Source organism: Strongylocentrotus purpuratus, unplaced genomic scaffold (assembly GCF_000002235.5).
Source record: "Strongylocentrotus purpuratus isolate Spur 01 unplaced genomic scaffold, Spur_5.0 spur5_scaffold_16, whole genome shotgun sequence".
Taxonomy (NCBI): Eukaryota; Metazoa; Echinodermata; class Echinoidea; order Camarodonta; family Strongylocentrotidae; genus Strongylocentrotus; species Strongylocentrotus purpuratus.
This window is the reverse complement of record NW_022145601.1, coordinates 20,468,088-20,540,176: the sequence shown is the minus strand read 5'-3', so window position 1 is coordinate 20,540,176 and position 72,089 is coordinate 20,468,088. Positions and strand designations below refer to the sequence as shown.

At 37.1% G+C, this 72,089-nt stretch overlaps 4 protein-coding genes across 8 annotated transcripts in view; 1 reads left to right on the top strand and 3 right to left on the bottom strand.

The window, feature by feature from the left end:
- The first annotated feature begins 164 nt into the window (after positions 1-164).
- LOC578677 lies at positions 165-11,005 on the top strand. Of its 2 annotated transcripts, none has more exons than XM_030987017.1 (10): positions 165-346; positions 497-893; positions 3,133-3,180; positions 3,951-4,162; positions 4,769-4,858; positions 5,766-5,916; positions 7,582-7,767; positions 8,205-8,501; positions 9,663-9,865; positions 10,667-11,005. In XM_030987017.1, exons 1-10 carry the CDS (start codon positions 296-298, stop codon positions 10,817-10,819), a joined length of 1,788 nt encoding a protein of 595 aa, XP_030842877.1. In that variant the 5' UTR covers positions 165-295; the 3' UTR covers positions 10,820-11,005. The 2 variants fall into 2 exon arrangements, with proteins under 2 accessions (XP_030842877.1, XP_030842878.1); XM_030987018.1 differs by having other exon boundaries at positions 270-383.
- A 3,777-nt stretch (positions 11,006-14,782) lies between these two features.
- Positions 14,783-28,537, bottom strand: LOC105447351. 3 transcript variants are annotated; one of them, XM_030987016.1, is made up of 10 exons: positions 28,402-28,537; positions 27,670-28,063; positions 26,339-26,386; positions 25,261-25,472; positions 23,792-23,881; positions 21,819-21,969; positions 20,585-20,770; positions 19,864-20,160; positions 18,318-18,521; positions 14,783-14,959 (listed from the first exon to the last, which is right to left on the bottom strand). In XM_030987016.1, the coding sequence occupies exons 2-10, from the start codon at positions 28,040-28,042 to the stop codon at positions 14,907-14,909; spliced, it is 1,614 nt and encodes a 537-aa protein (XP_030842876.1). In that variant the 5' UTR covers positions 28,043-28,063; positions 28,402-28,537; the 3' UTR covers positions 14,783-14,906. The 3 variants fall into 3 exon arrangements, with proteins under 3 accessions (XP_030842876.1, XP_011683560.2, XP_011683559.2); XM_011685258.2 differs by having other exon boundaries at positions 28,365-28,530; XM_011685257.2 differs by lacking the exon at positions 18,318-18,521.
- Positions 28,538-45,480: 16,943 nt separating this feature from the next.
- On the bottom strand, positions 45,481-58,771 carry LOC589590. The gene is made up of 10 exons (XM_030987012.1): positions 58,572-58,771; positions 57,663-58,065; positions 56,387-56,434; positions 55,738-55,949; positions 55,236-55,325; positions 54,186-54,336; positions 49,217-49,402; positions 48,523-48,819; positions 46,900-47,102; positions 45,481-46,095 (listed from the first exon to the last, which is right to left on the bottom strand). Exons 2-10 carry the CDS (start codon positions 58,036-58,038, stop codon positions 45,943-45,945), a joined length of 1,716 nt encoding a protein of 571 aa, XP_030842872.1. The 5' UTR covers positions 58,039-58,065; positions 58,572-58,771; the 3' UTR covers positions 45,481-45,942.
- A 10,385-nt stretch (positions 58,772-69,156) lies between these two features.
- The window catches only part of LOC583152, an 11,527-nt gene continuing 8,594 nt past the window's right edge, over positions 69,157-72,089 (bottom strand). For both annotated transcript variants that reach the window (XM_030987014.1, XM_030987013.1), the window contains exons 8-10: positions 72,003-72,089; positions 70,887-71,089; positions 69,157-70,091 (exon numbers count right to left, since the gene is read on the bottom strand). The exon at positions 72,003-72,089 is cut by the window's right edge and continues 210 nt beyond it. In XM_030987014.1, coding sequence (XP_030842874.1) covers positions 69,939-70,091; positions 70,887-71,089; positions 72,003-72,089 — 443 coding nt within the window. In that variant the 3' untranslated portion in view covers positions 69,157-69,938. The remainder of the gene's footprint in view (positions 70,092-70,886; positions 71,090-72,002) is intronic.

Below are 72,089 nucleotides of genomic sequence, written 5' to 3'. Positions count from 1 at the left end.
AAAGTCGAGGAAGGCGTGCTTCATCGTGTCAGCCGTCGTGATTGGTTAGTATAGAAAAGAACTGGGCGTGGCTATGAAGTTGGCCTTGTCAACTATTGGCCAATTTTTAGAGGATTGAGGAAGTCGGGTTTCATCGTGTCAGCCTTGTGATTAGTCATTATAGAAATGAACTGGGCGTGGTTATGAACTTGGCTACTCCATCAAGGAAATTTGTAAGCGCCAGTATGAGGCTTACGAAAGAATAAATAGTGTTGTTTCTGGTGATTGGGCCATAATAAATGTATGACTTCACTCGATGCTGACATCACTTTTGGCAGAATCCTCCACAGTTTTAGCAAGCTGCACGGTAAGATCACTTCTAAACAAGGAAGATCTCTTCAGTGGTAATTTCTAGACTTGTATATATTTTTCCCTTTTATGTCTTTCATTTGCTTTTATTCTGATGCAAAATGGCAATCGTTACTCAATAGCAAGTTCTTTACTAATTGTTCTTTAGATACCCATACGAACTGAATTAAGAGCCATGATGTTTGGCGGGGTTAAAAATGCTGCCATCCTGGTGTTGATGGTGACGACGATCGCTGTAGACAGTTCGGCAGTGCAACCGACGCCCAGCGCTATCACCTTCATCGGCATCGGCTACAACATCCTCGATGGTAACCCAGAAGGGGGCGAAATTGGCAGTGGAGGGGTAGACCCGGGCCTCTTGGTTAGTAGACGGATCTTCGAATTGAGTTACGACGAATCGAAATTGTCGAGCAACAATGCGTATAGAGTTCCGGATGAGGTGTACTTTGTCTCCCGAGACAGTTCCGTTACTTCGTCGTCACGTACCACTTTTCATGGTACTGAAAGTTACGCATCCAAGCTTTCTGCACAAGTTGATGTATCTGGTAAGTAGATATTTATCCGATCACTTCATTCTAAAAGAATACAATAAATTTATGACGTGCTTGAGATAGTAAATTTATATATTTATATATATATATATATAGAGAGAGAGAGAGAGAGAGAGAGGAGAGGGGGGGGGGGGGGGAGAGGAAGAAATGTGGAGGTGTCTTGGTCGAGTGAATATGTCACCGGACTGTGGATCACAATGTCCTCGGTTCGAGTCCCGCCGCGGCACTAATGCTCTTTGGCAAGACATTATGTCCTATTAATGAAGATAACGTAGTGCAATCTTTTGTTATTTACATCGTTATTATTCATAAACATAACGTGACCCGTATTTAATATGTATCTCTAAATATAAATTATAAATGTATATGTATACCCCAACAAATATGTGATTATATTTATCTAATGTATACAGGTGGGTACAAATATATGTCCATTCAAACCTTCATTTGTATATAGTCCTGACGAAGATCATCTAAATCAAAAGCTCGGCTAGTAAAGGAGACAGCAAAAGCCACAAATAATTCATGTTGTGCCACTTCCAATATGTGATTTCCATAATACACTGTCGCTCATATAGTTGGAATATTTTTGTTTTACCCCAATTTATGGAATTATTTAAAAATAATTGATTCCAAATAGATTTAGATAAAAGTATACATTCTGAGATTTAATTGAATAATAATTTGCAAATGTGTTTTTTGCGTGACTGCTAAAGCATGTGTATGATACTATGCTTATCAACTAGGGGACCTACGCACTTAAGTCATAAATGACAGTAATGAGGATAAATGCCCCACAAAAGGGCACTAATATAGCACATCGGCACAGTTTTTATCATGGCGCCTCACAGTTACGAGGCCATTGCTTCGTCACTGAACCATGACTGTATGCAGTGGGGGCTAGGGTAGGGGGCAGTTTCCATAATTAAAAAAACAAAGAAAATGCAATAAAATTTCAATCATTTATTGCATTTTAGCCCGGTCCCCAACAGAAAAAATATCCTCTTTGTGCCCATGCCTTGAGCCATAATGCATGACCGTCCAGAGGATCTTTTTATGTTGGGGACCTTCCTCCAGTACCGCGTTCCTTGTAATGCAGTTCTGCCAGGTCTTGAAAAGAGTACACATATGGTCCTAGAAGGCCTAAGGCCATATCACTCATAAAACATGTATAAGAAATATAAAACCAACAATACAAATTGATACAATTTAAATGTGAACGTATATTACCTGTCAGACGTTATTCTATATCCTGTAATCTATATTCTATATTCTTCATTTTATATTCTATATTATATTCTATATTTATATTTTATATTTTATATTCTATATTTTCTATATTTCATACTCTATATTCTATTTTCTAAGTTCCATATATGGAATGCCCTTTCTCGAGATATTCGTAACAGCAGATAAAAGTGTTAAAATAATCTTGAAACGTCTTAAAAACGTTTTACCATCTTTAGATACCTCTTTTTTCTGTATATTATATACTGATTTATCACATGTAATCAAAGCCTTTGGTAATGCATAAGCACAAGTTTCTGAAATGAATTGCGTTACATGCAAAATAAACTAGAAGAGACGGAGATGTGCAACATCAGTACAAATAAATGAGTACAAAATTGCTAAGATAGTGACTCCAATGCTAGGTGTACAAATAAGGATAATCTGAAAGTTTGAGCTAAAAGAGACCATTATTAATGATTACAAATTGAGAAAAACTGATCTGATCGATTCCTTAATTCTCCCAACTTTATTGTTACAATTTAATTACAATTTAGGTGAATGTAAATCGTCACAAAGCAATGAATATGCTTTATATACTATTCCTGACATTTAAGTTTTAAAAGATTTTTAAAAGCCTGGCTTATGTGTTATTTTCATGGAAAAACGGTTGGGAAAATTCAAAAATTGGTTAGGAGAATTTACTGTTAGAGGATGTCACACAGTGACGCTTTCCAAGAAAACCATAAATACCTTTGTGGTTGAGAATGTTTTCAGGATTGTTTGCATGTTAAGGGGTAAGTACTGTAAAAGGACTATAATAAGTAACATTTCATACAAAAATTAAGCAGTTTCTTCATCAATCTTCAACAATGTAACCGAGTCATTTTAAACTGATTTGAATATTTGAGATATAACATGTCTTTGAGATTTTGTCGCCAATATTGAGGCCTATTCGCAAAATATATTTACTCTCTTATCTCTCCCCAATCGTTTGTCTCTTTAGGGTCATACAGTGGCGTTTTCGCGAGCGCTGAATTTGCAGCCAGTGCACGTAAGTATTTCGTTTTCTGGGGAACATGCGTATTTTCTCCTTTGGACGTGGCTTTATGGCATTTGGCAAATTAGCATCTACCCAACTAATACACACAGAAAATAAACATATGCATAACAATCAAGTAGTGTAATGGATAGTTTGTACAGTAAGTGCAGCGTACTAGTTGATTCCAACGAGCAGCGGTGTGAAGATACGCTAACGCAAGGGTTGAGGGCATTTAATTGTTTTTTCTTAATCATTTGACTTTTGGATTGATTTATTCATTTGTTTATTTATCAATTCATTTATTCGAAAAAAAGCAGTTCCGAAAATAACTGATACAAAGCAAAGAAAGAGGTTTTTACGAGCTCTTTTTTAGAATGAAATATTGAAATGGGAGGGGGAGCTAGGAGAGGTTGGCACATTTTTAAAGATTTTCACATTGGTTTTAAAGGGAGCACTGGCATGATGTGGCCGCAGAATTTGCCAGGGCTATCATAATGATGTTTTGAACGTCGTAACCATTATGTTGTATCAAATTCTTAATTCGCTATTTGAAAAACGTCATTGTATTCAATCTCATCATCATCATCATAATCTTCATCAAATTCAACATTGCTTTTCGTATCATTATCATCATCATCATCATTATCATCATCGTCATCATCATCATCTTTTACTCAATGGCTTTTAATGCTTTTAGTTTTTGAGGAGACGCATGAAGAAAAATCACTTTATAACTATTTTAACGTCGTTTAAAATCGTCATAATGCCAAATTTCTCTGCAGGCTATGAAACCATCTCCAATCGGATGGCTAGTCAAGGATCTGTCTTCTTCGCTACTCAGACGATAAGGAACCTCGGTAACGCGCGTTACCTGACAGAACTTGCTCGGCCCAATGGCTATGCACTCAATAATGGCTTCGTTTCTGACGCTTGCAGTCTCCCAAACTCATACAATGAAGCTGCCTACATGCAATTTCTCGAAGCCTGGGGAACGGTAAAATATATGCAAATGTCTTTTACAATTAGGACCAGGGACGTAGCCAGAGTTTGATGTTTGTTTGTTTGTTTGTTTGTTGTTTTTTTTTGGGGGGGGGGGTGGGCACATACATGTAATCGATCGACGTCCTGGGGAGGGTTCTAAAAAAGTTCAACCTATCTTGGAAATTTTGGGAAGCACGTGCCCCACCCCCCTCCCCCGTGGCTACGTTCCTGATTAGGACCTCTTCAGTAATAGGCCTACCGAGTTTAAAGGTTTTCCAATGTTGAACAGTAACAAATTTCGGTCCAGAGTAAGCCTACTTTAGGGTTTATAGCTTCCCCTTCTCACATTTACTTTTTTGTATTATCAAAATTTGTGTTTCTTAATCCTAAATGATATTTTGTATTATTGGCCTTTGTTTCAAATGTATGGACGATACTTCTTAAATATTTCCGTGGGGCTTGTCACCTCGTCTACCAACAGGTCACCGTCCCTGGGTTCTAATAGGCCTACACTCTTAGGCCACATATAAAATCGCGGTGGTTAATCGCGTTATATCGGAACGAGATTTAAAAGTGTAAAACTGAGGCTGATTGTGTGTTATGTGATTTCTCTCGACAGCATGTCGTGATTGAGGTGGACCTTGGAACCAGAGAAGGTACCAACTATGAGGAGAGCAAGTCGTCCTTTATCGAATACGCATCGACACAGGTAAGGTTTTCATTACTTTTATCTATTAATTTATTCATATCATATATTGAAGTGTACCGATCACCCAAATACGTTTTGCTCGCGATGTAAATGGTTCCATGTCGCTACACTGTTTTCCAAATATAAATTAAAAATATTGCGTATGCATAGACATGTTGCAGTCATAAATACACTCTAAGTAAATAACGAAACGTCTTGTTGAGTAGACTAGTTAGCGCATGCGTACGCATTTGCATAGAATTGGGCCTGGGCCCGCACGAAACCCAAGTCCGAAGTGGGTTCCAAAATCAAAATGAAAGAAAGAGTAAGGAAATGAACAATGGTGTGACAATACTAAAATCGAACGCCTAGTGATATGGCGCTGAAAAATGAGACACAATAATACAATGTAAAAGATGATAACAGTGAAACTCTCAGTCGTATTCTGAATCGCCTTTTTTATTTTAACGGTGATATAGAATTTGATAATAATTGTTAAGTCAGGAATATTGATAAGATGAGAGAAAAATAAGAGAGAGGAAAAAAGGATAGGGGTAAGAGAGGCAAGAAGAGAAGCATGGTCACACAGTTTGTGTGATAGATTTATTAACGATGATGTAGTGGGCGAAGGAGAAAGGAGGAAAAATATTAGAGTACTTTATTTTGATAAAATGGCGAAGTTGCCAAAGGGTTTGCAATGAAATTTTAAAGCAATGACCGGGAAAGAAATGAATGGAGAAACCCTTAAAGAAATATCTTAAGCTATGAAAGAATCCTTAAAAATCCATTAGCGGCATTAAAGAGGGGATTCGGGACTTTAACAACAAAAGAATGTAAATTCATTTTAAAGGATGTGCACGTAGAAAGTGAAAAAGGAGGACCTTCTAGAACCGCGCCTGTTTCAATCTGATCAATATTCATTACACAGGTAAGTGCCAGCCTGAGTGCTTCAGGGTCCTATAAAGGATACAGTGCTTCAATTGCCGTCAACATGGACAGCTTCAACAGTGGAATGGAGAGCGGGACAAGTTTCGGCAGCACTTACTCAAGCTACACGGTTGGAAGCAGCTCACTAAACGGTGAGTCCCATCTTCATACCGACCTGAGGTACATAGTTAAATAGGTTTACTAGGGTATTTCGCAAGGTGACAAAAAGATTAGCCCTCTAAATTCAGATTGTCCTACAATTTTTGGGGGTAAAACAATTCCACATCCTCTTCTTTATATTTTCTAGGTACATCAATACAAAAGTTTACTCTGTGTTAAAGTTTGAGGAGACCAAAATGAGAACCAAAAGACAAGGTCGAGAAGAAATTAACTCTACTACAACAACTTAAAGAAACGGACATCGTAGGTCTTCAATATACTGCAAAAGTACCACTGTCTCCCAGATTGGTGTTCCCAAATTATTAAATTACATTAAAGCAAAAATTACTCGTTTCCTGGAAATGCTAAAGGTTAAACAAAAACTATTTAACAATCTAGACCAAATACACTTTTATTGAGTGATAACTGAAAATCACACCATGTGACTGTTCGGTTGTTTGTGGTGGCAGTTAATTTATAAGGGACCATGTGAGACCTGTACATGGCGTTAACAGATATAATGATCAGACTAGGGGTTGTACGATACCCTGCTCCAACTGCTGCGCGTCAATTCCTACACTAACCGAACCCTAAACATAAACCCTAGACCCAACACTATACCTAACCCTGGCCGTAAGCTTTACCTAAAACCGAATCACAACCCTTATCCTTACCCTATACCTTTGACGGAATACAGCCCAGAGCAATGGACACAAGGGTGAATGTGTCAACTAGACCAGAGCTCGCATTCAAACTACATCTAAGACATTCTTCTTCAAACCATAAAGCTTTGACGAAATACAGCCCGGAGCAATGGACGCAGGGGCAACAAATCTAGTGTCACCGAGACAAGGGCCCATATTCAATAAACATCTAAAACAGTTTCCTTCTAACGCTATACCTTTGACGAAATACAGCTCGGGAACAATTGACGCAGGGGCAAATGTAATGTCGACGAGACCAGCACCAAGATTCAAAATATGTATAAGCAATTTTTCTCCTAACCCTATACCTTTGACGAAAAAAAGCACGGAGAAATAGACGCAAGGGCAAATGTAGTTTCACCGAGACCAGGCTGGCTCTAATTCAATACATCTCTAAGACGTGTGTTTTTAGTCTAAGAAAACATGTCTTAGAATTTGTCTTTTGCCTTTGCCGTATTCTTAACACGTTATAAGCACGTTGTAGCAAAATAATGTAGTTCTACGCAGTGGGTTGCATTTAATGTTCAATCTAATGCAGGCTTAGACATTTTTGGAGACCTCGAAAAAGTATATCATTGGTTATCTTTGGAAAATATGGAGTAGAAAGATACAGAAAATGAAACGGTTAGATTAAGATCGTACCACATGGAGAGACAATCATGGACATGAAAGCGACTGAGACACTAAGCCTGTCGTTTGACAGATCATTGCAATGCTGCTGCTACTGATGATGTTGATGATAATGATGATATTAATGATTATGACGACGGCGATGATGATGATGATGATGATACAGATGATAATAATGACGATAAGGATGGTGATGATAATGACGATAATGATGATAATAATGAAAATAATGATGTTGATGATGACAACTATGCTGATGATGATGAAGAAGAAATCTTAATGCTACCCCCTCCCCCCCCCCCCTCAATCGGATTTTCTCCGTAGAGCCCATTAAATTGGAGTTGCTTGGCATGCATGAGGTGTTCGATGAAGATTACTGGACTCTTCTGTCTTCCTACCTCGACTCTGGCCACTGCACCAGCTCTTTCCAACGGTCCAGTGTGGGAAGCAACGTACTAACGGCTATGCAGGGATATGCCAACTATAGGTCCATAGCACAAAGAACCGGTGGTACGTATAGTTTTCACGAATAATTGATATCTACCCGTCCTACGGATCTGTTTTTAGGATCAATTAAGCTCTGGGGATTAAACCCGAAGACTATGGTAAGGCTTGCACATTCTTCCTTTTTAAATCCATGACTTAGACATTCTTCATATACCTTAAAGAAATCAAATCGTATGAGCTTGATGCGATAATCGAGTACTGCAATTATTTTGTTCTCAGAATATTTATTCTTTCTATGATCTTTTTCAGTCAAATCAAATTTAATTTCTAAGTATTGTCATCTAATGATTTACGGTTATTAATGCATTAATAGACTCTCCAGTCCAAGTTTTCTGAAAAATGCTAGTTTGGCAAACAAAGAGGCAAAGAAAACAGCTAATGTGTTAACTAAGGAAGCTTTCAGGAGCATTAGTCTCTGTCTCTTTTGTAATCGATCCCAGACGGACTAGTCTTAATCCCTCTAACTTGGCCCGATGGCACCTACGGTCTCCCTAAACCTACCAGCGGGTGTCCCGACAGCGAGTTCACCTGGCCCGAAGGATACCGGTACCACGACACAGAGGACAACAATAGCAACAACCAGTGGAGTAATCCATTGAACCTGGCAGGTTCATTTAGTAGGAACAACATGAGACACCACTTCTGCATGAAGACCACCAGTATCGTTGACTCCAACTTGCAATGGAGCTGGCAACCAGGGAGTTACTGCATCTACAAGTACAACACTTGCCCAACAGGTATGTGCTGGCACAATACAATGATAATCATGACGATAAGAAGAATAGAATTAATAACAGTGATAATAATGATGATGATAATAATAATAATAATAATCATCATCATCATCATCATCATAAAACTATAAACATAAATACAATTTCAGTAGGACAGAACATATACAAAAAAGAAAAAGAGAATTAACCACATTTATTTTAGGCAAAATCGAACAGATAAGATACTATTTTATCTCTAAAGAAATGGACCCTACTATTTAAAAATAAACTCGAGTTCTGGTAAAAAAAAAATGAATTCTCACATAATCAAACGAAACTTACACTGAATGTTCAAGATTACAAATAGATGTCATTTGCCAAACAATTTTAGTAGAAATTGTATATTGGCTGAGTAATGAGCATAGAAGGATAATGCAATCAATGTAAGTAGCCCCCGACACCATTTGTGTAGTCCCATATGTATTTTTATGTGTACAGTGCTTGTTACTTTACCAAGACTGAACCAGATTTATTATGATCTTGATGACTCCAGAACCTTGCAGTACACACCAATATTTACATGCTACATGATCAACTTTTTCTGATCCATTCCACACCTTTTCTTTCACAATGCATTCGCATGACCAGAACTCAACTTTATCTTTAACATGAGAAGTAACACGTGAAAGTATCCTGGTACAGTGTTTAATTAACATGACTCTCAGTCCAAGGGTCTACCGTTCGAATCCCAGCCTAGCAACATCTTTTAACAATAATAGTTCACTTTTGACACTCTCCATCCACGTGTAAATGGGTAGCTGGCAACTCCTGGGGTAAAAACTATTGCAAGGTCCTCAAGATGAATCAGTATTATCATTATCACCACCATTATATTTATTATTATCATTATTATTACTCATCATTAGCAGTACTCTTTTGGAAGATATTTTACATTTTGTTCTCTGCCTTGTTTGACATACCACAAACTCAGAAAGGTGGGTACTTATTACTGACACCGGGTATGGTAGGTCAACTCGGCTAACTTCGTCACATTGGGTCTTCGCGTCTCGATCTTCGCGTCGTTGCGAGTCGGGTGTAACGAAATTTCGTGAATATTCAAGCCCTAATTTCCAAAGCAATGCAGGGTTATCCTTCTTTTTTGTTGGTCTGGTTCTTTCTTTATAGGTTTCACAGAAGGTAACATATACTGGGACGATGAGGATGATAACAATGTAAACAGCGCCTCGGGAACGTTACCCTCCGGAGACTATGGAGCAAACACAAGACTCTACTTCTGTTGTCGAAGTGATGGCGTGACCGACCGAGGAATCTTCCTCCCAACCGAAGACAACTTCATGCTTTTCCCTCTCTATTCGACCTGCCAAGCGGTAAGTTATTCTCAGCCGCATTACTCTGTATAGTTGATCGACACCCCAAACCATAGCAAGCAGATGGGAGATGGTTGTCTATATAGCCTGGGGCTTAATTCGTCTGTTTGATAATTTCAATAAGTGACAACTATTATATCATATTTAATAGCAGGATGATCTATTTACTTAATTCGGAAATATGTACAGGGACGTAAACTTTTTTCCACTAAACGGGAAGCTTTGCATAGATACGACTGTTTAATTCCCCCCACAGAGCATTACGTGCCTCATAAGCTTTTGCTAATTTTATATATGAGACCCATTGTTTCCATAACATATTGAACATTGGCGAAAACTGGAGGGGGAGCAAAAAGGGAGAACAAAAAGTATTATGTAGGCGTATTTTTCATTTGGCCGGCTTCCTTCGTCAATTATAGGGTCTTCCCATCCGAGGTTTTGCATTGGTTATACGAAATTCCGTACATAATCAAGGCTAAATTCTCGAGGACTCTGGGGTAACGTTTGTGAAATACACCCCTCATCATCTGCCTCTTATTGTCAGTTTACCCGACACTTTCTGAAAAGCCTAAAGCAAATCTACGTAAACATAGGTCTTAAATGCAAGATATATTATCATAAGCGTCACAAATGTATTTTTCTTTAAGCAGTCACATCGTAGTACTTATTTCTGTCACTACCAGAAACCAAGAGACTGGTCAAAGTTCTTTGATAGTTTTGGATAATAAAGCGGGGATTCTTAAAAAAAATCACTTTTTATCGAACCTCCTATCTATGTTTGTTTTATGCATACGCCCACAGGTCAACGGAATGACAGTAACGAAGAGTTGGTTTCGTTGGGACAACGAAGATGACAACAACGGTGACAGCCAGACGGCCATACATCCCTATGAAGGCCTGCAGGATGGCGGTCACAACATAGTGCTTTATTTCTGTTACTACCAACGGAGTTAAACTTGGCAAAGAACATCAGACGAATCAAGAATATAGGAGGAACAGTTTTAAAGCATCTTATTTAATCAGAATCATCAGCATTTTGGTTTCAAAATAGAATAATTTAGTAAGATTATTTGTTGGGAAATGATTACTCATTTATCAATCAAATAAGATGAATGTTATATGAAAAGATTTTATTATAGGTAATACAAAGTTTTGGGAAATTTTGAGAATTGGGTGATTCTTTACAATTTTGATATATTTGGATGCCCCTGTGGATGTATAAGCTCTAAAAATTTAGACCCTAAAACACTTCTGCTTTCGAGAAAAATGAAATATAACAATTTACCGGTGCTCCCGGTAAATTTTGATAAATTTCAAATAGCGCCTACGGCCGTACAATGGTAGCTGCGACAATGAAAATCTCAGAATATGTAGTTGTGATATATAATTTCTAAACAGGGGGGGGGGGGGGGGGGGGGGGGGGGGGGGGGGGGGTAGTGAGCTCTTTTTTTGTTGGCTCTCGAAAAAAAAAAAAAAAAAAAACCCTCCCCCCCCCCCCTTCAGCGCTAGAGGGGGGGGGGCCATCCCCCCAAAAAAGCTATAAAAAATCACAGAGATCCGCCACTAATTGATTGGATATAAAATTTAATATACTTAATTTTTTGATAAATTATGCTCAACTGATTATATACAAAGACTACGTAAAGCGGAACTTTTGGGGAAGTACCAACCAATCCAAAGAGGTTAATAAATAATTTTATTTCATCATTAAAATGTTATTTGAAATACAAAGAAAATATAAGATACTTCGATAATGAAGAAGTATTAGAAATGTTAAAATGATCATTTTAAGAAATTATGTTGATCTTGTATATAATTCATATGTTTCATTTGACTTGTTTTTGTAAATATAATATATGTATTTTGAAATGGAACAATAATGTCCCTCTGAAGTGGTAAAATAAAGAAAAAAAGAGTCGAGAACGGTACTACGAATCGTCTTCTTTTCCTAATAGTTTAAGAAAACGTCTAAGCTTCCGCGCTTCGCGCGGAGGGTGGGGGAATTGAATTCAGATAAGGATTAAGAGTCGAGAACACTTCAACGAATCGTATGCTTCCTCTCATAATTTAAAGAAACGTCAAAAGCTTCCGCGCTTCGTGCGGGAGGGGGAACTGAATTCAGACAATGAGGGTTAAGAGTCGAGAACGGTACAACAAATCGTCTTCTTTCTATAATAATTTAATGATACGTCAAAGCTTCCGCGGGAGGGGGAAACTGAATTCAGACAATGAGGGTTAAGAGTCGAGAACGGTACAACAAATCGTCTTCTTTCTATAATAATTTAATGATACGTCAAAGCTTCCGCGGGAGGGGGAAACTGAATTCAGACAATGAGGGTTAAGAGTCAAGAATGGTACAACAAATCGTCTTCTTTCTATAATAATTTAATGATACGTCAAAGCTTCCGCGGGAGGGGGAAACTGAATTCAGACAATGAGGGTTAAGAGTCAAGAATGGTACAACAAATCGTCTTCTTTCTATAATAATTTAATGAAACGTCACAGATTCGCGCGGGAGGCCCTTTATCCACCCCCTAGGGAGCGCGCTTTGCGCGTTCTTTAAGTGATTTGCTTCTCACTACCGCCCCTCCCCCTTAAATAGGATCCTACCTACGCGCCTCCATTAAAATGTATAGCTATGATACTGCCTAAGTTGACGAAATAATTCGTATATTTATGTCGTCGAGGAAAATGACCATTTGCGCATATGCAAGTACTACGGATAGTTCGTAGGAAAAACAATTTAACCTTCGGCCCAAGGTTTATAGGGTTAAATTTGTAGACATTAGGACATTAAATTTTGTCGGTAATCGGTTGCTAGTTTTGTAGGTAATCGGTGGCCTCTACACCCCCCCCCCCCACTGAAAAAAAGTCTAGCGACACCCCTGTATAGAAGATGAGGAATGTGAGAAAAAGGGATGTAGGGACATGGATAAAGTGGGAGGGGAAGGTATATAAATGAGAGAGAAAGAGAAGGGGTCAGACATGGGGCGAGAGTGCGAGAAAGTTATCACATGAAAGATGGCGAATGGGAGATGTGGTATAGGGAGAGAGATATAAAGCGAGGAATAGCTATGGGAGGGAAATTGGGGAAATATTGATTAATCAAAGAAATAGATGAGAGACCGATTGACAGAGAAAGAGGCGGAGAGTACGAGATGGATTAATAGGAAGAAAACAACATGGAATATGAAAGAGAGAGAGAGAGAGGCAGGAATTAGTGGAGGAAACGGATGAGTGGAGATCGAGAGAAAAAGCAGGAACAGAGCTACATAATACGGTACATGTAAGGGGAAGAGAAAGGGGGAGGCAGGCCTTGGTGAACAGAGAGAGAGAGAGAGAGAGAGAGAGAGACAGATGATTTGGAGGTCAATCATCTTCAAAAACACTTCATAATCGAGAGGCAATAATTGTCTGATATCGTCCATGGTCATCCAAGAAATTTGATAGAAATATTGAGCATGCACCGCTATTGAAACATTTTTTTTTTTTTTTTTTTGGGGGGGGGGGGGGGGGGGAGGGGGAATCGTAAACCTTCTTAGTCCCATTAAGATGTTGCCAAATTCTACATCGCGCAAATTTCTCTTTCCATGCTTTTATAGTGGTAGTAGTAGTAGAAGAAGAAGTAGTAGTGCAGTAGTAGTAGTAGTAGTAGTAGTAGTCGTAGTAGAAGAAGAAGTAGTAATAATTGTAGGAGGAGCATAAACAGCAGTAGAAGTAGTCTTAGTAGTAGTAGTAGTAATATTAGTAGTAGTAGAAGTAGTAGTATAATAGTAATAACAGTAGAAGTAGTAGTCGTAGTATAATAGTATTTGTAGTTGTCATTGTAGTATTTATAATTGGCAAAAAGAAGTCTTGTTCTTATTAAAACGATTGACAGTTGTGTGGATGTGATATGGGTCGCGCTTTTCCATTTCCCTATTTCACTCTTTCACTCATTCCCTTACTCCCTCTCCCACACACACCTCGTCGCTATATATTTCACACCACGCTCCATCCTTGCTCTTCTCTACTTCGCCAATGCACCCACTCGATCTCTCTCTCTCTCCCCCCCCCCCCCCCCTCTCTGATGCCTATTTTCCTTTATTCTCAGTCTCCTGACTTTTTCCTCTCCTCCTCTCTGCTTTACGATCATTGCAAAAAAGAACGGATGCAGATACTCCCTTAACAATTCTTTTAATAGTGCTAAATAGTTCACAATTATTTTCCCGTCACCATCATTACAATTTTTTGTTAAGGTTGACATTTTGTAATTTTTGTTAACGTACTGCACAAGTCCGCTTACAATGCTAATAGTTCATAAAAGTCACGTCTATGCTATGCTTATAGCTGTTTTTGCACTCATAGAGAAATGTAAGAAATGTAAATATTTTTAGGAAATTATATTCTATAACTTCTAGATCTCACAAATTACTTGTTTTATTACGAGTGTCTATACAAAACAGGTATCGCAAGATTAATAGCCAAAAATGCGGGCTATACAATCTCGAAATTAAATAAAACAACTGGAATGCAAAATTTAAAAAAACTTAATGAAATCTTTTCATATAACAATATAGAAATCATTTTCATAAAAGTAATCTAACTTTCGCTTTTTGAAACTACGAGCTATTCTTAAAGTCTACTTAAAAAACGCCAGAAATTAAACCTCGGAACACAACTCCTGTCTTATAGTGATTTACTTGTATTAGATGGTGTCATGAATTAAATAAAACGTAAATTGATTCAAAGCTTGTCTTCCAAAATCCCAATGTTCCTGAAGTCTATTACTCTATATTTCTTATCAATTTAGGGAAGAAGAAAAAACGAGATACCGATAGGAGAGGCAGGAAAGCCTAAAGCTACGTATACCCCACCAAAATGCTGATGATTCTGATTAAATAAGTTGCTTTAAAACTGTTCCTCCTATATTCTTGATTCGTCTGATGTTCTTTGCCAAGTTTAACTCCGTTGGTAGTAACAGAAATAAAGCACTATGTTGTGACCGCCATCCTGCAGGCCTTCATAGGGATGTATGGCCGTCTGGCTGTCACCGTTGTTGTCATCTTCGTTGTCCCAACGAAACCAACTCTTCGTTACTGTCATTCCGTTGACCTAGATGTTAACATAAACAAACGTTATAAGGGTAGTCAAATGGAGAATACTCCGTTCCAGCGGGTCGAGTTTAGTGGGGCTATTGGGTTTACGTATTTTCGTGAAAGCGTACCCCCGTCTTCAGGAAAGGTCGGGTGAAATTAATGCAAATATCCACTTTTGTTCAAAGACGCATGGTCCTTGAACTATTTTGTCATGTAATTTCTTATCTTATTATGTCAGCTTCCTTTCTTTGTGTACGTCCCTTCTTGTCCTTCTGTTCTTTTGGATATCTCGATTATTTAGAAACTTTAAAAGGGTTTATGAAAATATGTTATTATATCTATTTTACTGTAATCATTAAGAAACTCTAAATTGATTTATGAAAATAATGTTCATATTGTATTTTATTCTTGGGAACCTACAAAAAACAAGCTATTCTTTCCAGCTTACTTTGTCTACTATGTCCTTTATTGTGCAAACAATTGATATAAAATTTAATTAATTCGCATCAATCAAGGCTAATGTTTTTTCATATACATTTGTCAAATGACGAAGTATCCTTCGGCTTTTAAGGAACGCTTTTGATTATATATCTTGCATTGAAATGTGTTTACGGAGATTTGTATTAGGTTTTTCAGAAAGTGTCGGGTTACCTGGACCAAAAACTATGACAATGAGTGGCAGATGATCAGTGTATTTCTCAAACGTTACCCAAGAGCCATCGAGAATTTAGCCTCGATTATCTACAAAATTTCGTGTAACCGACGCGAACCCTCGGACGGGAAGATCCGATTGAACGAAGTATAAGCCGGCAACATTACTTTCTTCAGTTGTGTCCATATTTTCTATCCCACTCACCACAACAGGGTTCGCTAATGTTCAATATGTAAAATTTACAAAATACATCTAGATAGCAGCTCTATCTATTCGCCATGTGTAATGAGGCATGAACTCCTCTCTCAGGTCGAAATTCCAATAGGATCTGATCCTATTGGACCATCAGAAACCATTAGAGCTATTGGTGTCTATTGGTTTTAATAGGGAAAGTGAAATATTGGACCCACAGAAACCAATGGAAAATATTTATTGGACCAACACCATTCCACAGACAAAAATGCTGATGGACCAACAGAAAGCTTCTATTGGACCAATATCCACCCACGTATTCTATGGGTTTCTGTTGGTCCTTTTGAAATTTTCTTCTATGATGGGTTTCTGTTGGTCCATTAGATATTTTCTATGGGTTCCTGTTGGTCCATTAGTCACTTTCTATGGATTTCTAATGGTCCCATATTCTGAATTTCCTATTGAAACCAATAGTCCAATGGCTTCTACACTGCAAAAACCAGGGTTTCTAACACCAGTATGGTATTGAATTTTGTTGACACCATTGCTGTTATTTTTAACACCGGTCAGATTAAAGCATGCATTAATAATTACTTGGTGTTAAGTAACATATGGTGTTTGTTTATGCTCGGTGTTGAAAGTATCATCACGTGATTTCGTTTAAGGTGGTTGATTGGTCGAATAAGTTTTCACAAAGTGTACGCGCGCTTAATGATGACTTTACACATGTTTACAGAATAATACATTTATCATGATTTGTTAAGCAAATTATGACAATGCACATCAATTTTGTGATTTGTATTTTCCTTTGGCAATTATTGACCAATAGATTATTTGTCCGATCTTGGTCCGATCTTGTTACAATGACATTAACATTTTAGCAATAGATATATTGATTATAAGATTACTAACCAAGAAACAACATGCATATCTCTTATATATTCGTGTACCAGCCTGTATCATGTAATTGTTAATCTTAAAATTACTTCAAATGATCTATGTGATGGAGTTAATGCAATGGAGATTAGAATATACCTATTGGTGGACAGTTGCCAACATCGATTATGAATTATCCGTTTACCACTGATTCTTCTAACCTGGTCGATAATGGTCGATAATAGGAATTATGGAATGTGGGACCATTGGATCAACAAGAATATAAACACCAAAAGTGGAATTGAATTTGTTAGGATTCCAGATATTGTTGTTAATCTACACCAGTAGGAGTTGTCAGATATTACCACCAAGAGTGGAATTGAATTTGTTATGATTCCAGATATTGGTGTTAATCTACACCAGTAGGAGTTGTCAAATATTAACACGAAAAGTGGAAATGAAATTATCTAATTCCAGAAAATGGTGTTAAGTAACACCAGAGGAGTTGTCCGATATAGATACCAAGAAAGTGTTAAATTGAACTTCCTTGGTGTTAATTTTAACACTCTGGTTTTTGCAGTGTATTGGTAAATCAATAATGATAACTCAAAAAACCGATTTTGGCAACTGTCCACCAAAAAGGTATATTCTAATCTCAATTGCATTAACTCCATCACAAAATCACTTGAAGTGAGTTTAAAAATATCCTTTATTTTAACTGGAGGCTTGAACTACTCTATATATTAAACATACATGAATTGTTTCTTGGTTAGTAATCATAATAATAAATATATCTATTGCTAAAACGTGAATGTAATTGTAACATGATCAGACAAATAATCTATTGGTCATTAATTGCCGAAAGAAAATAAAAATCACAAAATTGATGTGCATTGTCATAAGTTGCTTAACAAATTATGATAAATGTATTTTTCAGTGAACACGTATAATGTAATCATGAATATGCATGAGATAGATTTAGCTGTTAGTTTCTATTGGTTTCTATTGGTTTCTATGTTTCTTAATTCTATTGGTCATATTGGTTTCTATTGGTCCCATTGGGTTCTATAGGTCTCATTGGTTTTCTATTGGTCCTATTGGTCCTATCGGTTCTATTGGTTTCTATATTGGTTTCTATTGGTCCTATTGGTTTCTATTGGTCCTATCGGTCATATTGGTCCTATTGGTTTCTATTGGTCTTATTGGTTTCTATTGGTCCTATTTGTCCTATTGGTTTCTATTTCTATTGGTTTCTATAGGTGCTATTGGTTTCTGATGGTTTGAATGGTGTCTATTGGATTCAATTCTATGGGTCCAACAGAAACCAATAGACTCCAACAGAAACCATTAGCGACCAATAGAATTTCCCTAATGGTCTCTATTGGTCTCTATGGGATTTTCGACCTGGGCTGTGGGGGGGGGGGGGGGGGGAATTGAACAATTGTATGTATGCAAAGGTGCCCGTTCAGTGAGAAAAAAAAATCTGATTTAAGAAATTTGATCATACTGCTATTAAATATGATATATAACAGTTGTCACTGATTGCAATTAAGCCTATACATAGACAAGCGTGCGTACGACGTGCGTGCATCGCAACCATTACCCATCTGCTAGCTATATGGTTGGGGGTGTCGATCAGCTAAACATAACTTACCGCTTGGCAGATCGAATAGAGAGGGAGAAAGGATGAAGTTGTCCTCGGTTGGGAGGAAGATTGCTCGGTCGGTAACGCCATCACTTCGGCAACAGAAGAAGATTTGTGTGTTGCTATTATAGCCTCCAGAGGGTTTCGTTCCCGAGGCGCTGTTGCCATTGTTATTATCCTCATCGTCCCAGTATATGCTACCTTCTGTGAAATCTTTAAGGAAAGAACCCGACCAAAACAAATGAAAGAAGGATAACCCTGCACTGCTGTGGATTTCATTCTCAATGGAGACGGCCTTATTTCGTCGTTCCTTCTACTCTTTGTGTCAGGTCGGGTTACGTGAACTTTCGTGAAAACATATAACCCATATACATGTACACGAAAGGTCGATCATTACGTTGTCGAGTTACATTATGTTTTTTTCAAAGATAGTTGAGTTCTTGTTTAAGAACGCAAATGCTTTCAAAGTGCATGGTTATTGCTCTTATTCTTATTTATGACATTTCTTGTGCCCTTATAGAACCTAAAATTGCTATTAAGGTAATTTTAGACCCCCAAATGTGTGAATTTAGATTGAATACGATCATACCAATCCAGTTCCACTTTTAAAAAAAATACGGTGACAGTTAATTATTAATTAATTAATGATAACATACACGGGCCGGCTGGTTGTTCGTATTAAGTGTCAGTTAAACAGGACCAACGTGATTCTGGCGAAAAGAGGTATTTCACAAACGTTACACCCGACCCTTTGGGAATTAGGGCATGATTATTCACGAAAATTACACCAGACTCACATCGACGCGAAGACCCAATGGGACGAAGTTAACCCGGTATCAACAATAAGTACCCACTTTTCTTAGTTCGTTTTATATCAAACAAGGCAGAGAACATAAACTAAAATCTCCCCTAAACTATACTGCTAATAATCAAAGCAATAATAAGAGTAATAATAACGATAATAATAATAGTAATAATGATGGTGATAATGATAAAAATAGGAATATTGATAGCAATAATAACGATGATGATGATGATGATAATAATGATAATAATAAACATAGTATTAATAATAAAGATAACGATTCTTCCTAAGGACCTTGCAATTGTTATTACCCTCTTGAGTTGCCAGCTACCCATTTACACCTGGGTGGAGAGTGTCAAAAGTGAATTGTTATTGTTAAACGACGTTAATGAAATGATTCAAACGCGAGATCCTTGGTCTGAGAGTCAAGTTAATGGAACACTGTACTTTCACGTATTACTTCTCGTGTTAAGAAGTATGGTCCAAAGAATAAAACAGGACCCATGTGATTGGGGAGGGTATAATTATGCTTTTGTTATTTGTCTAGAGATAAAATAGTCTCGTATCTGTTCGATTCGGCCTAAAATCAATGTAATTAATTTCTTTTTCTTTTTTGTATATGTTCTACCCTACTGAAATTTTACTTGTGTAAATTTTATGATGATGATGATTATTATTATCATCATTATTATTACCATAGTTGTATTCTTCTTATTGTCATAATTATTATTGTATTGCGCTAGCACATACCTGCTGGGCAACTGTTGTACTTGTAGATGCAGTAACTCCCTGGTTGCCAGCTCCATTGCAAGTTGGAGTCAACGACACTGGTGGTCTTCATGCAGAAGTGGTGTCTCATGTTGTTCCTACTAAATGAACCTGCCAGGTTCAATGGATTACTCCACTGGTTGTTGCTATTGTCGTCCTCCGTGTCGTGGTGCCGGTATCCCTCAGGCCAGGTGAACTCGCTGTTAGGACACCCGCTGGTAGGTTTAGGAAGGCCGTAGGTGCCATCAGGCCAAGTTAGAGGGATTAAGACTTGTCCGTCTGGGATCGATTACAAAACAGACAGAGAACAGTGGTTTTGAAATCGTCCTTAGTTAACACATTGGCTGGTTCTTTGCTTCTGTTTTGGCCAAACGTGCAATTTTGCCCAAAACCTTAAGGTGGATCTAAACCTGGACTGAAGTGTATTAAACCATTAATAACCGTAAATCATTAGATAACAATACCTTTCATAGAAAGAAAAAATATTCTGAGAGCAAATAAGTTCCAAAATACGCGATCATCGCTTCAAGCTCGTACGATACGACTCATTTAAGACATATAAGGACCATCTAGTAAGTCAAGGATTTTAAAAAGTAGAATTTGCAAGGCTTACCGTAGCCTTCGGGTTTAGTCCCCAGAGCTAGACCATGAAACAGATCCCAAGTTTGGGTCGATATCAATTATTCCTGAAAATTATACGTACCACCGGTTCTTTCTGCTATGGACGCATAGTTGGCATAGTTCTGCATAGCCGTTAGTACGTTGCTTCCTACACTGGACCGCTGGAAAGAGCTGGTGCAGTGGCCAGAGCCGATGTAGGTAGAGAGTAGGGTCCAGTATTTTTCATCGAACACCTCATGCAGGCCAATTAACTCCAATTTGATGGGCTCTGTGGAGAAAATACGTTGGGGCGGGGGGGGGGGGGGACATTAAGTTTTCTTCATCATCATCATCATCATCGGCATCGTCATCATAATTATCATCATCGTTATTTTCATTATCGTCATTAATATCATCATCATCGCCATGTATTTCGTCAAAGGTATAGGGTTGGAAGTAAAGTTTCTATCTTGGCCCTGGTCTCGGTGCCCCTGCATCCATTGCTCCAGGCTGTATTTCGTCAAACGTATAGGATCAGGATTAGGGTTGCAATTAGGTTTAAGTTTAGGGTTTGGTTATTGTAGGAATTGACGCAGAGCAATTATTGCATGATTAAAGTATCGTACAACCCCTGGTCGGATCATTATATCACAGATCATTTGACGCCATGTGCAGGTCTCACACGGTACCTTAAATAACTTCACCATAAAATTACCAAACAGTAACATGGAGTGATTTTCAGTTAGCACTCAATAAAGGTGTATTTGGTCAAGATGGTCTTGTATGTAATTCAATAATTTGGAGGAGCATCAAACAATCTGGAAGGCAGTGGTATTTTGGCAGTATTTTTTTAGACCTATGTTTGTTCGATCTTGAGGTTGTTGAAGTAGATTTATTTACTTTTAGACCCTGGCTTCTGTTCTCATTTTGGTCTCCTCAAACTTTAAAACAGAGTAAGTGAAGCGTTTGTATTGATGTACCTAGATAATATAAAGAAGAGGATGTGTAATCTGAATTTAGAGGGCTAATCTTTTTGTCACCTTGCGAAATAACTTAGTAGTCGGATTGCTTAAAGAAACTACAGACTTTAAACGCGTTTCCTCTAATGTAACACTCATTGCAACTGAACATTCCTCTTTTTTATATTTTTTATAAAAAGGTCTAGGAACATCCAATTGTGACGAGTTCCATATCATTTTAAACCTAAGGCTTTACTCTTTTAGAATCAGACCTAAACGTTAAAAAAATATTAATTTCTCGCGACTTTGTGATGCTTTGGTCGCGCCGAGTCACCTATTCAATTATGTACCTCCGGTCTGTAGGAAGCTAGGACTCACCGTTTAGTTCGCTGCTTCCAACCGTGTAGCTTGAGTAAGTGCTGCCGAAACTTGTCCCGCTCTCCATTCCACTGTTGAAGCTGTCCATGTTGACGGCAATTGAAGCACTGTATCCAGCATAGGATCCTGCAGCACTTAAGCTGGCACTTACCTGTGTAATGGATATTGATCAGATTCAAACAGGCGCGATGCTAGGTTTTTTTTTTTTTTTTTGGGGGGGGGGGGGTGGGGGAGGGGTTCCTGCATTTGTTTTCTACGTGCGCATCCCTTAAATTATTTTAATTAATTTGTGTTAAAGTCCCCAATCCCCTCTTTAGAACCGCTTTGATCCCTTCATAGCTTAAGTTATTTCTCCACGGTTTTTTCCATTCATTGTAAACACTTTGGCAACGTCGCCATTTTACTAAAATAAAGTACTTTGTTATTTTTCCTCCTTTCTCCTTCCCCTACTACATCATCAGAAATAAATCTATCACACACACTTTATGCTTATCCCTCTCCTCTTGTCCCCCCCCCCCCCCATCCCTTTTCCCTCTCTGTTATTTTTCTCTCATCTTATGAACATTCCTGACTTAACAATTATTATCAAATACTATTTTACCGTTTAAATGAAAATGCGATTGGGAATGCGACTGAGACTTTTTAAGTTATATTATTATAGTGTCTCATTTTTCAGCGCCATATCACTAGGTGTACTGATTTTTAGTATTGTCACACAATTTTTAATTTCTATTCTCTTCCCTCCCTCACTTTTTTTATTAATATTTTTTTTTTAATAGTTTGTTTCTATTGCAATTTCAACAATGTTGTTCTCCCTATCTTTGTGTAATACTATCAGTTGTTCTGATTGACCTTATAGTATTCTTGTCGTTGTTCCTGCATAATATTATTGCTTTAAGGCAGAGTATATTCTTATACCGACATTGCTACCACCACTGCTGGAATAAATTTTCAATTGCGTTATCTTTCGATGACGGTGTATATAGAACGATTTCCGGTTCCTGTACCGATCGAAGCATCATCATGCGCGCGTCATGCAGTTACTGATGCATTGTGGAACATGGCTGTCGACACATTGGGACATATATGGGGCCTGTCACCACGAAATGAGTCCAGTTGGTCAACAATTTTATTCCTGTTTTTAAGTATTATATGAATCTACATTAAGTAAGCTTTAAATTAAGGGGTCACACATTAAAATTGATAAATTATATCCAGAAATATGAACAAAAACCTAATTAGTCTTTATAAACAATGGGATTACCCAGTTTTGAGATAATTAGGTGTAAAGTTAATGATGCGTAACATAGCCTATATTATTTGCCAAAAAATGTTAGAAGGAGATATTTTCGTGACCTAAGCTCTGGGGACATAAACTACAAGACATTAATAAGTCGATTTTTGGAAAAATCTTAAGTGTGGTAGGTGGGTCAATTTTCAGTACATACACACTATACATCGCTATTACTACGATTGAGCCTAATGCGACACTGGACTCATTTCGTGGTGACTGGCCCCATATTATGAGCAGCAGAAGGCAGTGTAGGCCTACGTAGAATACCCTGCCTTTAATTCGCAAAATGTCCCTCATTTGTCCAAATTTGATTGATGTTTTTTTGGTTTTATTGCTATGTACGATGTATGACAAGACTTCACGGTAGATCAGATTTAGTTCTCATTGAATTACTCAACATAAAGCCCGGTGTAGGCCTATAGGGCTCGCGTGGAACCCACTTCGAACTTGGGTTCGTGCGGACCCTATTCTATACAACTACCTACGTTTCTCTATTTATTGAGAGAGTGATTTAAAACTGCAAAATGTCTTTGTATAAGCAATATTTGTAACTTATATTTCGAAAACTGTGTAGCGCCATTAAACCCTACACATCAAGAGCAAAACGTATTTGGGTGATTGGTACACTTCAATATATGATATCAATAAATGAATAGATAAAAGTGATGAAAAACCTTACCTGTGTCGATGCGTATTCGACAAAGGACGACCTGCTTTCCTCATAGTTGGTACCTTCCCTGGTTCCAAGGTCCACCTCAATCACGATATGCTGAAATCACATAACATACAGTCAGCCTCATTTTACACTTTAATCTAGGCTCATTCGGATATAACGCGGGAAACCGCCGCAAAAAAAATACCACCGCGGTTTTATATGTGGCATAAAAGAAAAATGCGCGCAACAAACGTCATGCGCGTATTGTGTGAGCTCTGTGTTTTAAGATACAGAAACGTGAAGCGTATTACATGTAACGTCATCTTAACAAACATGTTAAAACACCTGCAGCGGTTTTGCCGCGTCATATCTGAACGAGCTTTAAAGCTTTTGCCACGCATTTACGCGTAAAATCACCATTTACCGCTTCACATTTGAAGGGCTCTTGAAACAAATGTTCAACGAAAAATGGATTCTTACAAGCGGATCTTCACAGAAACATACTCCCATTGAGACCATTTTAAGGTTCTACAAGTTTCAAAAACGTTTCCTATAACAATGTAAAGGTATGTTCTTTGCCGCACTTTAAAAAAATATATATTTAAAGCACCAAAATATTTCAGGGAAAAGAATTCTTTTTGACCGGATGCGGTACTGATAAGGTTGATAAACATGTTCAAATAGTTGATGAGGGCCATACACTTTTCATTCATAATCTTGTCATTCATTAATTACCGATTTTTGTTCATTTCTTATTCAATGCATTCATTCTATCAGAATAAAAATCGAATATTACTTTAAAGTCACTTGATTGTTCTGTGCCGCGCATAGCCTATTGAAGAAATTATAGGCGGTGAGTTCCTTAAAGCTTATCTGCCGTAGTTTACAGGAGGGATTAGACCGCTCTGCAAGGTCACTGGACAGATGGTTATCTCATCAACTCAGCTCTCAGTTAACATAAGAAAAAGAGGATCATGGGGGACTAATGGTCACCGATTAGGCATTGTTTGTTATATAGAGGGCGCAAGTAGCTACCAGTAGTGCAGTGGGCCTTTAAAGGAACCCTATCACAGCGGTTCCTCTGCATCGAGAGACCCCTCGGCCGGGGATTCTAAACACCGGACAAAGTTTGGAACCTTTCAAGGCTATAATTTGCATCTTTTTCCTAAGAGTGTATGTAGGCCTAAGAACCCAGGAACGGTGATTTGTTGGTGAACGAGGTGACAATTAAAGTCCCACGGAAATATTAAAGAGGTATTGTCCATAACAATTGAAACAAAGGCTAACAGAACTAATAATAAAGCATTATTTGGCATTAAGGAGCACAAATTATAATAATACCAAATAAAAAAAAAGTAAACGTGAGAATGAGGCTATAAGCTCTGAAGTAGGCCTATTCTGGACAGAATTTGTTTACTGTTTAACATTGGAAAACCTTTGAACTCGGTATTACTGAGGAGGTCCTAATTGTAAAAGGCATTTGCATAGTTGACCGTTCCCCAGGCGTTGAGAAATTGCATGTAGGCAGCTTCATTGTATGAGTTTGGGAGACTGCAAGCGTCAGAAATGAAGCCATTATTGAGTGCATAGCCATTAGGCCGAGCAAGTTCTGTCAGGTAACGCGCGTTACCGAGGTTCCTTATCGTCTGAGTAGCGAAGAAGACAGATCCCTGACTAGACATCCGATTGGAGATAGTTTCATAGCCTGCAGGAAAATTTGGCATGATGACGATTTGAAACGATGTTAAAATAGTTATAAAGTTTTATTTTTAATGAGTCTCCTCAAAAACTAAAAGCACTAAAAGCCATTGAGAAAAAGATGATAATGATGATGATGATGATGATGATGAATTTAATTACAATGACGTTTTTTAAATGGCGAATTAAGAATTTCATATAACATAATGATTACGACGTTTAAACATCAGTACTGAGAATAACACTGGCAGATTCAGGGGCCACATCATGCCAGTGCCCCTTTTAAAACCAATGTTGATTTTTTTTTTTTTTTTTTTTTTTTTTTTTTTTTTTTTTAAATGTTAAAATGTGCCAACCTCCAATTTTCGTGAAAACCCCGTTTTCTTCCCTTTGAGTCAGCAATTTCTCGGAACTGCTCCTCGCCTCTCCCTTACAAATAAATGAATGAATAAATAAATAAATTCTAAAGATAAAAAATGATGAATAAATACACTCAACCCTTGCTTCAGCGTATTTTCATACCGCTGCTCGTTGAAATTCAACTACGACACTGCACTTACTGTGCATACTGTACATTGCACTTCTCGATTTCTAGATATTATGATTATTTTGTGACTGCGTGTATCAGTTGAGTAGATTGTTTTCTTCTATGCCAATTTGCCGAAATGCCATAAAGCCACGTCCAACGGAGAAAATACGCATTTGTCCCATAAAAATGAAATATCTATGAACTAACCAGCCCGTACAATAAATTATAGCGAATTTAGTTCCATTTATGCCGGCGCCCTAGCTTCTCTTCGATAATGCACAATTTTATTAATTTGCCTAACACTTCTTCACACCACTATATAAGCTAGAAAACAAAATACTTACGTGCACTGGCTGCAAATTCAACGTTAGTGAAAACGGAACTGTATGACCCTGATGAGACAAACGAATGGGGAGAGATAAGAGAGTAAATGTTTTTTAGGAATAGGCCTCAATATTTGCGACATATTATATATCTCAAATATTCAAATCAGTTTAAGGGAATCATAACAAAAATTCTCTTTTTTAGACCTGACCAAACTGAATTACAAAGATCATGGTACTGGAGGAAGTTTACTTTATCATGTCCTATGAATATGATGTTATTGTCTTTTGTTTTCTTCATAGTTTAATTTCAAATTTTAGTTTAAAAAATTGACACAAAACTGCAATCAAATTTCCAAATTCCAGCACCTTGTTTAATTATCGTTGAATCCAAAATCTAATCCGGAAAATGCAATTAAATATTCCTCTTCTTCAACGTCGAGTTTTGTTAAATCAATAGAAAAGTAATTTTCACAACTGAAAGTGAAATTTTCACAAGTGATATATATTATGTAAATAATATATTTGAAGAAATGACACGACGTGACTTGGTTGCGGTTTTTGCTGTCTCCTTTACAAGCCGAGCTTTCGCTCTACATAATCTTCGGAAGGACTATATTTAAATCCAAGGAAACACATAATGAATGTTTGAATTGACATAAATTTGCACAATTGCATGAATATATATTTGCTTCTACTTATATTAGAAACACATATTCACATATATTTTGGGGTATACATATACATTGAGATTAAATAAGGGTCACGTTATGGTTATGAATAATTACCATGTATAAACACAAAATTGCACTAAGGTATCTTCATGAATAAAACCTTGTGGCAGATTAGCCTTGCACTAAACAATTTATACAATAAATTATACTACTACTACTATTACTACTATTACTATAGTACTACTACTACTACCATTACTACATTACGCATATCTCTTCAAAGAAAACATCCTGTTCGAGGATAATCTAGAGGAATAATATGTACCACTTACTGTGCAATTCCTTTCCTAAGACATATCAGTGCGCTTTACATAATAATTATTAGCCGTTATCAGCGCACAGTGCATTTCAAGGAATAATCCTACCAGGTACCCATTTACCTCACCTTGGTCAAGTGTGGCAAATGTAGATTAATTTTTTGCCAAAGGTCATTTGTGCCGCGGCAGGACTCGAACCGAGGATCTTGTGATCGACAGTCCGGTGACATATCCACTCGACCACGACACCTCCACATTTCTCCCTCCCCCTCCCTCTCTCTCTCTCTATCAAGCACGTCATATATTTATTGTAATCTTTTAGAATGAAGTGATGATAGTGATCGAATAAATATCTACTTACCAGATACATCAACTTGTGCAGAAAGCTTGGATGCGTAACTTTGAGTACCATGAAATGTGGTACGTGACGACGAAGTATAGGCACTGCTTCGGGGGACAAAATACACCTCATCCGGAACTCGATACTGACTGTCACTCGACAGTTTCGCGTTGTCGTAACTCAATTCTAAGATCCGTCTACTGACCAAGAGGCCTGGGTCTACCCCTCCACTGCCAAGTTCGCCCCCTTCTGGATTCCCCTCGAGGATGTTGTAGCCGATGCCAATAAAGTTGATAGCGCTTGGCGTCGGGAGCTGTGCCGAACATCGGTCTACAGCGATCGTCGTCACCATCAACAGCAGGATGGGAGCATTCTTAACCCCGTCAAACTTCATGGCTCTACTTCGTATGGGTATCTGCAAAACAATCGGTGAAGAACTTGCCATTGAGTAACGATTGGCATTTTGCATCAGAATGAAAGCAAATGAAAGACAAAGAAGGGAATAACATATAAAAAAAGATGCATACTTACTAAGAAAGAGCGAATGGAAAAGTAATGCAAAGTAATATTAAAACAAATGGTTGATATATGTAATTCGTATGAAAAACTGTTGCCCATATAGGTTAAAATCTTTTAAGCCATTACAAGAGTAAGTCAAGTGAAATCGATTAAAATTATCATAGAGGGAAAAAATATCTTAATAGACTTGAAATTACCACTGAAGAGATCTTCCTTGTTTAGAAGTGATCTTACCGTGCAGCCTGCTTAAACTGCGGAGTATTCTGCCAAAAAGTAATGCCAGCGTCGAGTGAACTCAAACATTTAGTATGGCCCAATCCCAAGAACCAATACTATTTAACTCTTTCATTAGCCTCCTATATACTGTTGTGTAGTATATTGTCCCAAAACCCAGTTAATTATAAAGTACCCTCTTATATCTTTATAATCCTTCCCCATAGAAAGACCAATTGCATTCATAATCAACTTTTCCAGGAAAGACCACCTCTATCTTGTTTAAGCCCCATACATAAAACTACTAAGTAGTCCATTATTCTGACGGGCCCATTAATTGTTATGCCTCTGTTAATGCGGCCCTCATTCATGTCTTTGTCCCTTTCACACGATGTTACCTACCCTCATATTACTTGTATCCTTCTGGATGTATATTACATGTTTTGGCTTTCTGGGGAAGGAGTTATGTTTTGATCACCATTAGGCCTACAAAAAAAAATGTTGTATTGCTCTTTAGGTCCAAAACATGGGTCGGTCGGTCGGAAATCTATTTTCGTTTTAAACTCCCTCTTTGGGCTGATATTTCTCAGTTTTTAATGCTTTAAAACTTTTTTTATTAACGGTTAACAAAAAAACTTGTTAATTTAAAAGCCGACGGTCGATTTGAAAAATGTGGGGTCGGTCGCAAAGGGCAATACAACATCTTTTTGTTAGGCCGTAGATCAATACCCTCTTTCTAGCTGGCTCTCTCTTCATCGTGAGTTGTACATACATGTATGTGGAACCCGGCCCCCCACTCAGCATATGCTCGTACCCTCTTTTTGAAAGCACCCCCTATCTGAGGACTACCAACATTTCCGTACCCCCCTTTCGCGGGCTTTTCGCGGGCTTTTCCTCCCTCGGAGACCCCCCTAAATCAGGAAAAATGCTCAATGTACCCCCCTAAATTTGGAGTAATTTCTCAGGAGTCCAAAGAGATGAGAGAAAAAAAGAAAAACACCCCCTTTTTAAAGAAATCTCCGGGTGAAAAATCAAATACACCCCTTTTTTTTACAATTCTCGGGCCGGACTTTGTCGCACGAAAACCCCTTTACCAGACATTTTTGCAACACGCATGTGGTCGTTCCGACCTCTGAGTGTGGAGGGGGGGGGGGGGGGCGGGATGTGGAAGCTGTTCATAACGATGTGACTGATTTGATTCTCCAAAGTTTTGAGATAATAAATACTGTCATGTGACTTCGGAATTACAAGTCTCTTCTATAACAGTTGCTGTTTCATTTTAAGTACGTCTACTGCTAATATCACATACACCGATCCCAACACGACAGTATGGACTTTTCTATTTGCACGACGAAAACGTTGACTCCCACGTGTGGCATCCTTTTTAAGGCAAAGTGTTGTCATGTTAAGGCACGGGCACTGGCAACTGCTATTCTGCGGCTGGGCGAATTTCATGTTAAGCCCAAATAATTTTGTTATTTAATTAATTCTTGTCTTCGCACCTAAATATATATTTTTTTCTACATCCCGCCACAAAATAGTGTTTGTGCAATCTGATGTACGAGAACGACACTTAGGCCTATAGCGCTCTGATTGGTAGAAGAAGTCACAATATTTCGTTTATACATTATGAAATGGCATTTGACACTGGAAACACAGTTATGACGTATTGTTTCGATTCATTGAGCCAAAACCCATAATAGATTTGATATGTGTGAGTTTTGTTTATTGGGCGTTGGCTGAGAGCTATAGGAAACTATATACTACCATCTAGTTCAAGTTCAAGTTCAAGTTTATTCAAACCAATCAAACACAACATTTTACAATCAATTGACACAAAAGAAATTAAAAAAAAAAACATGATAGGTTTGGGACCCCGGAGAAGCAGAGCTTGTGATAAGGGGCCCCTTAAAAGGTACATAAACAAAAACAAAATAACAGTATTTAGAATAACCGATGACAAAAACATATTTACAATGATAACTAATGAGTAAATATGGGAACAGAAAAAAAAGATAACACACATACACATACACTTTTTTTTTTTTTTTCAACAATTTTGTTTTATTTCTCCAGATGTGTAATACAAACCATGACATACAATTGAATAAAATAAACGTGTTCAATATTGATGCTTTTACATAAACATAATAAAACACAAACTTATTTGCAGTATAATATAACTTAGCAACAAAGTAAACGTATAAGTACCTAAACATAATATGTCAATTGTAAATGTTATTTACTTATATATTACAAAAAAAAAACAAATCTGGAGATAATTTTACTGAAACAATCCTGCCCCCTCCCTGCCCCCTACATCACACAGACATACTCACCCTCTATCACACAAACATACTCACCCACTCACACACATACTCACCCACCCACCCACCCACCCCCCCCCCCCACACACACACACACACAGTACTCACTCAGTGGATGTCTGCCAACATTCTCAACTTAAGAAAAATATACTAAATAAGTTATCCAGGCCTCAAAATCGAGTTACGCTTTTAACAAGCTCACGGTGGAGAAGAAAGCAAATCTTAATTAATCTTAAGCTGCTCCCACTTTAAAAAATGTGATCCTAGCTTTCCCATTTTAATTGCTATTTTCTTTTCCTCATCCCTATACTTAAAAATGTTTTTTTTCATCTTTTCTAAAGTTAGTACTCGCCCCCCGATCTTGACATAAATGTAACATACTTCACTATGAAAATGATAGTATTACACATTTTTATTCTATATGAACTACCTACCAACCCAACAAATATATCTCGCCATTCTAAATCTTTAATTTCATCTAACTCAAAAAGTTGTATTAAAGCCTGCCATAACCTTTGAACGCTCCCACAAGATAAAAATAAATGTTTGTATGTTTCTATTTCCTGCTTACAAAACGAACATAAATTATCACCAACAAAACCAAATCTATGAAGATGCTCATTAGTGTATATGGCTCCATGCAATAATTTAAATTGAAATTCACGTTGTTTTCTAATGAGTATAGTAATTCTTGGTCTAACAAATATTTCTTTTAATTCTTTATCTATAAAATCATAATCATTTTGCCCATCCCTTACCTGCAAATCATACGTTTGTTGCAGTGCTTTGATGAAATAATCATAGATTGTTCTTGAACCCACATCCACAAACTGTATTTTTTTACTAGAAATATGGAAATAAGTATTAAAGCTTATCAAATCAACCTCGAGGAATTCTATTAACCCTGAATCATCCTTCCATAACCTGGGTATCGCATCATAAATATCAATAATCATAAGCAAATTATTACCTTTCATACCGAGGTTCATAAAATATTTAACAGGCTTAACATGACCTTTCTCAACCAAATGATTCAGTTGAACAATCCCTCTTTCAAACAAGTATCTATCAAATATACTTTTTCCATTTATACATATATTCTGATTATTAAAAATAATTGGATTAATATAACCCTCCAAATATCTTAAATTACTTGTCTCTTGCCATGCTTGCAACATTTCCATATAGTATGGTGGAATATCTAAAACGAGTTTAATCTTGTTTAAATCATAATCACATAAAAAAATAAATCTACCACCCACAAACTGTAAGCAATGATCAAAAAACAATTTCCATCCCAAACTTTTCTCTCCATATAAAAGACGTTTTATCCACATTATGCGCTGTATTTTAACGGACATTTCAAAATTAATCATTCTTAATCCTCCAAAGTCATAATCCTGATACATTATTGCCCGTTTAATTCTATCTTTCCCCCTCCATATGAATTCAAATGAAATTTTTGCAACTTCTTTATATACCCAATGAGGGACAATAACGAGAGATGAAATATAATTTAATTTTGAAAGCGCATAAGTTTTTAGCAAATGTATTTTACCCATAATAGTTAAATCTCTTTGTTTCCACCATACAAGCAATTTTTTTATTTTACTTAGAATTTCTTTATAATTCAAATCATCTTTTAAACTTCGATCTAATGAATAACTAACCCCTAAAATATGTATTTCCTTAACCAAATTTCCAAATAAAGGCCCATCAGGTTTGTTCTCATCCTCACCCATCCACATAAAATGTGTCTTTGTTTTATTCACTTTAAGACCACTAATTTTTTCAAATGATTCAAAAATATATTGCAACCTTCTAACCGAATCAATATCCTTCAAAAATATTGTCATATCATCTGCATATAACACTTGCCTAATTTCAGATTTTCCAAATGTAATCCCTTTAATACCGTTGTCCCTCCTTACTGCATGCGCCAAAATTTCGATGGCAACCAAAAACAAATATGGCGATAATGGATCCCCTTGCCTTACTCCCCTTTCTATTTCAAAATACCCCGTGGAGTGACCACCGTTCATAACACAACTACTTATCCCTTTATACAATAATTTTACCCAAGAGCAAAATGAATCTCCAAAACCGAACAATTTCAATATTTGAAATAAATATCTATGAGATACAGAGTCGAAAGCTTTCTCAAAATCCACTGCACACAAAAACCCTTTCCCTTGTTCCCCATAATGCATAGAATAAAATAACATGTCATCTATCAATCGTACAGCTTCCCCGATATTTCTATCTTTTATATATCCAACTTGATCATGATGAATTATTTCATTTAAAACCTCTTTCATTCTTTTTGCTAGAACTTTAGATACAATTTTATAATCTACATTCAAAAGCGTGATGGGTCGATAATTTTTTATATGGAGAGTATCTTTCGCTTCCTTCTCAATTAAGGTAATTACCCCTTGTTTTTGAGATGCCGTTAATTCCCCCCTTTCGTATGTTTCATTCAATACTTCTACTAACAAATCACCCAAAGCTGGCCAAAAAGTATAATAAAATTCAACTGTTAACCCATCATTTCCCGGGGTTTTATTCAATTTCATTTCTTTTAAAACTTTCAAGCATTCATCTTTAGTTAATTTACCTTCACAGATTTCCTTATTGTCTTCATTTAACTTTGAAATATCATTGAAAAAGAAAGGGTCGTTTTGATTTATATCAGCCCTTAAAGAATATAAATCTTTATAAAATAGTTTAATTTCCTTTAAAATTTCCTCCTTATCTCTAGTAGTTTCCCCATTTTCTTTGTACACCTCCCTAATTACACTTTTCCTTTTATTCGATTTTAACAACTGTTCGAAATATTGCGTATTGTTTTCTCCATCTTCAAACCAAGGTGCTCTTGATCTTATTTTAATGCCCTGTCGAGAAAAATCATACAATTTATTTAGTTTATCCCTTTTCTCCTCAATACAATCAACAATATATTTAGTGGGTCCCACTACCAGTTCGCCTTCTAAATCCTTGATTTGTTTCTCTAACAGTTCTATTTCAACCCTCCTTGCTTTTGCCTTTTTCCGCGAGTATGTTATAATAAATTCTCTCATTTTCATCTTTAAAAAATCCCAAAATACTAATTTATTCAAAATCTGTAATGACCATTCAGCTTTTAATTCCTGTATTTCCTTATTCATCTCTTCAACAAAATCTTTATCCATACATAAACTACTGTTAAATTTCCGATATGATTTCCCAAAAACAAACTTATCAACAAGATCATTAAATTCTAGCCTAACGCCAGAATGATCTGGCGTAATAGATGTCAAAATCTCACACGTACCCACCAATTTTTCAACACTACAAGGTATAAACCAATAATCTAAACGGCTTTGCACCACCGGCCAATTTTGTCGAAAAGTAAATTGCTTTACATTCGGATTTTTTTTCCTCCATATATCTTCTAAATCGTATTTATTTAAAAATTCCTTAATCAAATCAATAACCCGAGATTTCACCGGTGTTTTTGACCCCACATAATCTAATTTTCCATCCAATATACTATTGAAATCACCTCCTAATAAAACTAAATAGTCCCGATCACACTGATCAAAAATACTTTCATCTAACTTCTTCAAAAATTCAATTTGTAAAGTTTCTTTATCTCTCGTTGGAAAATAAACATTAACCAATAGCATTTTAACCCTTTGTATTTCACCTTTAAAAATAATGTATCTCCCCTCTTCATCTACTTTAATTTTTTTTTCTTCAAAATCTAAATGATTAGAAAATAAAATAAGAACCCCTCTACTATGGTTTGACCCATTACTAAAAAACATTGGCCCTCCCCAATCTTGTTTCCACCGCTCTTCTATCTCTACTGTACTATATGTTTCTTGTAAGAAAATTATACTATTCTTTTTAGTTTTGCACCATTCAAAAATATTCACTCTTTTTAACCTATCTCTTATTCCTCTAACATTTAATGTCATGAAAGATAATTTCACTGCCATGTTATTTTATGTGTAATTGTATCCAAAACCTTACATCGATAAACTCCAAAGAAACTTCCACACAATCTATTTCCACCGGGAGCAAATGTATAGAAAAAACTATCTGCAGCCAAACATATATGCATACTTATCGTCGAATTATATAAAAAAATGCAAGCAGAATCCACCCCGTACCACACAACCCAACGCATTCATACACACAAGCATATTCACTACACACACAACACCCCCACACAAAACAACCAAAATCTGCTCTTCGGTGTACGTAAACATCCGAGAGCAAGAGCCTCCCCCTTTCCCTGTCAATTTAACTAGACCAATGACAGAATAAACCAATGAACATTTCTTCTTGCACAAGTCGATGAGAAATACGTTGTATTGTTATATAACCGTAATCTAATTTTTAAAAAAAATAAAAAAAAATACAAAGAGCTTTTATCCCTTAACAAATGCCTTGAATTGTATTACGGAACCCGCTCGTCATAACTAAGTTAAATGATTTTCCTAAAATGCATTACAGTGAATTGACCGGCTCGCGTACCTAATTACAATACGCACCTTCTAATTAAAAATAAAAACACGATCCCAATAAACCAAATTCCCCCAAACGACACCAGTTCGGCAACCTAATAAACTGTTCGTGCAAACCGAACCCATCATGCTATCATTTACCAAGTTCTATAATTTGCATAATAAGCCTCACCCATGAATGAATAGGCTCACACACCTGATCGTTTTGTATGCACTCGGTAAAAAAACTCCTAAAGGGCGTTCCCGACAACTCGAAAGAACACCAAACGTCAGCCCGACATAATGATAGGCAAGCATGCATACCGGATCCCAACACGTTCCTCCCTCTCAAAACATCACACCACCACCTGGCTTTAAAACAAAATAGTTTTGGCTGGGTGAACAGATCGGACCATTATCCAGATACTCGAATTGTTTTCACTTTACAGAAAAAGTTTTAAATATGTATCAGTCATTTACTAAGATATGTGAATTTACATAGAATGCGTTATCGAAATAAAGCTCATTGTAATATTAAAAAAAGCCGTCGTTACCCAGATACTATGGCATTGTATAAAGGCGTTGCAATATACATCGTGAAAGAAAGCGGACGTTCAAAAGAGTTTATGGAAAGTACCTTGCAATAAAGCTCATTGTAATACCAAGAGCCGTGTTACCCAGATATTATGTTTTGCATAAATAGGCGTTACCACAAAGTACTTGAATATCGTGAAAGAGAACAAATCCCCAACAGACCAGCAAGGTTTATGGAAAGTACCTTGCAATAAAGCTCATTATAATACCAAGAGCCGTGTTACCCAAATATTACGTTTTGCATATATAGGCGTTACAACAAAGTACTTAAATATTGTGAAAGAGAACAGATCCCCAACAGACCAGCAAGGTTTATGGAAAGTACCTTGCAATAAAGCTCATTGTAATACCAAGAGCCGTGTTACCCAGATATTATGTTTTGCATAAATAGGCGGTACAACAAAGTACTTAAAAATCGTGAAAGAGAACAGATCCCCAACAGACCATCAATACATTTACCCCTCTATCTGAATTTACATAGATTTGCGTTATAAAATAATGAAATAGTCAATATACTGTTTAAGCATGTTTTGAGGGAAATGTTTCTTCTCACTTCACGCATGCATGCTTAGGGTTGTAATACAAATCCTGCTACAATTCTTTTTGTTTTCTTTTTTTTAAATACCAAGTTATATAATTTGCATATCATGCGTCACAAAATGATAAACAAATGATGAAACACTACTGCCAATTCGAAATAGCACCAGGGAATGTATCCGGACCGGTCCCCAAGCATTTTAGCCCCCTTAATAAACAACACCACCTGGCACCATTGAAATATTTTGGAAACCTCACTCCTACACATACTTAACCCCTTTATTCCACAAGTGGCAAAGCTTAGAAAAGGGAACTGAAACCAACAGCCCTTGGCGCGACAATCTTATTAAAATATTATTATTGCTTTGGTTAGAACAATTAATGAACAACCTCTGGCAAAAAAAAAAAAAAATTGCCTGAAAAATCCCCCTTTTTTCTCAATGTTGTCACTTCATCTCCGATATTCAACATTTAAGGCATTATGGAGACGAAGTTGCACACAAATCAAACCTCGCCTTCCACATACCCAACAACGATGAGAAACCCGAGGCTTCGCTTTATATTTCATATACACTGAAGAAAGAAAAAAAAAAATGTGTGTGATATTAACTCTTGGTAAACGTACGATAATCTTCTCAAGTTTTGTATCATTTTTTTAAAACTAAAGAAACGAACAGAATATGTATATATGTATATACATCCTTTTCTTCCTCTTTTTGAACAATAATTAAAAAAAAAAAAAAAAAAAAAAAAAAAAAAAAAACACCATTGTCATATACGTGACAGGCTAGTTTAGCCCAAAAATTTCACATTGGCTAATGTGTAGTAAACATAAACAATACTTTATAACTTATAACTGGTACTTTCCTTTTCTTCCTTCCCCCTTCATTTAATTATTTCCTCGCTTATTCCTTCTCTTTCCCTCCCTTCTCCTCTCCTTTCCCCCTCTTCCTTCTTTTCCCCTTTCTCCCTCTTATCATTTCTCTTCTATTTTTCCTTTCCAAACTTCCACATTAAACCTGTCGTTTTCAATAGTATCCCCAAGTTGAAAGCACGTGAAATCTCCTCCATGCAGCCTTCATTAATGGGGAGGTAGATGGGGATGAACATAAATTCATCTCTTCCATACCAATAGATCGCTGACAGAGCAATAATAAACAAGCCCTGCCAAACAAACCATCAGCCTGAAGAATCTTTTATTTTAAAAAAGAAACTCAAAGTTGTCACTTCATCTCCGATATTCAACATGTAAGGCATTATGGAGACGAAGTTGAACAAAAATCAAACCTCGCCTTCCACATACCCAACAACGATGAGAAACCCGGGGCTTCACTTTATATTTAATATACACTACGATTATATACCATAAATTATCAGGAAAAACAAAAAATGTGTGTGATATTAACTCTTGATAAAAGTACGATAATCTTCTCAATTTTTGTATCATTTCTTTAAAACTAAACAAACAAAATATGTAGGCCTACATATTTATATACATTAAACAAAGATCCCTCTCATAATATACCTGACAGGCTAGTTTGACCCATACATTTCACATCGGCCAATGTATAGTTCACAATACTTTATAGCTTGTACTTTTCTTTTCCTCGTTCCCCATTTTATCTAATTATTTTTCCTTTCTTTTCCCCTCTCTCCTTTCCCTTCTCATTTCCTCCTCTTCTCTCCTATCTCTTTCCTCTCTCTTTCATCTTCTTCTATTTTTCCTTTCCAAACTTCCACATTAAACCTGTCGTTTTCAATAGTATCCCCAAGTTGAAAGCACGTGAAATCTCCTCCATGCAGCCTTCATTAATGGGGAGGTAGATGGGGATAAAAATAAATTCATCTCTTCCATACCAATAGATCGCTGACAGAGCAATAATAAACAAGCCCTGCCAAACAAACCATCAGCCTGAAGAATCTTTTATTTAAAAAAAAAAGAACTCAATGTTGTCACTTCATCTCCGATATTCAACATGTAAGGCATTATGGAGACGAAGTTGAACAAAATCAAACCTCGCCTTCCACATACCCAACAACGATGAGAAACCCGGGGCTTCACTTTATATTTCATATACACTACGATTATATGTCATAAATTATCAGGAAAAAAAAAAGAAAAAAAATTTGTGTGATATTAACTCTTGATAAAAGTACGATAATCTTCTCAATTTTTGTATCATTTCTTTAAAACTGAACAAACAAAATATGTAGGCCTATATATTTATATACATTAAACAAAGATCCCTCTCATATACCTGACAGGCTAGTTTGACCCATACATTTCACATTGGCCAATGTATAGTTCACAATACTTTATAGCTTGTACTTTTCTTTTCTCAATTTCCTATGGAAAAGAGAAATCTTAATAACATATTAATTGGAGTAACATTCTTGATTACATAACTCATCAGCTATTACCACACTCTTTTTTTTGTTTACAAGAATGATATGAAAGGCATAAAGTAAATCTTGGAATATTATTCATCTTTGTCATAGGAACCTATTTTACAGTAACAAAATGGTCTTTGACCTATTAAATGGCTGCACATTATGTTATTCTGTGTCCATGCCTGACAATCACACCCACGCACACACACACAGACACACCCACATACACACATACACACATGGCTTTCCAGGATTTACTTTAACATATTTTGTAATCTCTCAAAAAGATATTCTCGACATGTATGTTTAAACATAGGTAGTGTTGGACTGGATCTGATGTTTTGTGGCAACTTATTCCATTCTTTGATACAATTAATTACAAAAGAGTTCGAAGCAGTTTGTGTTCTCGCAAACGGCTGATGGATACGCTCGACAATGTATTTTATGTTTTGATTATGTCCTACTCTCCTTGTCTGTCATTGTCTTCGTCTTGTTTATTTGTTCTCTTTCCTTTTCAACCGAATGTACCAGTATCACGAGCAAAGAAATAATTAATACCCTATAATACCATATGTTATTCCAAGTTTTAGTTATATACCGTTTAATTTATGAAGGAAAAAACGAAGAAAGCATTCAGCTATAAAACCGTGAAAAAGAATGATACATGTAATAAAATACTGTTGATAATGATGATAATAATAATAATAATAATAGTAACAATAATATTTATGATAACGATAATAATGATGATGATAATAATGATAAAAAAAATAATAATAACATATAATAACAATTCTATTTCCAAATTCTACGCAATCGTACATTTTCATTAGTGTTGGAAGTCCATTTATTTATTCTATTTTCTCATATAATTTCACTATGTCAAAACGATTTATATCCGTGTTTCCATATGAACATGTCGTTGTACATTTGCTACTGTGTATTTTCTATTTGTGTATATTATTTTCTATTGTATAGTGTTCATGTGCTTATGTAATGCCAACAACTGAATTTCCAAATGGACCAATAAAATTAATATGAATCTGAATCTAAATCGTCTGCAGCTAACATCTCTTTTGTGGTATACTGCACTGGTTCAAAATTGACAGTATTAGTATTGCGCTACTTGGAATATTTTCCTCGTTTTTTATCACTCAGACCTGTTACACTTAATTGTGTACTTTTCCATTTAACGCTGTATTAATGATATTGATTTAAATTTCCTTTTTACAGTTACATCATGCTGTTGGCAGCAATTCCGTATCTGATGAGAAATATGACCAAACTACTTCAAACGCCTTTAATAACAATTTAGAAGTAATCAAAAATACTTTGGATGTTAATGACAGATCATTCGCCAAGTCTATATTCTACTGAGAACCAATTTATCAGCAATTCACAATCTGCTTCAAAGAGTGACCTGAATGTTGAGCAGCTGGGTTTATTGTTAAATAATATCAAAGTAGATTGTTTTGTGATGGGTATGACGGAAACCTGGTATACAGATAACCCTCACACTATGCATTCCTTGTCTATAAGCATAACCTTATTTTTGACAATAGAGTTAATCGAAGAGGAGGAGGGGTTGCATTGTTTGTTTCAGCTCACCTATATTCCAGTGTAATGAATGAATTAAATATAACGAATTGATTGCATTGAATTGGTTTGGTTTATTGAAAAATCACATCAAACAAGCAGCTTGCAGACTGAAAATGTTCAATGTACAAACAAGTTAAAAATATAGAGAGATATAAACATATACAAAACTAAAATACATATTGTAAGTCAACCTTTGCAGAAATTATTTAGCATTGGTAAGATGAAATCGAAATTGCAAAACAAAGTTATAAGTTTAATGTAATAATATACTTTCATGTCAAAAGACCAAGGCAGTGGGAAGGAGAGAATGGAGAAGAAAATATGGAGGTTGTTTGAGCGAAAGAGTTGAGAAAGTATTTAACAATTGCTATACAAACATTTCTCTTACAAAAATTGAAATTAAGCATAAAAAACCGTATTGGATGAGATGAAATTAAACCGTAAAAATCAAAATGACAGTCTATTTTCCGTTTTCCCCTGTAATATAAATGTAATGACAGCATTCATCTAGATCGAGAAAGTTGTTCAATAAAGTTAGAATGAGTATTTAAATAACAATGTAGTGTGATTTCGAATAAGATATTGCACATTAAATTGGAGAAAAAGACCAAAGTCAAATAATTGGCAAGGGCATAAATTCGTATTGAAATAAATGAACAGTAATGAACTAATGAAACAACGGATTGAAATATGTTTACAGTTTTAGGCAATCTGAGAGTAAATTGAATAAAAGTGTATGTTGCAAACGTAATATTATACCGGTTTGTTTAAAACCAAAAATCTATTGATATACATGAGTAAAGGAAAGTTATATGTCTAAAAAAAATAGAGTTAAGAGTGTATTTAACAATTTAACGAAATACCACAAATTGATAGATCCTTTGCGACTTTTTTAAAGAATGAAAATCCAAATACACTCTTTCCAATATATCAGTAATGAAATAATAGAGATTGTAAATATCTTTTAAAATTAAAAAAGGGTACGGAATATGTTGACATAAGTAATAATTGATTGAACCAAATCATAAATGAGATTGTTATTCCCCTAGAATGTGTCATGTGTAAATCAACTGTTGATGGTATTTTTCAAGATAAAATGAAAATAGAGAAAGTTGTTCCAATTTATAAAAAGGGATATCCATTGGACACAAGCAATATAATGACTTTAGTCAAACAATAAATCATCATCACAGTATGAGCACTGTTGTTTATCAATATACGAACAAAATCTATAGATGCAAATCTAACATCTTAACACCGTGATTATAAATGAGAAGGCAAACGGGTGCACCCTAGGCATTTAAAGTACGTCTATGTTTAAACAGGGACGTGTTAGAGAAGGACTGGAATCAAGCCGCTCTCCTTTGACCCCATGCTCCAAGCCGCCGAAAAGTTATGCGCTAATCTGCAACTGTTGACCAGGTGGTGAGATAAAAGAGCGCATGAAATTTCAGGATTTAGAAATCTTACATGAGAAAATGGTATCACAGCAACTGTTCGCTGTCCCTTCCAATAATTTCTCATCCATTTTTGAATGTGTAAAGAGTAGAACAAGCGAACAAAAACTTATGTAATTTCATCCTTTTTTAAACTTGAAAAATACAAAAAACAAGCAAAAAACGCGCATTAGCAAACTTAATATTATTGAAGATTGTAAATCATGGATCAAATAACGGGACATTAAAGCATGCACAAATTATATAAAATATTGAGTTTTTGCCAGAATGTAATTTTTCTTTTACCAACTCTGGCACACAAATTATATGAAGGACGGAGTTCTAAATTTGAAAATTTGTTTGATGCACTATTCCCAATAAAATCCCCATATAAAGTTTTTGATTTACATTGAAATTTTGCCGGTAATTTAATATTTTGTTAAAAATCTAAAACTGGTGCCTGGCTTCCGAAAGTCCCCGCCGTGGAATCGCGGTTCGGAGCATGGAACTTCAAAGCCAAGTGGAATGTTACACATCCCATTGTTACGCTTTAAAACTCACGAATGCGTTTGAATAAATTACAAGAGTGTCACCTCCTTTCTGTCACCTCCCTGGTTTAAATACGCCATAATGTACTTCATGAAGCATCAACATAGACCTCAAGTGGCTAACAAACCTAATCCATTAAAGAGATCTTTCCACAATCATATATGAACAAATAATAGGAGCATGAACAAAATTATGAACAAGTATTTCCAAACTTGCGAGATAACATTAAAAAAAACACCAGTATATACATTTCACCTTGTTAATTCATATGATTTTATTCATGGACAAAAACGTTGAACTTCTTTAAAAAAACATTTTCATCAAAAATATCAAAAACTTATTATTATCACAACAATTTAACTGCAAACTGCCTTTAGACTTATACAGAACTTTAGTAAACATTTACCTTGACAAACAAGGGTTAAAAGTTCAAGCTACTACATGCTTCTAAACGTATAAAGCATACAAAACGAATCTTAGAGGGCTTTAATACACAAAGTGTGTAAAGGAAATATATATAGACTTGTAAAACCTTCATTGGGTCCTTGTTACTGATATTTTTCGGTCGGTAAGTATGTGTTTAATCATGGTTAGATCCATGGTTTAATCATGTCGCTTGTGTCCCTATAAAAATCTATATTCCACCAGAATCGCACTTGTTTGGTGGTTTCATCACTATAGTCCGGTCAAATGAAGGCGAGATTTGCCAATGTCCAGCCTTAAATCGGCCTCTGTGGAGTGTCATGCTCCGGTCATGAAGGGCATTCATAACTAATGCTGAAGTGTTTGCTATGTTCCAGCCCCCCCCCCCCCCCGCCAAAAGAGAGAGAGAGAGAGAGAGAGAGAGAGAGAGAGAGAGGAAAATAATGAAAAGGGAAAGATTGATTGATTTTTATTCGACAAGCTTCCAACATACAACAATATACAATAATAACAGATCAACATTAAGTCAGCTTGAACAGGATAACCCACGAAATCTCTAAAGCTTATTTCCAGTGGGGTAAAGAGGAGAGAAAGGGAAAGAAAGGAGAGGAAGCAGAAAAGAAAAGGGGGAAGGGAGATCAGGGGAGGGGGGGCAGAGGGCCTTGCTTCCAAGGCTGTTGCCTCCCCCCCCCCCCAGCAAAAAAAAAGAGAGAAGGAAGGAAAGGAAGGAAAAGAGGAGAAAAAGAAAAGAAGGGGATATCACTTGCGATAACAAGAAAGGCCCCCCCCCCCCCAGCAAACTTTAAAAAACGGAGAAGAAAGGGAAGAGGAGAGAAAGGGAAATGATACGAGAGAGGAAGAAGAAAGGTGTGGGAGATCAGTTGCGATTTTCCCCGCCAAATAGGTCTGGATCGGGGGGCGGAAGGCCCTTGCCTCCCCCCTCGGTAAAGTAGAGAGAGAGAGAGAGAGAGAGAAGGAAGGGAAGGGAAAGGAAAAGAGGAGAGAAAAGGAAAGAAAATATAGAGGAAGAAGAACAGAAAAGGGGAAAAATAAGAATAGATCAGTTGCGATAAATCGCTTCTTCCATCATCATTGTACAAATGTATTAATTTATTTATTCCTGTTTGATAACAATAATATGAATATAAACTCATGATAGCAAAAAAACAACATGCAGAAGTAGCAGCAGACGCGTACACAGGGGGGGGGGGGGGTTTAAACCCCCCCTTCAGTTTTTTTATGTGTGTATTTTTGAGCAAAACCCCCCTCCACCCTTTGTGATTTAAAAAAAAAATATGCCAAAGGCTGACCCCCGACGGAGCAAAATGTCAATTTTTCAAATTTCTGGACCCCCCCCCCAAAAAAGTGTCCTCTTACCCCCCCCCCCTCCCCCTCCCCCCCCCCCCCCCCGCTTATTCAGCGGCTGGCTGAGTCCTTGCGAAATTTTCGGCCCGATTTAAAAATGTAACCCCCCTCCCCCCTCCCTTGAAAAAATCCTGCGTTCGCTACTGAGTATAGTAGTAGTAATTGTAATATATAGCTCGCAAAAAGAAGTCTTGTTCATAATACGATTGGAGATTGTGTGAATGTGATATTGGTCGCTCTTTTCCATTTCCCTATTTTACTCTTTCACTCTTTCCCTCACCCCCCCCCTCTCACACTTAGTCACTTTTTCACATACGCCATCACGAGTTTACACACACACATTCACACACCACACACACGCACACACACACATACACCACACGCTCCATTCTCGCTCTTCCCTCGTTGGCCAATGCACCTCTCTCTCTCTCTTTCTCTTTCTGAGGCCTCTTTTCCTGTATTCTCAGTCTCTTGACTTTTCCCCCTCCTCTCTGCTTTCTGTTTTCTAATCTCTACGATCATTGCAAAGAAGAACAGATATAGCAGATATTCCCGTAACCAATTCATTTAATAGTGCTAAATAGTTCGCAATTATTTTCCCGTCACCATCATTAAAAAAAAAGTTTAGGTTTACATTTGTAATTTTTGTTAACGTATTGCTTACAATGCTAATAGTTCAGAAAAACACACTTTATTCTACGCTTATGTAGCTGTTTCCTTTCTCATAAACACAAAATGTCAAAAATTCTAGGAAAATTATATTCAACATCTAGAACTCACAAATTACCTGTTTTATTACCAGTGTCTATACTAAACAGGTATCTCAAAATTACTGAATAGCCAAAATGTGGATTATAAAATCCCGAAAATTAGACAATACATACAAATTGGAATGCAAAATTGTAGAAACTTAAAGGTTGTGTATCCCTTTTGCAGCCAATATTAAATTCTGTAGAACTTTGCAGGAATTATGAATATGTCACCTATGTCCTATCTGTGAAATTTAAACGTCAGCAGTGTCTTAGTATTTAAATTGTGCAAGGAAACCCGTTTACCTTTTTAGACTTCACAGTCAAACACTATTGAGTGACTGACTGACTTCTTTTTTCTTTTGTAATAACATTCATAACATGAGCTGTAATGGGTTCATGAACATTTTTTCTACATCAATAACCCACTTCGTGTAATGGTCAACATTAAACTGATTTACATTTGAAAATCAGACAAATTAATTCAACGAGCGCGCTCGCTAAAAATTAACGGTCGTTATTTTCCCACAAAAAGACAGTTTCACGCCATTTTGTTTTGAGGGAAGTTCTAAAATAGTATTATCTTTCAAATGCCGTTGGAATTTCACCTTTCCAATTTTTTAGCCTACAAATGGAAATCAATAACTTTAATGAAATCTTTTCGTATAAAATTAATTTCATCACATTGATAAATAAAAATGATTTTTAAAAAAAAGGATCTTACTCTTTCATGTTAAAACTACGAGCAAATCTTAAAAACTACTTAAAGCAAATATCTATGAACAAATCGCCAGAAATGAAACCTCGAAACACAACCCCTATTATAATGATTTACCTGAATTAGATGATGTCATTAATTAAATGAAATTTAAATTGATTAAAAGCTTTTCTTTAAAAATCCCAAAGTTCTTAAAGTCTATTACTCTATATTTGTAATCAATTTAGTAAAGAAGAAAAAAAATGAGAAATCGATAGGAGAGGCAGGAAAGCAATACAAATCTACGTTTACCCAACCAAAATGCTGATGATTCTGATTAAATAAGTTGCTTTAAAACTGTTCCTCCTATATTCTTGATTCGTCTGATGTTCTTTGCCAAGTTTAACTCCGTTCGTAGTAACAGAAATTAAGTATCACGTTGTGACCGCCTCCCTGCAGGCCTTCATAGGGATGTACGGCCGTCTGGCTGTCACCGTTGTTGTCATCTTCGTTGTCCCAACGAAACCAACTCTTCGTTACTGTCATTCCGTTGACCTGTGGGCGTATGCATCAAACAAACATAGATAGGAGATTCGATGGAAATTGAATTTTTAAGAATCCCCGCTGTATTATCCAAAACTATCAAAGAATTTTGACCAGTCTACTGGTTTATGGTAGTAACAGAAATTAAGTACTACGATGTGACTGCTTTAAAATAAAACATTTGTGATGCTTATGATAATTTATCTTGCATTTAAGACCTGTGTTTGCGTAGATTTGCTTTCGGTTTTTCAGAAAGTGTCGGGTAAACTGACAATAAGAGGCAGATGATGAGGGGTGTATTTCACAAACGTTACCCCCAGAGTCCTCGAGAATTTAGCCTTGATTATGTACGGAATTTCGTGTAACCAACGCAAAACCTCGGACGGGAAGACCCTATTATTGACGAAGGAAGCCGGCCAAATGAAAAATACCCCTACATAATACTTTTTGTTCTTCGTTTTTGCTCCCCCCCCTAGTTTTCGCCAATGTTCAATATGTTATGGAAACAATGGGTCTCATATATAAAATTAGCAAAAGCTTATGAGGCACGTACTGCTCTGTGGGAGAAAATATAAACAGTCGTATCTATGCAAAGGTGCCCGTTCAGTGAAAAAAGGTTTACGTCCTTGTACATAATTTCCGAATTAAGTAAATAGATCATCCTGCTATTAAATATGATATAATAGTTGTCACTTATTGAAATTATCAAACAGACGAATTAAGCCCCAGACTATATAGACAACCATCTCCCATCTGCTTGCAATGGTTTGGGGTGTCGATCAACTATAAAGAGTCATGCGGCTGAGAATAACTTACCGCTTGGCAGGTCGAATAGCGAGGGAAAAGCATGAAGCTGTCTTCGGTTGGGAGGAAGATTCCTCGGTCGGTCACGCCATCACTTCGACAACAGAAGTAGAGTCTTGTGTTTCCTCCATAGTCTCCGGAGGGTAACGTTCCCGAGGCGCTGTTTCGATTGTTATCATCCTCATCGTCCCAGCGTATGTTACCTTCTGTGAAACCTATAAGGAAAGAACCAGACCAAAACAAAAGAAGGATAACCCTGCATTGCTTTGGGAATTAGTGCTTGAATATTCACGAAATTTCGTTACACCCGACTCGCAACGACGCTAAGATCGGGACGCGAAGACCGAGACGCGAAGACCCAATGTGACGAAGTTAGCCAAGTCGACCTACCATACCCGGTGTCAGTAATAAGTACCCACTTTCCTCAGTTTGTGGTATGTCAAACAAGGCAGAGAACGAAATGTAAAATATCTTCAAAAAGAGTTCTGCTAATGATGAGTGATAATAATGATAATAATAAATATAATGGTGGTGATAATGATAATAATGCCAGCAATAAAGAGGTGATGATGATGGTAATAATAATAAACTTAGTGATAGTAATAGTTATAAAAATAATGATAATAATAATAATGATAATAATGATAATAATAATAATAATAATAATAATAATAATAATAATGATAATAAAAATAAAGATAATGATAAAAATAGCCATAATGATTCATCTTGAGGACCTTGCAATAGTTTTTACCCCAGGAGTTGCCAGCTACCCATTTACACGTGGATGGAGAGTGTCAAAAGTGAATTATTATTGTTAAAAGATGTTCATGCTAGGCTGGGATTCGAACGGTAGACCCTTGGACTGAGAGTCATGTTAATAAAACACTCTACCAGGATACTTTCACGTGTTACTTCTCATGTTAAAGATAAAGTTGAGTTCTGGTCATGCGAATGCATTGTGAAAGAAAAGGTGTGGAATGGATCCGAAAAAGTTGATCATGTAGCATGTAAGTATTGGTGTGTACTGCAAGGTTCTGAAGTCATCAAAATCATAATAAATGTGGCCCAGTCTTGGTAAAGTAACAGGCACTGTACACAGAAAGATGCATTATGGGACTACACAAATGGTGTCGGGGATATACTTACATTGATTTCCTTATCTTTCTATGCTCATTACTCAGCCAATACACATTTTCTACCAAAATTGTTTGGCAAATGACATTTATTTGTAATCTTGAACATTCAAAGTTAGTTTCGTTTGATTCTGTGAGAATTCATTTTTTTTTAAACCAGAACTCGAGTTTATCTTTAAGTAGTAGGGTCCAAACAAAATTACAGGACCCACATGATTGGGGGAGGATGTAGTTATGATTTTGGTTTTTCTTTAGAGATAAAATATTATCTTATCTGTTCGATTTGGCCTAAAATAAATGTAGTTAATTTTCTTTTTCTTTTTTGTATATGGTTTATCCTACCGAAATTGTATTTATGTTTATAGTTTTATGATGATGACGATGATGATGATTAGTATTATTATTATTATTATTATTATTATCGTCATCATTATTATCACTGTTATTAATTTTATTCTTCCTATCGTCATGATTAACATTGTATTGTGCCAGCACATACCTGTTGGGCAAGTGTTGTACTTGTAGATGCAGTAACTCCCTGGTTGCCAGCTCCATTTCAAGTTGGAGTCAACGACACTGGTGGTCTTTATGCAGAAGTTGTGCCCCATGTTGTTCGAACCAAATGAACCTGCCAGGTTCAATGGAGTACTCCAGTAGTTGTTGCTATTGCTGTCTTCTGTGTCGTGGTACCGGTATCCTTCAACCCAGGTGAACTCGCTGTTGGGACACCCGCTGGTAGGTTTTTGGAGACCGTAGGTGCCATCAGGCCAAGTTAGAGGGATTAAGACTTGTCCGTCTGGGATCGATTACAAAAGAGACAGAGACTAATGCTCCTGAAAGCTTCCTTAGTTAACACATTTGCTGTTTTCTTTGCCTCTTTGTTTGCCAAACGTGCATTTTTTCCTACAACTCTAAGGCGGATCTAAATCTGGACTGGAGAGTTTATTAATGCATTAATAACCGTAAATCATTAGATGACAATACTTGAACAAAATAATTTCAGTACTTGATTATCGCATCAAGCTCATAAGATTTGACTCCTTTAAGGTATATAAAGACTATCTAAGTCATGGATGAAAAAACAAGAATTTGCAAGCCTTACCATAGTCTTCGGGTTTAATCCCCAGAGCTAGATCTTAAAAACAGATCCGTAGTTCGGGTCTATATCAATTATTCGTGAAAACTATACGTACCAGCGGTTCTTTGTGCTATGGACCTATAGTTGGCATATCCCTGCATAGCCCTTAGTACGTTGCTTGCCACACTGGACCGTTGGAAAGAGCTGATGCAGTGGCCAGATGCGAGATAGGTAGAGAGAAGGGTCCAGTAATCTTCATCGAACACCTCATGCATGCCAAGCAACTCCAATTTGATGGGCTCTATGGAGAAAATCCGATTGGGGGGGGGGAGGGGTAGCATTAAGATTTCTTCATCATCATCAGCATCGTTTTCATTATCAACATAACTATTTCTTTCTTATCATCATTATCGTCATTAATATCATCTTTGTTATCATCGTCATCATCATTAACATCATCGTCATAATCATTAACATTATCGTCATTATCTTAACATCAGCCGCAGCAGCAACATTGCAGTGATCTGTCAAATGAAAGCATTTTAGACTAAGGTTGTTGTCTTCCCTGTCGTCTTAAGCTAGGCCCAAGTGCTTATAACGTGTTAAGAATACGGCAAAGGCAAAAGGCAAATTCTGAAACATGTTTTCTTAGACTAAAATCATATGTCTTAATAGAGATGTAAAAAATTAGGGCCTGGTCTCGGTGAAACTACATTTGCCCTCGCGTCTATTTCTCCGTGCTGTATTTCGTCAAAGGTATAGGGTTTAGAGAAAAGTGGCTTATTCGTATTTTGAATCTTAGTGCTGGTCTAGTCGACGTTACATTTGCCGTCGCGTCTATTACCCTTGGCTGTATTTCGTCAAAGGGTTAGAAGAAAAATGTCTAAAAGGTTTCCTAAATTACGGCCTTTGTCTCGGCGACACTCCATTTGTCCTTGCATCAACTGCTCCCGAGCTGTATTTCGTAAAAGGTATAAGGTTGGAAGGATACTGTTTTATATGTTTATTGAATACGGGCCCTGGTCTCGTTGACACATTCGCCTTGCGTCCATTGCTCTGGGCTGTATTCCGTCTAAGGTATAGGGTAAGGATAAGGGTTGCGATTCGGTTTTAGGTAAGGCTTAGGGCCAGGGTTAGGTATAGTGTTGGGTGTAGGGCTTATGTTTAGGGTTCGGTTAGTGTAGGAATTGATGCGGAGCAGTTGGAGCAAGGTATCGTACAACCCCTAGTCCGATCATTATATCACAAATATGTTGACGCCATGTACAGGTCTCACATGGTCCCTTAACATATTGCTCTGATTGTCTCATTTTCGCTCGCTGGATCACTGCAGCACAAACATACCTCGTTCGACGTCACTACCAAACTAGCCAATCAGCTGTCAATGACGTCATATTGAATGCGGCGGCCAATATATTTTGTGAAATTATCGAAAAATGGACTATTTCTAATTGCAAACTGGTTTTATTTTTGGATGGAAACGCAGCCATTGTTACCTTGAAATTCATTGAAGTCATCAGAATAGGGTTAGTTACGTCTCAGATGATTCAAGAGGTCTTTTTTGTAGATAAATTTTTAATTTCTTAGAATGTTCCACTGTGTTGCAGGGTACCGGGTGTATGCCATTGGGAGTGATGTGTTCGCGCGCAATGGCGCGAATTATACATTCTTCTTCTTCTTCGCTATAAGTACAGGCCACCGCGCCGTCGGGCGTGAACATTCCTTTCCTTCTCAATACAATAACTTTCACCTGCCTAAGTTATTCAAACCATACGGAATCGTGGCGTCTCGCCACTTCCATTACGTAATCATTAAAAGGATCCGCATATACAACATTTTCCTGCTATACGTTGTACCGCAGGAAAATACAAATCTCCCTGGTATACCTTACAGTCCAAACGATAAATATGTGCCTTAAACGAAGCAGGCGACAATCGGCGTAGCAGACGACACTTGATAGTAATTTTGTATGTGAGATTGCTTTGCTAAATATAAATTACTTTGTTAATAAATATCAACTAAAATTTCTTTTACATTTCTTTAAACCATCATTGATATTTAATAATTCATGAGTGAGTAAAAAAAAACATACCAAACTATATAATGATATGAAATACTTGGTGGCAATTGGGGTAGTTTGACGTGATGACCGATTGCACCCCTCTGTTAATAACCGAATAGTTCATGGTGTGTCATGAATATTCATGTTTTTGCTTACCTCGGCTAAATGTTTGCTTTTACTGAATGGAAAAATTACGGTGGGGGTTGGATGAAATGGACAGAATGAACATAGCAGAAATGATAATTGATAATTCATGCTTCTTATCCTTCGTGTGCTTGACCTATAATCTTACAATCGCTTGGCAGACTGAGTCCAAAGTTCGACTTGTTTCACATGTGTATTATAGGCAATGGCGAGCTTGCAACCTATTTTGAAAAATTACGGTGGGTGAACTTTCAAAAGTCAATAAGACATGAGGGCTCCAATGAAAGAGCTAGTGATAACGTACGTCGGGGTGGATGTGCTTTTCGTTTAAACAAAAAAAGAATTTTTAACGATTTAAAAAAGAAAACATCAATAGGCTAACATGTTGGTTGGTTCTTCGTTTAGATGGCGCTCTTCAATCTCAAAGATTATTTGCGCCAGTCAATTTCGTGTATAGCTTTGGCGTGGGCTTCGGAAATCAAGCCCACGAGCGACTTTCCTTGGTGAAATGAAATTAATAGTGATATGGTTTTATAAAAAAAAAAAAAAAAAAAAAAAAAAAAAAAGGTGCAATATTAAAATTGCATAAAATGCACATAAAAGGCGAGATGGGAGTTAGTTGCAATTGTTCATGGAAAAACCGCAAATACTTCATTTTATATATTATTACAGGATCGACATAAGTTAAGGGGGTCCCTGATAGCTTTAAAAGCTATCTAAAACGATTAGTATCGTATATGTAACCCAATAATTCACGAGTAAAAATTGGGTTAGACATCAATAATTGTTTCAGATTAGGGTTGTTCAATTTAATCCTTTCTTTTAAGAGACGTCTATCTTTGTCGTATTTTGTACAATAGAAAATAAAATGTTTAATTGTTTCATCTTCTTGACAAACTTCACAAAGACCAGTATCGTGTTGGTTAATTTGAAAAAGGTAATAATTTAAACTACAGTTACCTACTCTTAGTTGTTGTATCAAGCATTCTTCTCTGCGAGATAGGCCTTGTCTATGTATGGGCTTTGAAACGTCGCTATGCAAAGCATATAAAAATCTACCGTGTTCTGCATTGTCCCATTCTGCTTGCCATAATTTGTTATAATGGATCAAACGAGAGGCTGCCAATTCACTTCTTGTATTTGGTATAACTATGTCTATACACCTTTTCATGGCTCCTTTTTTGGCAGCCCGATCTACAATCTCATTGCCCCTAATATCGCAATGTGACGGAATCCATTCAAAAGCAACACAAACATCCTTAAACTGCAAAATATTAATTATGGATAAAATTTCATTTACAATAGCACATCTAATAAAGTATGAATCGATCATTTGTAAAGCTGACAAAGCGTCGCTAAAAATTACCACCGAAGAGGATTCAATAAAATCCACTCTTGTGCCATTAGTATGGCCACTAGTTCTGCTCTCATAATACAGACATGGGATAATCTAAAAAATTTCACCACATTATAATGAGACACATAAAATGCGGCTCCTGTCTTCCCATCCTCGAGTTTAGAACCATCTGTATATATATGTAAAAACCCATTCCATGAATTTCAAATGCTATCTAGAACAATCGATTTTATTTCAAATGGAGGCATTTCCTTTTTTTGCACTTTGCCATGGTTTTCGAAAGACACTTGTGGTCGTGCTAACCGCCATTCTGGGATTTTCGGCAATAAGTTGGTTTGCCCTTCCACCACTACTTCGTCTCTAAAGGATCGCAGTTTAAAAGGTCCTTCTCCTATCTTCCATTCTAAGTTATTTAAATCATAGTCATCACCCAATACTTCTTTTGTTGGGTGGTTTAAAGTACTAGACAGTAAATAAACTCGAAAGTTATCATTTAACAACCTTCTACGATATCTCAGAGGCAGCTCCCCGGTCAAAACTTGTAAAGCCTCCAAGGACACATTGTGTATTGTGCCTGTAATAATTTTTAAGGCTCTGTATTGGATAGAGTCAAGTTTTTTTGTTAAAGATATACAAGCAGAATCATACATTTCACTCCCATAGTCCAAAATGGATAGGATAAGTCCTTTATAAATCATCATCAAAATCTCATACCTACTTCCCCAGGGGGTGCCGGAGACACAACGTAGCAAGTTTATTCTTTTCTTACATTTATCAATGATAGAATCTGTATGGACAGACCAAGTTAAATTGGAGTCAAACCTCACACCAAGGAACTTATACTGCTCGCATATAGGCAGATTATGTCCTTTTATTTGTAGAAGAATATCTTTCTTTTGTTTGTTGGTAAAGACTAATACTGCAGATTTGGTAGGGGAAACGTTTAACTTCCACGTCCAACACCATATCTCAAGCTAACATGTTAGGCTGCTGACTCTGACGATAGGGGGCGTTGTGAAATGAGACTAAACGGAGCAATATGTTAACTGCCACCACAAAACTACCAAACAGTCACATGGTTTGATTTTCAGTTAGCACTCAATAAAGGTGTATTTGGTCCAGATTGTCAAATAGTTTTTGTTTTACCTCTGGTATTTCCAGGAAACGAAAATTTTTTCTTCAATGTAATTAAATAATATGGGAACGCCAATCCGGAAGACAGTGGTACAGTGGCAGTATATTGTAGACCTATGATGTCCGATCTTGAAGTTGTTGTAGTAGAGTTAAATTCTTCTCGACCTTGGCTACTGTTCTCATTTTGGTCTCCTCAAACTTTAACACAGAGTAAACTTTTGTACTGATGTACCTAGATAATATAAAGAAGAGGATGTGTAATTTTGCTACCCCAAAAAATTGTAGGACAATCTGAATTTAGAGGGCTAATCTTTTTGTCACCTTGCGAAATACCTTAGCGAACCTATTAAACTATGCACCTCAGGTCGGTATGAAGCTGTGACTCACCGTTCAGGTCGTCGCTGCCAACCGTGTAGCTTGAGTAAGTGCTGCCGAAACTTGACCCGCTCTCCATTCCACTTTCGAAGCTGTCCATGTCGACTGCAAGTGAAGCACTGAATCCACCATAGGATCCTGCAGCACTTAGGCTGGCACTTACCTATATGAATATTGATCAGATTCAAACAGGCGCGGTTCTAGAAGAACCTCTTTTTTTTTTCTTTTTTTCTTTTTTTTTGGAGGGTGGGGGGGGGGGGGGGGGTTATTTGCATTTACTTTTCACGTGCACATCCCTTAAAATAATTTAAATTATTTTTTGTTAAAGTCCCAAATCCCTTCTATAAAACCTTAGCTTAAGATATTTCTTTAAGGGTTTCTCCATTCGTTTCTTTCCCTGTCATTTTTATCAAAATAAAGTACTTTAATATATTTCCTGCTTTCTCCTTTGCCCACTACATCATCGTGAATAAATCTATCACACAAACTTTATGCTTATGCTTCTCTTTTCGCCTCTTTTACCCCAATCATTTGTTTCCTCTTATTTTTCTCTCATCTTATCAACATTCCTGACTTAACAATTATTATCAAATACTATATCACCGTTAAAATGAAAATGCGATTCGGAAAACGACAGAGAGTTTTACTGTTATCATCTTTTAAATTGTATTATTGTGTCTTATTTGTTATTTGTTTAGCGCCACATCACTAGGTGCTCGATTTTTAGTATTGTCACACAAACTGTCCTCTTTCTTTCATTTTGATTTTGGAACCCACTTCGGACTTTGGTTTGTGCGGGCCCAGGCCCAATTCTATGCAAATGCGTACGCATGCGTTAACTAGTCTACTCAACAAGACGTTTCCCTATTTACTTCGAGTGTATTTAAAACTGCAACATGTCTTTGTATAAGCAATATTTTTAATTTACATTTGGAAAATAGTATAGCGACATGGAACCATTTACATCGCGAGCAAAACGTCTTTTGGTGATTGATACACTTCAATATATGATATCAATAAATAAATAGTAAATCTTGTATTGAAAAGTAATGAAAACCTTACCTGTGTCGATGCGTATTCGACAAAGGACGACCTGCTCTCCTCATAGTTGGTACCTACTCTGGTTCCAAGATCCACCTCAGTCACGACATGCTGTAGAGAGAAATCACATAACACACAATCAGCCTCACTTTAGCATGTTTAAGGCTCGTTCCGATAACGCGACTAACCACCGCGATTTTATATGTGGCCTAAGAGTGTAGGCCTATTAGAACCCAGGGACGGTGATCTGTTGGTAGACGAGGTGACAAGACCCACGGAAATTTATCGTCCATGACATTTGAATCAGAGGCCAATAAAACTTATACAAAATATCATTTAGGATTAAGAAACACACATTTTGATGATACAAAACAAGTAAATGCGAGAAGGGGGAGCTATAAACTCTAAAGTCGGCTTACTGTGGACCGAAATTTGTTACTGTTCAACATTGGAGAACCTTTAAACTCGGTAGGCTTATTAATGTGGAGTTCCTAATTATAATAGGCATTTGCATATATTTTACCGTTCCCCAGGATTCGAGAAATTGCATGTAGTCAGCTTCATTGTATGAGTTTGGGAGACTGCAAGCGTCAGAAACGAAGCCATTATTGAGTGCATAGCTATTAGGCTGAGCAAGTTCTGTCAGGTAACGCGCGTTACCGAGGTTCTGTATCGTTTGAGTAGCGAAGAAGACAGACCCTTGACTAGCCATCCGATTGGAGATGGTTTCATAGCCTGCAGGAAAATTTAGCAAGATGACGATTTTAAACGACGTTAAAATAGTTATAAAGTGATTTTTCTTAATACGTCTCCTCAAAAAGCACTAAAAGCCATTGAGTAAAAGATGATGATGATGACGATGATGATAATGATGATGATGATGATGATGAGATTGTTACAATGACGTTTTTCAAATAGCGAATAAGACAAATGATTAAGAAAAAACAATTAAATGCCCTCAACCCTTGCTTTAGCGTATCTTCACACCGCTGCTCGTTGGATTCAACTAGTACACTGCACTTACTGTGCAAACTATCCATTGCACTACTTGATTTTTAGGAATATGTTTATTTTCTGTGTGTATCAGTTGAGTAGGTGCTAATTTGCCAAATGCCATCAAGCCACGTCCAAAGGAAAAAATACGTATGTTCCCCAGAAAACGAAATACTTACGTGCACTGGCTGCAAATTCAGCGCTCGCGAAAGTGCCACTGTATGACCCTGAAGAGACAAACGATTGGGGAGAGATAAGAGAGTAAATATATTTTGCGAATAGGCCTCAATATTGGCGACATAATCTCAAAGACATGTTATATCTCAAATATTCAAATCAGTTTAAAATGACTCGGTTACATTGTTGAAGTTTGATGAAAAAAACTGCTAAATTTTTGTGTGAAATGTTACTCATTATATTCCTTTTACTGTACTGTTACTGACGGCCATGCATTATGGCTCAAGGCATGGGCACACAGATGATTTTTTGTGTATGTTGGGGACCGGGGTAAAATGAAATAAATTATTGAAAATTTATTGCATGTTCTTTGGTTTTTTAATTTATGGAAACTGCCCCCTACCCTAGCCCCCACTGCATGCAGTCATGGTTTAGTGACAAAGCAATGGCCTCGTAACTGTGAGGCCCCGTGATCAAAACCGTGTCGATGTGCTATATTGGTGCCCTTTTGTGGGGCATTAATCCTCATTACTGTCATTTATGACTTAAGGGCGTAGGTCCCCTAGTTGATAAGCATAGTAGCATACACATGCTTTAGCAGTCACGCAAAACACACATTGGCAAATTATTATTCAATAAAATCTGTGAATGTATACTAAGTATATACTAAGTATATATGTAAAACAAAAATATTCCAGCTATATGAGCGACAGTGTATTATGGAAATTACATATTGGAATTGGCACAACATGAATTATTTGTGGCTTTTGCTGTCTCCTTTACTAGCCGAGCTTTTGCTCTAGATGATCTTCGTCAGCACTATATACAAATGAAGGTTTGAATGGACATATATTTGCACCCACCTGTATACATTAGATAAATATAATCACATATTTGTTGGGGTATACATATACATTTATATTTAGAGATACATATTAAATACGGGTCACGATATGTTTATGAATAATAACGATGTAAATGACAAAAGATTGCACTACGTTATCTTCATTAATAGGACCTAATGTCTTGCCAAAGGACATTAGTGCCGCGGCGGGACTCGAACCGACGACCTTGTGATCCACAGTCCGGTGACATATCCACTCGACCAAGACACCTCCACATTTCTTCCTCTCCCCCTCTCTCTCTCTCTCTTTCTCTCTCTCTCTCTCTCTCTCTATATATATATGTATATATAATTATATAAATTTACTATCTCAAGCACGTCATAAATTTAATGTAATCTTTTAGAATGAAGTGATCGGATAAATATCTACTTACCAGCTACATCAACTTGTGCAGAAAGCTTGGATGCGTAACTTTCAGTACCATGAAAAGTGGTACGTGACGACGAAGTAAAGGCACTGTCTCGGGAGACAAAGTACACCTCATCCGGAACTCGATACATACCGTCGCTCGACACTTTCGATTCGTCGTAACTCAATTCGAAGATCCGTCTACTGACCAAGAGGCCCGGGTCTACCCCTCCACTGCCAAGTTCGCCCCCTTCTGGGTTACCCTCGAGGATGTTGTAGCCGATGCCGATGAAGGTGAGACCGCTGGGCGTCGGTTGCACTACTGCCGAACATCGGTCTACAGCGATCGTCGTCACCATCAACAGCAGGATGGCAGCATTTTTAACCCCGCCAAACATCATGGCTCTTAATTCAGTTCGTATGGGTATCTGACGAACAATTAGTAAAGAACTTGCTATTGAGTAACGATTGCCATTTTGCATCAGAATAAAAGCAAATAAAAGACATAAAAGGGAATAAAATATAAAAGAGCGATGTATTAGCCTTAATATTTCATTTACAAGCGTCAAAGAATATATTTAAAAATACAAACCTACAAAGAAAGAGTGAGCATCAGAATAAAAGCAAATAAAAGACATAAAAGGGAATAAAATATAAAAGAGCGATGTATTAGCATAAATATTTCGTTTACAAGCGTCAAAGAATATATTTAAAAATACAAACCTACAAAGAAAGGGTGAATGAAAATTAATATTAAAACAAATGGTTAATACATTTAATTCGTATAAAAACTGTTGCCAAGGTTAAAATCTCCTAAGATATTAAAAAAAGTAAGTCATGTTAAATCTATTAAAAGTATCATCGAGAGAAAAAAATATCTACAAATCTAGAAATTACCACTGAAGAGATTTTCCTTGTTTAGAAGTGATCTTACCGTGCAGTTTGCTAAAACTGTGGAGGATTCTGCCAAAAAGTGATGTCAGCATCGAGTGAAGTCATACATTTATTATGGCCCAATCGCCAGAAACAACACTATTTATTCTTTCGTAAGCCTCATACTGGTGCTAACAAATTGCCTTGATGCAGGAGCCAAGTTCATAACCACGCCCAGTTCCTTTCTATAATGACTAATCACAAGGCTGACACGATGAAACCCGACTTCCTCAATCCTCTAAACATTGGCCAATAGTTGACAAGGCCAACTTCATAGCCACGCCCAGTTCTTTTCTATACTAACCAATCACGACGGCTGACACGTTGAAACACGCCTTCCTCGACCTTCTAAACGTTGTTCAATATCTGACGATGCAAACGTCTATTTAAATTTCAAAATTAGTGTCGCTACAATTACTATAATAGATAAATAAATTATATTTTATTGCATCTTTCCTAAATGGCATTTTCACAACTGAATTGCACATGAATTTCACAAATTGGATATATACATTGTAAACAAATTACAGAACATTTAGTTACAAATTATATAAACGTGTCATGTTACTACTGCCTTAATACGATAAAAAGTTAAAAAACAGTTAATGAACATAATTTTAACCAAAAACAAATGGACTAAGACAAATTATACAACAGTTCTTTGTAGATGTGGCATGGGTATAGTGGTAAATTAATCAAAGATAGCGGCAAGAGCAGTGGTATGAACATTTAGTAGTATTTGAAATAATTATTCAAATTTAAAAGTAAATAGCAGTTCAATATCATTAATACATATCGATACGATATCATTAAAAGCATGTACAGGATTTCAGACATTACAATGATAAATCATTACAATAGATATAAACATGAGCAAATTAGCTGTTATTATACGGGCGAATCAAATTTGGAGTAGGACTATTTTGCATGCGACTGGTTTTACATTTAAAATCCGGAATTTTCTTCGAAAATGGAAACGATATAACGATCATTATTATACTTTTCACAGGCAATAAGTTATACAACACTTTAAAATTACATTTTCTCAATTTGTTTTCCATGTATTAGTCTTGTAATAAATTCCTTTCAAAACATGTTTTCCACTTTATATTCATCCTTACAATATTTTCCCGGAAGAAACAACATCGTCTATTTACCCCTTCCTACGGTATCAGATGGTTATACAGATATTTTGAAGTTATATTACTTAAGCCCTGTATAGGTTTACCTACTTTTAAATTTTAGGGAGTAGTTAACCGTGATACAACTTGCTTTTTATCATTGGATATTTGGGTGAGCCAAATTATAGGTACGGCTTGGCGTTGTTTTCAATAATTAAATATTGTAGATCTTTTGCTATTTCTAAATTCACAGATGAAGACCTGGCCCTTGTTAATGAAACGGCCATTGCAGCAATTGAGCGATGGAAGAACTTGATTTAATTTAATTTAATCTAAGTTAAGGAACTTTACACAACTATCTTGATCTAAGGAGACACGAACGAACGAACTGTTAAAATCTTTTGCTACTTTTACCTTCTTTTAAATTGGGAATAGTTAATAATAATAATAATAATATTTAATTTTTATATAGCGCTTAATACAAATGTCTCTAAGCGCTTTACAAATATACTATTACCCCGGTCATTGAATTCAGTGCTTTCCCGCACACACTGTGTGTACAATCTCCACTTCCTGGGGAGCATTCCAGCCGTAGTTGGGAATAGTTAGCCGTGATAAAAAAATTACGTATGACTTGGCGATATTTTGGCGTTATAATAATACAAAATTGTAGATCTTTTGCTTTTTCTAAATTCAATAAAGCTATTATTTCTTCCACACTTTTAAAATCCTCCATTTACTGTCAAAATATCATTCAAACGGATTACTCCACTATGACAACATTTTTTTTATAGAACAATTTTTTTTTTATATTGAAAACTGTATATTGAATATGTAAATGGAGAATGAGTGAAGATGCAAAATGCAATGATTGACAGGTAGATAAAGATATGATACATGCCTTGGTAACGTGTAAATTGAATAAAACCTTATGGACATATGTTACCTGGTTGGTTAAAAAACATTTTCACAAGCATGATCATTGATCTTTTGATAACAAATAGCGAAAATAACGAAATAGACGATTTTATTACCATAGCTTTCTGGACAGTTTATAAATCGATTTTTTACGAAATTATAAAGGCGTTGATTATAAAGAATCCAGTTTAAGTTTTTTTTTATTTGCTTCTAAACTATGAAAGAGACTAAGAGTTTTAGAAAATGTACTGGGAAACCTTTGTTTAGACTTCCTCATGCATTATCTGATTTTGTTTGATATTTTTGATATGAATGTGGAATGAAATCTTTAGTCTATGAATAAATGCTATTGAAAGAAAAAAGAAAAATATCAGTATAATTAGAAATTAGGTAGATGCATATACATATTATATGATATATACTTTTGTTCTTTCGTAATTCCTTTTTTTAATTTCATGCAATATCAAAACAATAAAAATAATTCTACAAAATACAATTCTTTTTCATCATAATTCTCACACCGCATTCACACGCACACACCAGCGCACGCGCACACACACATACACACACGCACACACACACACACACACACACACAAACAAGCTAAGAAACTCATGTTCTTAGATGATACAGGTATATCTTTTCAAAATCATCAACATTTTAATTGTTAATATATGAATAAAAGCCTGTTTATCTTTCCTTCTAATGATGCCGAATTAAAAAAAAATATAGATTATTGTCATTCGGGGATGGCTGGTCCGAAGTGATATTCGGGAAAAAAAATCTGTCTTCATTTGTGCAAGAAGTACTTTTACAAGCTACTTTCAAACAAGTTTGTGCGTCACCGATTGAATTGTGTGAACATGCCTATGACGTATTACGTAACCCGAACGTGATTTCTAAGGGACATACAACAGGGTATTGAAACCGCCTTTGGGTTGATTTTTCGAAAGCAGTTGCGATCTTGATTTGAAGCTAATTTATGTTTTAGTGGTCATTAAGCATCTATTTTCTGACTATTAAGTGATATAAAGTAAGTTTTAATGATTACATATACAAAAACTGTGTTAAACGATTTGCACTATAATCAGCACTATAATCGATGTACTTTTTTGGAGGAAAGAACGGGTATATAATTTGGTCAGATCAACTCCACTTCAGAAGCTCGTCGTTGGCGCCGATTAGGATTCATTCCCGTAAAGCGATTCCATATGCAGCTCTTGAGATCAATCAAACGTTCAAGGTACTGTGGGGTCAAGAAAAAATGGCAAGTTTAGATTTATACAAGCACTCTCCTATTTATCGTGAAGGTGACTTGAGGGATTGTTCCCCCGAAAAATTCTTTAAAGAAAGTAGAAAAAGACAAAGGAAGAAAAGAACAAACTAGAAAAAAAGAAGGAAAGAAAGAAAGAAAGAAAGTAATAAAGGGAAAAAATAAGTTTCCTTTCCCCTTTTTTGTTTTGATTTTGACGCCTTTGAATGATAACTTTGATGCCCAAAAGTGCATAACCATTATAACATGCCATTTTATCGGCATAATTTTTTTTTTGTGTGTAATAAAGCTGATCTGTACAACATGGATAAAGGGGGGATGGAGGTAAATAGAAGAGAGAGGAAAGGACATGAAGACGAACGTGCGAGAAAGTTATGTATACACATCAAGGGCGGTGGAGGGGGGGGGGGGCAGAAAAAGATCTATATCATCCCCACTCTTACATGGAACGTGCAGGCCCCGCGGCCCGTTTTTCAAATTTGGGGGGGGGGGAAGTATTTTCGATCAGGTAGAGCAAAGCGAGCGAAGCAAGTGGAGCGTAACTTGGCGTGGGATCCAGGGGCAAAGCCCCAGGGTGGTCAAGGGGCGTAGCCCCATGAAGCACAGGAGCTTTAGGCATTTAATAACGGTCAGATGAGCATCCAGGGGCCCCCCTTAGCTGGCAGCTCAGGGTTTGTAGGCATTTAGATAAAGATATGATACATGCCTTGGTAACGTGTAAATTGAATAAAACCTTATGGACATATGTTACCTGGTTGGTTAAAAAACGTTTTCACAAGCATGATCATTGATCTTTTGATAAAAAATAGCGAACATAACGAAATAGACGATTTTATTACCATAGCTCTCTGGACCCCAGGCCTTGGTTAACAGAGAGAGAGAGAGAGATGAGTTGTAGGTCAATCATCTTTAAAAAACACTCCATAATTGAGAGGCAATTGTCTGATACCGTCCATGGTCAACTGAGGAATTTGATTGACATGGCCAAGCACCTTTATTGAAGCAGTTTGAAAGATCTTCTGTTTTCATTCTTTTTTTTTAATGTGAGGGTAGGCCTAAACACGCAGGGTTCCTTTTCTTTTACATTTTCAGATCGTAAACCTTCTTAGTCCCCTTAAAAATGTTGTCCAGATCTAATTTTTCAATTTCTCTTTTCATGCTCGTATTTTCTTCTTATTTGGTCACAGGATCTGAACTGTCCATTTATGCGTTACTAGTTATGAAAATGCTTCAATAAGACCAATAAACGATTCGAATAATGTCAAATAGTCAGCATGACAATAGTAGTAGTAGTATTAATAGTAGTAGTATTAGTAGTAAAAGTAGTAGTAGAAAAAATAATAGTTGTCGGAGGAGGAGCAGTAGCAGTACAGTAGCAGCAGGAGAACTAGAAGTAGTCAAAGTAGTAGTAATATTTACCCCCCCCCCCCGAACGAAATATTGGTCGGCGCGATTTTCACACAAATTGTTGCTCACTTCCCCCACCCCCCCCCCCCCACCACTGAGCGAATTATCGGTCGGCGCGATTTTCAAATTTAGGGGCAAAAAAGAAAGAAACAAATGTTGCTCACTAACCCCCCCCCCCCCCCACCCTCCCCCCCCCCCCAGGCGCGGATCCAGGGGGGGGGGCAGCGGGCTCTAAGACGGGCCCCTTCATGCTTGTCTGACTGTTATTAAATGCCTAAAACCAATGAGCTTCTGGGGCTTTGCCCCGTGGACCCCATGCCAATTAGTGACCTGCCAGTGTCACAAATAAATTATTAAAATATGCTCATCTGACCGTAATTCAATGTATAAAAACCCCTGAGCTTCTGTGGGCTCCGCCCCTTGGACCCTACACCCATTTGTGTCCTCCCAATGTCACAAATAATGTTTCAAAATATGCTCATCTGACCGTAATTTATTGCCCAAAGCCCCTGAGCTTCCGGGGGCTCCGCCCCCTGGAACCCCTCGCCAATTTGTGTTCTGCCAGTGTCACAAATAAGGTATCAAAATATGCTCATCTGACCGTAATTTATTGCCCCAAACCCTAAGCTTCCAGGGGCTCCGCCACCTGGAACTCCACGCCAATTTGTGACCTGCCAGTGTCACAAATAAGGTATCAAAATATGCTCATCTGACCGTATTTATTGCCCAAAACCCCTAAGCTACCGGAGGCTCCGCCATTTGGATCCCACACCGATTTGTGTCCTGCCAGTGTCAAAAATAATGTATCAAAATATGCTCATCTGACCGTAATGTATTGCCCAAAACCCCTGAGCTTCCGGCTGCTCCGCCCCTGAACCCCACGCCTATTCGTTACCTGCCAACGTCATCAAGAAGGTATCAAAATATGCTCATCTGATGGTAATTTAATGTATAAAGCCACTGAGCTTCTGGAGGCTCCGCCCCCTGGACCCCATACCATTTTGTTTCCTGCCAGTATCACAAATAAGGTATCAAAATATGCTCATCTGACCGTAATTTATTGCCAAAAACCCCTGGAAGCTTCCAGGGGCTCCGCCACCTGGAAACCCACGCCAATTCGTGACCTGCCAGTGTCACAAATAAGGTATTAACATATGCTCATCTGACCTTTAGTAAATGCCTATACCCCCTGAAATTCTGGAGGCTCCACCCCTTGATCCCCCCCCCAAAAACAACAACAACAACGTTTTTGCTCATTTCGCCACTGCCGGTGTCACCATTACGTACCAATATTTTGCTCGCATTATTTCAAATTTGGGGCCCCCTAAGAAATCCTGGAGCCACGCCTGAACCCCCCCCCCCCTATTGAGCGAAATATCGGTAGTAGTAGTAGTAGTAGCAGTAGTAGTAGCGGTAGCAATAGTAGTAGTAATAGTTGTATTAGTAGGAGTAATAGTAGTAGTAGTAGTAGTAGTAGTAATCGTACTGATAGTAGTTATTGTAATAGATATTGTTCAGAAGAAGAAATCTTGTTCATTATAATACGATTGGTAGTTGTGTGGATGTGAGATGAGTCGCTCTTTTCCATTCCCCTATTTCACTCTTTCCCTCTTTCATTCTGTCCCTCACCCGCCCCCTCACCCGCCCCCTCCCACACACACCTTAATCTCACATTTAGTCACTATTTTTACATACGCCATCACCAGTTTAACACACATACACACAAAAAACACACACACCACGCTCCATCCTCGCTCTTCTCTCGTTTGCCAATGCACCTTTCTCCCCCCCTCTCTCTCTCTCTCTCTGTCTCTCTCTGTCTCTCCCTCTCTGTCTCTCTCCCTCTCTCCCTTTTCCCTATTTGTCCACTATTTCGCTGCCCCCCTCTCCTATGATGCTCTTTTCCTTTTTTTCTCAGTCTCCTGACATTTTCCTCTCATACTCTCTGCTTTCTAGTCTCTACGATCATTGACATTGCAACAAAGAAGGATATATCAGAGATTCCCGTAACCAATTATTTTAATCGTGCTAAAAAGTTCACAATTATTTTTCCGTAACCATCATTGCCAACGAAAACGATAATTTAGATATTGATTAGTATATTGTATTCAGGCGTAATCTCGCACACATTACAGAAAACAAATTGCGAGAGTTTAACTTGAAATTACCTTATAATCTTTTGCCAGTAAAATGTAATCTTTTCCAATGGGGAATATCTAATGACGATGTATACCCAAAATGTAATATAAAAGAAGATATAATTCAAGCATTTATCGAATGCAAACTAAATAGGCCCTTTATTAAACACCGGACAGAAATAGTACGAGATACATACCAAGTAAAGATATTGACGTTCAGTATCCAATACTTGCTCAAAATAAACTGTGAAAATCATTGTACTTTATTCCTAACTATAACTTTTTGGACCATTTACAAATTGATTGCCGATCAGAATATCAAAGGAATAGATAAAAAGAAACGTGGCTTCCGAACAATTTTTCCAAAGAGAAATTGTAAAAGGATTGAAAAGTCAGTCAAATATTCATACGACCAGAAAGCACATGTTTTACCAAAAGAGTTGCGTGTTATTTAAAGGAAGAACCAAAAAGGGGAACAAAACTATCAGTTTTATTCTTATAAAAAATTATTTCAATTCTTTGTTATGCCAATGATGATACGTTTGTGATTATGTAAGTTTGATTTGTATCATTGTATCTTCGAATGTAAACCAAGCATGTATACCTAATAAATCCTCTGATGAGGCAAAGAAGAAACAGGGGGAACAGTATTAATAGTAGTATAAGTAATATAGTAGTAGATGAACTAGTTACCGTTCTATGAGTAGGCCTATTATTACCGATTCAGCTTGCAGTGCAGTGCCGCCGTCAGCAGTGGTTATAGGCCTACTGCGCCGTTAGTAACGGTACGTGTGCACGCAGCCGCGCCAAGTCTGCTGGAGCTGGAGGCGATCGCGCAAGGGCAGAAACCCCGCCCCCCCACTCAGTGTTATTTAGGGTACGCATTATGCTTGTTCCCTCTTTTTGAAAGCACCCCTTTTCTGAGGACTGCCAACATTTCCGAACCCCTCTTTCGCGGGCTTTTAAAGATGAGATGAGAGAAAAAAAGAAAAAACACCCCCTTTTTAAAGAAATCTCCGGGTGAAAAGTTAAAACACCCCTTTTTTTACAATTCTCGGGCCGGACTTTGTCGCACGAAAAGTACCCCTTTACCGGACATTTTGGTAACACGCATAACCCCCTCCTCCCCCCCCCCCCGGCCCCCTTGGGCTGCCAAGTGAAAATGTGATGTGCATAGAAAAACGTAGATGCCAGGAAAACAATACGGGGGTTCAAAATAGCAACAACAACAAAAATCGCCTCGCCGCTATGCGGCTCGTGGACGATGCTTCGCATGTTAGTAGATACCAGGAAACATCACTTACGGGGGTCCAAAATCAGGGGCAAACCAGCCGGCGGCAAGAGGGGGGGGGGGGGGGGGCCCAAATCTTGAGAAAATATTTAGCGGCGAATCAGCCAGCCGGCGATCGGCGAATGAGCGGAGGGGGGGGGGGGGCTGGATAAATGCACATATATTTGTGTTTTTTTTTTTGGGGGGGGGGGGTCCAGTTTTTGGGGAACATTTTTGCGCCGACTCAGCCGGCCGGTGAATATTAAAGCGGGAGGGGGGATGCTGGACAGGAGGACCACTAATCTATTATATTTTTTCAGGGGGGGGGGGGGGAGGTGAAGCGCTGTTTTAGCATCACTTTCTTTTTAACTCTTACTTTCACCTATCTCAGATAACCCTAAGTTTTTGGTTGCTGCTTTATATGTAGTTGATAATGCATGATTAAAATAAAGAAAGAGAGAGAGAGAACCACCATCATTTTGCAATGGTTCAGGGTTTGTGTAATGTACATTTGAAACCATTTCTTAGCGTCTCAACCCTAACAAAATAGCGAAACTATTTTTGAGGAAAAGCATTATACTGAACTAAATAAAGAATAATAGCTTTATATTGGCTCATACTAATACTAATACGGGCTAAAGACAATGTGGTATTTGTAAAGAGGTATTCCAAAATGACATTCTGATAATCAACATTTTGTTCTGGTATCATATGTATATACGCATAATACAACTGATCTTTATGATTTCTTAACGTGACATAGCTTTTTCTCCCCCTGCAAACAAAAAAGAAAACAAGGTTATTTAATAAAAGGATCATGCGACAAATAATCATTGTGATTCAAATTGTGCAAGGATTTTTTTGAATAAGCAATGCTTTTCACCAGAATCTTCTTTGTAAAAACGACCTTTACAAATCTCAGCCATGCAAATCTGCCACTGTGTTGTAAGATCACTTTCAGATTAGGAGAAGTGTATTCTTTAATGAGTATTTTACATTGAATGGAACGTCTCAACTCAGTAAGCATGGCTGAGATTTGTAAAAGCTGTTTTTACAAAGAAGATTCGGGTGAATAGCAGTGCTTATTCAAACAAATATTCGCATCAATTTGAATCACAATCATTATTTGTCGCTTAATCCCTTTTAATGACCTTGTTTTCTTTCTCGTTTGCAAGGTGAGAAGAAGCTTTGTCACGTTAAAGACATCATAAAGATCAGTGTTGTATGCGTATATATACACAGGCCCCGCGGAACGTTTATCAAAGTGGGGGGCTAAAGTATTTACGATCAGGTAGAGGGTAGCGAGCGTAAATTGGTGTGGGGGGGGGGGTGGTTCAGGGGTTTTAGGCATTTAATTACGGTCAGAGAAGCACAAATATTTTGATGCCGCATTTGTGTCACTGGCAGGTCAGGGGGGGGGGGCGTTTTTTATTTAATTTTTTAAGGTAGAATTTACGTTACTATCCTATTTTTTACCGATTTGGGAGGCTAGGGGGGGGGGGTGGGGGCTGTAGAATCGGACCGTGGATCCGTGCCTGTCCAAAATAGCACACACACAAAATCGCCTCGCCACTACGCGGCTCAGTAAAGAAATAATGTAAAGGTTGCTCCGAATAATGAGGAGGAAATAATGTGCAGAACGGGAAAAAATCGAGAGAATGTCATCACGGGATGAAAGTCAGTAACAGCTATGTAGCTTGTAAATTTGTAAGAGGGAAAATGCTGATTAAAGTGATAATGATGAAATAGCAAATAATTGAGGAGTATCATATGTACCAATTCAATGGATATTTGTATAACAAAGAGCCCCTTTCAGTACTAAAAGAGCCCCGTGAGAAGGCTCACGGGGGCTCTTTTTTGGGGGAAGAGCCCCCGTGGACAAAAAATTAATTTGAGCCCTGGTAGTAGTAGTAGTAGTAGTAGTAGTAGTAGAAGTAGTTTATTATTATAGTAATGGTAAAAGTAATACTAATATTAGTAGTTGTACTAGTAGTAGTAGTCGTACTATTAGTAGCAATTATAATAAATATTGTTCACGAAAAGGAGTCATTTTAATACGATTGGCAGTTTTGTGGATATGAGATGATTTGCTCTTTTCTATTCCCCTATTTCACTCTTTCCCTCTTTCGCTAACCCGACCCCCTCCAACACACACGTTTATCTCACACTTAGTCACTATTTCACATACACCATCACCAGTTTAACACACACACACACACACAAACACCACACGCTCCATCTTCGCTCTTCTCTCGTACGCCAATGCCCCCTCCTCTCCTCCCACTCTCTCTCTCTTTCCCTCCCCCTATTCCTTTTTGTCCCCCTTCCCGCTGCCCCCCCCCCCCATCTGAGGCCTCTTGTCCTTTATTCTCAATTGTCTGACATTTTTCTTTCATCCTCTCTGTTTTCTGCTTTCCAATCCCTACGATCATTGCAAAGAAGAACAGATAAAGCGGATATTCCCGTAACCAATTCATTTAATAGTGCTAAATAGTTCATAATTATTTTTCCAATAACCATCATTGAAGGAAGAAAAACGTATAGGTTTTCATTTGTTAAGTTTCTTTACGTACTGCACAAGTGTGCTTACAATACTAATAGTTTATAAAAGACACTTTTATTGTTTGCTTATAGCTGTTTTCGCACTCATATAGAAATGTACCATATGTAAATATTTCGAGGAAATGAAATTTAACTTTTTAGATCTCACAGATTTCTCGTCATACTACTTTCTGCCTTACTACAAGTACAACAGGTATCTCAAAATTAATAGCCAAAATGCCGGCTATAAACGAAAATGTGAAGAAACTTAATGAAATCTTTTCATATAACAATCATCTAATTTGATTGATAAATAATTAATCATTAATTTTCCCAAAAATTAATCTTACTACATTATTCTATTTTGACACTACGAAAGATTCTTAAAAACTATTGGGGAAAATATCTATCTAAAAATTGCCAGAAATGAAACCTCGAAACGCAACCCCTATTATGATGATTTACCTGTATTAGATGGTGTCATGAATTAAATGAAATTTAAATTGATTCCAAGTCTATTACTCTATATTTTTTATCAATTTAGTGAAGAAAAAAAGAAAGAAGAGAAATCGATAAGAGAGGCAGGAAAGCGACACAAATCTACGTATACCCAACCAAAATGCTGATGATTCTGATTAAATAAGTTGCTTTAAAACTGTTCCTCCTATATTCTTGATTCGTCAGATGTTCTTTGCCAAGTTTAACTCCGTTGGTAGTAACAGAAATGAAGTATTACGTTGTGACCGCCTCCCTGCAGGCCTTCATAGGGATGTATGGCCGTCTGGCTGTCACCGTTGTTGTCATCTTCGTTGTCCCAACGAAACCAACTCTTCGTTACTGTCATTCCGTTGACCTGTGGGCGTATGCATAAAACAAACATAGATAGGAGATTCGATAAAAAAAATTAAGAATCGGCGCTTTATTATCCAAAACTACCAAAGAATTTTGACCAGTCTCCTGGTTTCTGGTAGTAACAGAAATTAAGTACTACGATGTGACTGCTTGAAGAAAAATACATTTGTGACGCTGATGATAATATATCTTGCGTTTAAGACCTGTGTTTACGTAGATTTGCTTTAGGCTTTTCAGAAAGTGTCGGGTAAATTGACAATAAGAGGCAGATGATGAGGGGTGTATTTCACAAACGTTATCCCAGAGTCATCGATAATTTAGCCTTGATTATGTACGGAATTTCGTATAACCAACGCGAAACCTCGGACGAGAAGACCCTATAATTGACGAAGGAAGCCGGCCAAACGAAAAATACGCCTACATAATACTTTTTGTTCTTCCTTTTTGCTCCCCCTCCAGTTTTCGCCAATGTTCAATATGTTATGGAAACAATGGGTCTCATATATAAAATTAGCAAAAGCTTATGAGGCACGTACTGCTCTGTGGGGGGAATTGAACAGTCGTATCTATGCTAAGGCGCCCGTTTAGTGGAAAAAGGTTTACGTCCCCGTACATATTTCCGAATTAAGTAAATAGATCATCCTGCTATTAAATATGATATAATAGTTGTCACTTATTGAAATTATCAAACACACAAATGAAGCCCCAGGCTATATAGACAACCATCTCCCATATGCTTGCTATGGTTTGGGGTGTCGATCAACTATAAAGAGTCATGCGGCTGAGAATAACTTACCGCTTGGCAGGTCGAATAGCGAGGGAAAAGCATGAAGTTGTCTTCGGTTGGGAGGAAGATTCCTCGGTCGGTCACGCCATCACTTCGACAACAGAAGTAGAGTCTTGTGTTTCCTCCATAGTCTCCGGAGGGTAACGTTCCCGAGGCGCTGTTCCGATTGTTATCATCCTCATCGTCCCAGCGTATGTTACCTTCTGTGAAACCTATAAGGAAAGAACCAGACCAAAACAAAAGAAGGATAACCCTGCATTGCTTTGGGAATTAGGGCTTGAATATTCATGAAATTTCGTTACACCCGACTCGCAACGACGCGAAGATCGGGACGCGAAGACCGAGACGCGAAGACCCAATTGGACTGAGAGTCATGTTAATAAAACACTGTACCAGGATACTTTCACGTGTTACTTCTCATGTTAAAGATAAAGTTGAGTTCTGGTCATGCGAATGCATTGTGAAAGAAAAGGTTTGGAATGGATCCGAAAAAGTTGATCATGTAGCATGTAAGTATTGGTGAGTACTGCAAGGTTCTGGAGTCATCAAAATCATAATAAATGTGGCCCAGTCTTGGTAAAGTAACAAGCACTGTACACAGAAAGATGCATTATGGGACTACACAAATGGTGTCGGGGATATACTTACCTTGATTTCCTTATCTTTCTATGCTCATTACTCAGCCAATATACATTTTCTACCAAAATTGTTTGGCAAATGACATTTATTTGTAATCTTGAACATTCAATGTAAGTTTCGTTTGATTCTGTGAGAATTCATTTAAAAAAAAAACAGAACTCGAGTTTATCTCTAAGTAGTACGGTCCAAACAAAATTACAGGACCCACATGACTGGGGGAGGGTGTAGTTATGATTTTGGTTTTTCTTTAGAGATAAAATAGTATCTTATCTGTTCGATTTGGCCTAAAATCAATGTAGTTAATTTTCTTTTTCTTTTTTGTATATGTTCTATCCTACCGAAATTGTATTTATGTTTATAGTTTTATGATGATGATGATGATGATTATTATTATTATTATTATTATTATCATCATCATTATTATCACTGTTATTAATTTTATTCTTGTTATCGTCATGATTAACATTGTATTGTGCCAGCACATACCTGTTGGGCAAGTGTTGTACTTGTAGATGCAGTAACTCCCTGGTTGCCAGCTCCATTGCAAGTTGGAGTCAACGACACTGGTGGTCT

Excerpts from the sequence above, each read along its gene's own strand:
- LOC105447351 (XM_030987016.1), bottom strand. The coding sequence starts at position 28,042 with ATGAAGTTTGACGGGGTTAAGAATGCTCCCATCCTGCTGTTGATGGTG. Across the intron at positions 21,970-23,791 it reads TCGAATACGCATCGACACAG|GTAAGTGCCAGCTTAAGTGC; the intron begins GTAAGGTTTTTC and ends TCCATTACACAG. Across the intron at positions 14,960-18,317 it reads TCTATTCGATCTGCCAAGCG|GTCAACGGAATGACAGTAAC; the intron begins GTAAGTTATGTT and ends GTTAACATCTAG.
- LOC589590 (XM_030987012.1), bottom strand. The coding sequence starts at position 58,038 with ATGATGTTTGGCGGGGTTAAAAATGCTGCCATCCTGCTGTTGATGGTG. Across the intron at positions 49,403-54,185 it reads TGGCAGCGACGACCTGAACG|AGCCCATCAAATTGGAGTTG; the intron begins GTGAGTCACAGC and ends TTTTCTCCATAG. Across the intron at positions 46,096-46,899 it reads GCTATTCGACCTGCCAAGCG|GTCAACGGAATGACAGTAAC; the intron begins GTAAGTTATTCT and ends ATACGCCCACAG.
- LOC578677 (XM_030987017.1), top strand. The coding sequence starts at position 296 with ATGCTGACATCACTTTTGGCAGAATCCTCCACAGTTTTAGCAAGCTGC. Across the intron at positions 347-496 it reads CAGTTTTAGCAAGCTGCACG|ATACCCATACGAACTGAATT; the intron begins GTAAGATCACTT and ends ATTGTTCTTTAG. Across the intron at positions 4,859-5,765 it reads TCGAATACGCATCGACACAG|GTAAGTGCCAGCCTGAGTGC; the intron begins GTAAGGTTTTCA and ends TTCATTACACAG.